The sequence below is a fragment of the Amblyraja radiata genome, chromosome 3, assembly GCF_010909765.2.
Source record: "Amblyraja radiata isolate CabotCenter1 chromosome 3, sAmbRad1.1.pri, whole genome shotgun sequence".
NCBI classification, from domain to species: domain Eukaryota; kingdom Metazoa; phylum Chordata; class Chondrichthyes; order Rajiformes; family Rajidae; genus Amblyraja; species Amblyraja radiata.
In genome coordinates, this window is record NC_045958.1 from 118,601,454 (window position 1) to 118,657,581 (window position 56,128).

General features: G+C 43.4%; 1 protein-coding gene across 1 annotated transcript; it reads right to left on the reverse strand.

Annotated features, from left to right (window-relative positions):
- Positions 1 to 25,981: 25,981 nt before the first annotated feature.
- Positions 25,982 to 51,146, reverse strand: ocln (occludin). Its single transcript, XM_033018712.1, has 9 exons — positions 51,071 to 51,146; positions 50,659 to 50,795; positions 46,811 to 47,486; positions 45,390 to 45,551; positions 33,963 to 34,099; positions 33,272 to 33,481; positions 32,090 to 32,258; positions 30,388 to 30,429; positions 25,982 to 27,115 (listed from the first exon to the last, which is right to left on the reverse strand). Exons 2-9 carry the CDS (start codon positions 50,712 to 50,714, stop codon positions 27,014 to 27,016), a joined length of 1,554 nt encoding a protein of 517 aa, XP_032874603.1. The 5' UTR covers positions 50,715 to 50,795; positions 51,071 to 51,146; the 3' UTR covers positions 25,982 to 27,013.
- Between the last annotated feature and the right edge of the window lie 4,982 nt (positions 51,147 to 56,128).

Below are 56,128 nucleotides of genomic sequence, written 5' to 3' on the forward strand. Positions count from 1 at the left end.
ATGAGCTGCTGAGAGACCAGCTGATCGAAAAAAATTCTGTCCCGCGGATTAGAGAGCGCCTTCTCATGGAGGATGATGCTCTCGCACTCGAAAAGGCACAAGCGTTAGCTGTGAAAATTGAAAGTGTGATGCATAACGCCGAGGTGCACAAACAACAGCCGATGGCATGCTCGGAGGGAGCATTTAGTCATGCATCTCATCAGATGAACACAGCACCAGTGCAGGACATTCAGAGGCAATCAAAACACAATCGCTCAAACAAGCAGTGTCCGAATTGTGGCCGGACACACGCTCCCAGGGAATGTCCAACGTACAGTAAACAATGCAACGCGTGTTCAAAGCTAAATCACTTTGAGAAAGTATGCCGTCATCGAAGGAGAAGGCATCATCTGTCCACCATGTAGACGATGAATCTCCGGGTGGACATGACGTATACTCCATAAAGGACAAGGCTGACCAGGATGTTCGGTCAACAGGGACTATCAAAGACTGCATGGTCGAGATCGCTGGGACCTCGGTATCTCTCCTCATAGATGTGGGGTCGAAGGTTTCAATTTTGAGCGTTGACCTCTACAAAAGGTACTTTTCGGACTACCCACTTGCTCCCCCGAAGGACACTCTTCGCTCTTATGATGGTTCAACCATACCCACGAGAGGACTAGTGACCGTACCTGTCTGCTACAAAGGAGTTAAGCTCGATAGCTTCACATTCTACGTCGCAGAAGTCGCGTCCCAACGGTGGCACCCGCAAGCACACGTGATAGCGACGCTTCAAGCGACATCGACGAATACGTTCTCGCGGTAATTTCGCACGCGATGGCGAATCTAGTGACGCGGGGAGAGCTGAAAGCAGAGTGGACAGCTGACGGCACACTGCAAATCGCCTGCCAGTATCACAGGACAGACTGGCCCAAGGAGATAGCAGACGACTTGGATCTGTACCACCGGGTACGCCACGAACTGGCTGTGTTTGACCATACATGTGTCACGCGTGGATCTCGAGTGGTTATACCCAAATCACTGCAAATCCTTTAAAACCGAGATGAGAAGAACTTTTTTCACACAGAGAGTGGTGAATCTCTGGAACTCTCTGCCACAGAGGGTAGTCGAGGCCAGTTCATTGGCTATATTTAAGAGGGAGTTAGATGTGGCTAAGGGGATCAGAGGGTATGGAGAGAAGGCAGGTACGGGATACTGAGTTGGATGATCAGCCATGATCATATTGAATGGCGGTGCAGGCTCGAAGGGCCGAATGGCCTACTCCTGCACCTAATTTCTATGTTTCTATGTTACAACTGGCACACGAAGGACACCCGGGCATTGTAAAGATGAAACAACTGTGTCGCGAGGCAGTGTGGTGGCCAGAAATAGACCGTCGCGTAGAAGATTTCGTTAAAAATTGTGAAGCATGCACAATTAGTGAGAAAGCAACACAACCATGTCCTGCCCCTCTTCAGCCAATCCCACGGCCGGAAAAACCATGGAGGCACGTGCAAGTCGATAACTTCGGAGATGTGCAAGCTGCACCAAGAAGCCAGCAGTTTCTACTTGTGGTACACGATCTCCACAGCAAGTGGCCTGAGATCGCAACTACTTTCTCAGTCACGACAAGCTCGATCATCGCGATTCTCGAAAAGCTGTTCACTAAGTGGGGACTGGCGGAGGTCATAACGACAGACAACGGCCCTCAGTTCATATGTGAACAGTTCTCCACTTTCCTCGCGAGCTACGACATTCAACATCAGCGGACGTCGAGATACAACGTCCAATCGAACGGCGGGATTGGACGATTAAATCACGTGGTCAAGGAAAGCATAAAAGCGAGCATGTCGGAGGGGAAAGCGTTCGAACAGTCAATCCATACCCTCCTCCGATCCTACAGATCCACACCACACACATTGACTGGGAAAACGCCAGCAGAGCTGATGATAGGGAGAAACCTGCCAACAAAACTGAATGCTCTTCAACCATCATCGCGCCCAAATCCAGACACAAAAGCGAGGGCGGAAATGATAGCACACAGACAAGCGAAAGGGAAAGCGTACTGTGATGCCAAACTCAGAGTACGAGCGCCGCGGTGACTGGGTACGAATCAGCCGCCCAAACAGACAACATAAGCTCGCAAGCGCACTCTCCAAGCTGATACAGATTAAACGGAGATTCGGCGAGAATGCGTACCTCCTCAAAGATGACACCAAATGGAGCGCGAGGCGCCTAATTGCAAGTAGACAGGGACAGGAAGAAGACGAATTGGACACTTTTCCTTTCCCAATATCCAGTCAAGACAGTGATTGTGGTCAGCATACAGCAGAGCAGTCTGTTCCCGCTCGACGCTCTCAGCGACAGAAGAGGAGACCTCAGTATATGCATGATTATCAGCTGTTAATGTTATGTTCACAGAGCTGTTATTTTGGACTGATTGCATATGGACATATTTGGGGGGATAACTGGACCTATATGATAACCTTCATTTACAAGGAGGGAAAAGTGTTGTGTCCTGGAGTCACCACTAGAGGACTCTGTCTCTAAATGAATGTTTCCTCAGGGAGGGTCCATGGGGGATCTGCAGGGCATGAGTGGCAGCAATGTTTGGCTTGTAATAAATACACTTTGGGTTCTGGACACCAAGTGTAGTTTGTGAATTATTTAGCCCTCGAATACAACAGGCAGCGCCTCATGTAGCTGCTCTTGGGTGGGCTGTGCCTGTAATGGACGGGGCTCAGTCTACGACTCTGCAGCCTCTTGAGATCCCGTGTGTTGGAACTGCTGGATGCAAGCACTCAGGATAATTTCCACATTGCATCCATTGATATTTGAATATTTAGCGACATGCCGAATTTCATGAAACTTCAAAGAAAGTAGAGGCGTTGGTGTACCTGGTTCATGATTACATCAACGTCCCAGGCCCAGGACAGGTCATCTAAGATGATGCCCAGCAATTGGGAGCTGCTAACACTCTCCATCATTGATCCACCAATGAAAACTGACATGTGGTCTCCCGAATTCCCCTTTCTCAAAGAATAGATCCATGGTTTTGTTTACAGTAAGCGAGAGGTTGGCTTTGCGACACCAGTCCACCAGATGCTCTGTCTCCTGTACACCGACTCATCACCACTAGTGATTCAGCCAGCAAAAGCGGTGTCATCTGTGAAGTTATTGTTGGCATTGGTGTAAAGAGAGTAGAGCCGTGGCTAAGCATGCAGCCCTGAGTCATGTTGATGGCCAGTGAGGAGGAGATGTTGCCAACCTGTACTGTTTATATAGTACAGCATTTCTAGTGCAGCTCTTCAGCTCAACTAAAGATAGACACAAAAAGCTGGAGTAACTCAGCAGGTCAGACAGCATCTCAGGAGAAAAGGAAAAGTCTATTCCGCTGAGTCACTCTAGCTTTTTGTGTCTTATCTTCTCTTCAGTTTAAACAAGCATCTGCAGTTCTTTCCTACACCTTCAGCCCAACTCATCCTGATGCTAACCAAGATGTTCCATCTAAGATAATCCCATTTGCCTGTGTTTGGCCCCCATGCCTTCAAACCTGCGGATGAGCATATCAAGAATCCTGTTGCGAAGGGTTGTGTAGTTTACAAGGAACTGCAGATTCTTGTTTACAAAAATAGTCACAAAGTGCTGGAATAATTCAGTGGATCAGGCAGTACCTCTGGTGAACATGGACAGGTGGTGTTTCCGGTCAGGACCCTTCAGTCTGATTTCATGTAAACTTAAACTTTTATCTTGGTTGCCTCATTTATTTTCTTTCACTGCAGAATGAATCAGTGCATCTCTTCAATTTCATAACTCTATTAAAGGGAAATGAAGCGACAAGTATTAAATATACAAGTAAGTGTGAATTAATTGTTTAATCAATGGTACCTTAAGATTTAAGATTATGCCTAATTCTGTCATGTTGAAGGAAACTCCCATAATTGAGAGGAAGAGTCTGACTGATTTTTCTCCTCATTCACCCAGAAAATTAAACCTTGTTTCATAATCATAATCATACTTTATTAGCTAAGTATGTTTTGCAACATACGGGGAATTTGATTTGTCATACAGTCATACCAATTAAAAAGCAACAAGACACACAAAATACATTTTAACATAAACATCCACCACAGTGACTCCTCCACATTCCTCACTGTGATGGGAGGTGAAAATAACGTAGGACTTTACATTCCTAACATTCTACTCTGGAAAGGGAGCAGGTTCTTTTTGTTTGAAAACCTTGCCAGGAACTCACCTCCCATGAATGGCAATTTAGATAAGACCTCGGAAGGCCATTGATACACATTGTTCCTTACAGTGGCTTAAATCAGCACTTTCAGAAATCAAAGGCAGAGGATATTAGCAACTAGATCTTTCAGATTTTCTGAATCTGTGTCACCGTCAATGTACTAGGATAATCTGGGCTTTAATGTGCATTTTTAAAATCAACACTTAAAGAATTGCAAACATTTACAGAAGGTACCTTAATCAAAGCTGGTATGAAAAAATCATGAAAGCATGAGAATTTGCCTTGCTGCTGTCTAATATTCTATTTACTTGAAATAAAAGATTGAGGCCAATGTTATTCACAGTATTGTCAATAACATTGTGCCATTATATCAAGTGTCACTAAGGCACACAGAAGGAGAAACATGAATATTTTATAACAAAGATAGATATGGCTGCAATTACAGTACAGGTTCTGAGGAAGTTGTTAAAAATAACAGAAGTAACTGGAGATTGTAAGGTTAGAGCTGAGAGTGGTAACGGCCATGTCAATTAAGATGGATGGGAAGGAGGCCAGAATTGCAGATCGGAATGGTACAGGTCAGGGTTTACAATGAAGAAGGTAAAGACAATGGGGAGGGAGGGGGAAGAACAATGGATATTTCATTCCAAATTGTGTGGAAGTTTAACACCAGAGGGCGGCATGGTGGCGCAGTGGTAGAGTTCCTTCCTTACAGCACCAGAGACCCGGTTTCGTGCTGTCTGTACGGAGCTTGTACGTTCTCCCCGTGACCGCATGGATTTACTCCGGGGACTCCGGTTTCCTCCCACACTCCAAAGACGTGCAGGTTTGCAGGTTAATTGGCTTCTGTAAATTGTCCCTGGTGTGTAGGTTAGAACTAGTATACTGGTGATCATTGCTGGGCACAAACTCGGTGGGCCGAAGGGTTATTTCCACGCTGTATCTCTAAACTAAACTAAACTAAACCAGTAAATAAATACAGTAAATGAACAAACTGCTAAAGGAACTCGGCAGATCACCAAAGAGTAAAGGGGCTGTCCCACTTGGGCGACCTGATTGGTGAGTTTAGAAGAGTTTGAAAAAATGACATGTTGAAGACCTCCTTCGACTATGTAGAAGACATAGAAACATAGAAACATAGAAATTAGGTGCAGGAGTAGGCCATTCGGCCCTTCGAGCCTGCACCGCCATTCAATATGATCATGGCTGATCATCCAACTCAGTATCCCGTACCTGCCTTCTCTCCATACCCTCTGATCCCCTTAGCCACAAGGGCCACATCTAACTCCCTCTTAAATATAGCCAATGAACTGGCCTCGACTACCCTCTGTGGCAGGGAGTTCCAGAGATTCACCACTCTCTGTGTGAAAAAAGTTCTTCTCATCTCGGTTTTAAAGGATTTCCCCCTTATCCTTAAGCTGTGACCCCTTGTCCTGGACTTCCCCAACATCGGGAGCAATCTTCCTGCATCTAGCCTGTCCAACCCCTTAAGAATTTTGTAAGTTTCTATAAGATCCCCTCTCAATCTCGTAAATTCTAGAGAGTATAAACCAAGTCTATCCAGTCTTTCTTCATAAGACAGCCCTGACATCCCAGGAATCAGTCTGGTGAACCTTCTCTGCACTCCCTCTATGGCAATAATGTCCTTCCTCAGATTTGGAGACCAAAACTGTACGCAATACTCCAGGTGTGGTCTCACCAAGACCCTGTACAACTGCAGTAGAACCTCCCTGCTCCTATACTCAAATCCTTTTGCTATGAAAGCTAACATACCATTCGCTTTCTTCACTGCCTGCTGCACCTACATGCCCACTTTCAATGACTGGTGTACCATGACACCCAGGTCTCGCTGCATCTCCCCTTTTCCTAGTCGGCCACCATTTAGATAATAGTCTGCTTTCCTGTTTTTGCCACCAAAATGGATAACCTCACATTTATCCACATTATACTGCATCTGCCAAACATTTGCCCACTCACCCAGCCTATCCAAGTCACCTTGCAGTCTCCTAGCATCCTCCTCACAGCTAACACTGCCCCCCAGCTTAGTGTCATCCGCAAACTTGGAGATATTGCCTTCAATTCCCTCATCCAGATCATTAATATATATTGTAAATAGCTGGGGTCCCAGCACTGAGCCTTGCGGTACCCCACTAGTCACTGCCTGCCATTGTGAAAAGGACCCGTTTACTCCTACTCTTTGCTTCCTGTTTGCCAGCCAGTTCTCTATCCACATCAATACTGAACCCCCAATGCCGTGTGCTTTAAGTTTGTAAACTAATCTCTTATGTGGGACCTTGTCGAAAGCCTTCTGGAAGTCCAGATACACCACATCCACTGGTTCTCCTCTATCCACGCTACTAGTTACATCCTCGAAAAATTATATAAGATTCGTCAGACATGATTTACCTTTTGTAAATCCATGCTGACTTTGTCCAATGATTTCACCACTTTCCAAATGAGCTGCTATCCCATCTTTAATAACTGACTCTAGCAGTTTCCCCACTACCGATGTTAGACTAACTGGTCTGTAATTCCCCGTTTTCTCTCTCCCTCCCTTCTTAAAAAGTGGGGTTACGTTTGCTACCCGCCAATCCTCAGGAACTGCTCCAGAATCTAAAGAGTTTTGAAAGATTATTACTAATGCATCCACTATTTCTGGAGCTACTTCCTTAAGTACTCTGGGATGCAGCCTATCTGGTCCTGGGGATTTATCGGCCTTTAATCCATTTAATTTACCCAACACCACTTCCCGGCTAACCTGGATTTCACTCAATTCCTCCAACTCCTTTGACCCGCGGTTCCCTGCTATTTCCGGCAGATTATTTATGTCTTCCTTAGTGAAGACGGAACCAAAGTAGTTATTCAATTGGTCCGCCATATCCTTGTTCCGCATGATCAACTCACCCGTTTCTGACTGCAAGGGACCTACATTTGTTTTAACTAATCTCCTTCGACTAGGTTGAAGACTAGCTTCGACTAACTTCGGGAAAATTGGACACCGAATAGTGGAGAGCGAAGACGACCTCCTTCGATCTCCTTCGACCTCCCTTCGACCTCCCTTCGACTATGATGAAGACTATCTACGACTACCTTCGACTACCTTCAACTACCTTCGATTACCTAAGGCTAACATGCCGACCTACTACGACTAAACATATGAGTAAAAAAAGTATAGATTTTTTCCATGGCGACCTTTTTTTACTTGCGGGTATTTTTTAACATATTGAAAAAAAACGCCGCGACCTAGCTGAGGCCTCGAGTATGCGGAGACCACTCTCGAGCATGAAGGGGAGTTATGAAGACCTACGACCTCGTGTCGACCATGCTGCGAGTATGAGTCGATGGCAAACTCGCCAGAACTCGCGGATTAGGTCGTCCAAGTGGGACACGCCAAAGGAGATGGGTAAGGCCTTCAATTAGTATTTCTCCTCTGTATTTACTGAAGAGAAAGACAGTAGAATGGAGGAACTTGGGGCAGTCATTGGAAGTGTCTTGAGAGCAGTCAGTGTTACAGTCGAAGAAGTACTGAAGGTACTATCATGTATGAAGGTAGACAAATCTCCAGGGCTTGATCAGATATGAGGACATTAAGGGACTAGAGAGGAAATTGCGGGAGCACTGGTTAAAAGTTACGAGTCGTCCTTAAATACAGGAGAGGTGCCGGAAGGCTGGGGGGTGGCAAATGTTGTGCCTCTTTTCAAGAAGTGCTGCAAGGAAAATGATGGGAACTATAGGCCGGTGAGCTTAACATCTGTAGTTGGAAAGTTACTAGAGAGTATTGTGAGGGATAGGTTATACAGGCATTTGGATGGGCAAGGGCTGATTAGGGATAGTCAGCATGGTTTTGTACGTGGGATTGCTTGTCCGTGGATAGTCACCTTGTCGCGGTGGAGAAGCTTGTGTGGTCCTGAGATCCTGAGAGCGATGCCGTCTGGAGCTATGCTCCTGGTAGGGCCACCCATGGCAGTAATCTCAAAGGGGAGGTCCCTGACAAAGAGCAATCCAACCAAGACCTCAACAGGAGGAGGATGATGGCTGGCTTTAGTGGAGCGTCACAATGGCCGGGAAGGCTGATGAAGGCTGCAGCAGAAAGTGGTCTACGATCATCTTGGACTCCATGCCACTGGATCCTGTCCCATATCTGTCAAGGACCGTGTGGTGGCTGCCTGCCTGCCTGCCTGCCTAAATAAAGACACACACAGGCGTCCGACCCTCTGGAGAGGAGTGGACAGTCACACTCGTTTCGAGTGACCGTCGATGGTATGTGGGAGGTCGTGTCTCACAAATCTGATTGAATTTTTTGAAAACGTGATCAAAAAGGTCAATAAGGCCCGAGCTGTAGAAGTGGTGTACATGGATTTCAGTAAGGCATTCGACAAGGTTCCGCATGGTAGGCTGCGCTGGAGAGGTTAGATCGCATGGGATCCAAGGAGAGATGAATGGATAGAAAATTGGCTTCATGGAAGGAAGCAGAGAGTGATGGTGGAAGGTTGCTTCTCGGACTGGAGGCCTGTGACTAGTGGTTCGGTGCTGGGCCCTTTACTGTTTGTCATCTACATCAATGATTTGAATGAGAACACACAGGACAAGATTAGCAAGTTTACTGATGGTACAAAAATGAGTGGTTTTGCAGATAGTGAAGATGATTGTGAAAGATTGCAGCAGGAATTTGATCGATTGGCCAGGTGGGTGGAGCAATGGTTGATGGAATTCAACACAGAGATATGTGAGGTGTTGCATTTTGGGATGTCTAACAAGGGCAGGACCTACACAGTGAATGGTGGTCCTCTGGGGAGTGTAGTAGAGGGTGCATAGTTCCTTGAAGGTCGAGTCGCAGGTAGACAAGATGGTCAAAAAGGCTTTTGGTACATTGGTCTTCATCAGTCAGAGTATTGAGAATAGAAGTTGAGAAGTCATGTTGCAGTTGCATAAGACGTTGGTGAGACCGCATTTAGAATATTGTGTTCAGTTCTGGGCACCATGTTATAGGAAATAGATTGTCAAGCATTAAAGGGTTCAGAGAAGATTTACGAGGATGTGAATGTGAGGAAGATTTACCAGGACTAGAGGGTGTGAGCTGTAAAGAGAGGTTGAGTAGGCTGGGTCTCTATTCCTTGGAGCGCAGGAGGATGAGGAGTGATCTTATAAAGGTATATAAAATCATGAGAGGATTAGATCGGGTAGATGCACAGAATCTCTTGCGCAGAGTAAGGGAAGTGAGGACCAGAAGACATAGGTTCAAGGTGAAGGGGAAAAGATCTGAGGGGTAACTTTTTCACACAAGGGGTGGTGAGTGTATGGAACAAGCTGCCAGTCTGAAGAATGGTTTCGACCCGAAACGTTGCCTATTTCCTTCGCTCCATAGATGATGCTGCACCCGCTGAGTTTCTCCAGCTTTTTTGTGTGCCGGAGGATGTAGTTGAGGCTGGGACTTTCCCAATGTTTAAGAAACAGTTAGACAGGTATATGGATAGGACGTTTGTTTGGAGGGATATGGACCAAGCTCAGGCAGGTGGGATTAGTGTAGCTGGGACATGTTGCCGGTGTGGGCATGTTGGGCCGAAGGCCCTGTTTCCACACTGTATCACTCTATGACTCTACGGAGACTAATAATCAACCAGTCTGTCTATGATGTTGCTGTTGATTTGTTTTTGTTGAGGTACTTTGGGGAAACCAATTACCATAAAGCTTCTTAAAAGAATCATTGTTTTCAGGATACAATCTCTGTACTAAAGGGACCATTTTGGCACCAGTGTTTTTTTTTACCTCTTACATGTGTTGGACAGTTAAAAGAACAGAGCTATGTCTATTGAACAAGACTGAAATAAATCACTGATGAATTAATTAAACAAACAGCAGGCAGTGCAACTAACTTTATTTAAACTGAAACAATGTAAACAGCAACAGTAACTTGAAAGCACCATTAAAGGTTGTTGCCAGGACCTGAGGGGCTGAGCTGTAGGGAGAGGTTGGACAGGCTTTAAGACTTCATTCTTTGGAGCGCAAGGGGCTGAGGGGTGATCTTATAGAGGTGTATAATATCATGAGGGGAATACATCGCATGAATGCACAGAGTCTTTTACTCAAAGAAGGGAAATTAAAAAACAGAGGTGAGAGGCTCAAGACTGTCAGAGGGTGGTAGGTACATGGAACTAGCTGCCAGCGGAGGTAACTGAGGTAAGTAATTGATATAAAATTAAAAGACAATTGTACAGGTACATGGATAGGAAAGGTTTAGAGGGATATGGGCCAAACGCAGGCAAATGGGAGTAGCTTAATGGGACATTTGGTTATCATGGACGAGTTGGGCTGAAGGGCCTGTTTCCATGCTGTATGATTCGATAATCAGTGCAGATCCATAACATCTCCGCCTGACTGACCAGCAACACAGGTATATCCTTGTTCCTTTTTCCTTGCTGTCTGACTCTATGGCTCTATGCCTCGATTATTGTAGTAAATTGCCTCAAGTTTTATTGGGACATTATCACACAGAATTCACTGTTGAGCACAAAAGTATAATATACTCATATTGCCATATCTGAGTTACTGTGTGGAGATATGGGGTAACACCTACAAAACCAACCTACAGCCGTTATGCACATTACAAAAAAGAGCAATAAGAATTATCAATAACGTTGGATATCTTGATCATACCAATATATTATTCTTAAAGTCACATACACTGAAGATCACTGATCTGGTTAAATTTAAGACTGCACAAATCATGTACAAAGCAAGAAATAATTTACTTCCAAGAAATATACAAAAACTGTTTATGGAAAGACAGGGTGGGTATATTTTGAGAGGGGAACATAATTAAAAAAAATCAATGTGAGAACAACTCTTAAAAGTATGTGCATAGCAATCTGTGGTGTGAATTTGTGGAATGGTTTGGAACAGGAGATAAAACTTAGCACAAGCATAATTCAGTTTAAAAAGATGTACAAAAACACTTGTTTAAAAGGACATTGGGATGAGGATAGGTGATTGTGAGTGGGATATTTGTTATACTGATTGTATTGGGAAGGGTGATTATAGAGTGATGGGTTGTATATATGACTAAGATACTGTATAGTATGAAGATTTTTTCTTTTCTTTTTTCTTTTTTTCTCTCTTATTTGTATGGCTTTGTAAATATTTGATTAGTGTATAAATGTAAATAATGTGGTGCACATATAGCTATGGTGTACATATAGCTGCTAAATTTGTATAAGATAATTATAAGCAGTTGAATAAGGGGTGGGAATTAAGAAGCTTTGGCTTCTTCCTGCTCCTTTTCGGACACATACGATTTCATTTATTTATAGATATTGTTTATGACACTTTATAAATATTCTTGTTTTGTTTTTTGTATGCTGTTTCACACTTGCTTTTTATTCTTTTATTCTGTTCGAAATAAAGAATTTAAAAAAAAATTGATCAAGTAAATTTTTTTTGTAAACATCCTTTAAAGAAAATAAAGAAAGCAAGATACTTTGAAAGGGAATAGAGAACGGGGTTCGGAGATGATCAGCAGTGGAGCACTTAAAATCAGGGGTGCACAAGAGCTCATAAGTGGAGAAATGCTGAGAGGGGGTGACAGGGATAGAAACAGAAACATAGAAAATAGGTGCAGGAGTAGGCCATTCGGCCCTTCGAGCCTGCACCGCCATTCAATATGATCATGGCTGATCATCCAACTCAGTATCCCATCCCTGCCTTCTCTCCATACCCCCTGATCCCTTTAGCCACAAGGGCCACATCTAACTCCCTCTTAAATATAGCCAATGAACTGGCCTCAACTACCTTCTGTGGCAGAGAATTCCACAGATTCACCACTCTCTGTGTAAAAAATGATTTTCTCATCTCGGTCTTAAAGACTTCCCTCTTATCCTTAAACTGTGACCCCTAGTTCTGGACTTCCCCAACATCGGGAATAATCTTCTTGCATCTAGCCTGTCCAACCCCTTAAGAATTTTGTAAGTTTCTATAAGATCCCCCCCTCAATCTTCTAAATTCTAACGTGTACAAGCCGAGTCTATCCAGTCTTTCTTCATATGAAAGTTCTGACATCCCAGGAATCAGTCTGGTGAACCTTCTCTGTACTCCCTCTATGGCAAGAATGTCTTTCCTCAGATTAGGAGACCAAAACTGTACGCAATACTCCAGGTGTGGTCTCACCAAGACCCTGTACAACTGCAGTAGAACCTCCCTGCTCTTATACTCAAATCCTTTTGCTATGAATGCTAACATACCATTTGCTTTCTTCACTGCCTGCTGCACCTGCATTCCTACTTTCAATGACTGGTGTACCATGACACCCAGGTCTCGTTGCATCTCCCCTTTTCCTAATCGGCCACCATTCAGATAATAGTCTATTTTCCTGTTTTTGCCACCAAAGTGGATAACCTCACATTTATCCACATTATACTGCACCTGCCATGCATTTGCCCACTCACCCAACCTATCCAAGTCACCTTGCAGGCTCCTAGCATCCTCCTCACAGCTAACACTGCCCCCCAGCTTTGTGTCATCCACAAACTTGGAGATGTTGCATTCAATTCCCTCATCCAGATCATTAATATATATTGTAAATAGCTGGGGTCCCAGCACTGAGCCTTGCGGTACCCCACTAGTCACTGCCTGCCATTCTGAAAAGGACCCGTTTACTCCTACTCTTTGCTTCCTGTCTGCCAGCCAGTTCTCTATCCACATCAATACTGAACCCCCAATACCATGTGCTTTAAGTTTGTATACTAATCTCTTATGTGGGACCTTGTCGAAAGCCTTCTGAGAGTCCAGATATAACACATCCACCGGCTCTCTTGCTAGTTACATCCTCGAAAAATTCTATAAGATTCGTCAGGCATGATTTACCTTTCATAAATCCATGCTGACTTTGTCCAATTATTTCACCACTTTCCAAATGTGCTGCTATCCCATCTTTAATAACTGCCTCCAGAATTTTCCCCACCACCGATGTTAGACTAACTGGTCTGTAATTCCCCGTTTTCTCTCTCCCTCACTTTTTAGAAAGTGGGGTTACACCAGTCCTCAGGAACTACTACAGAATCTAAAGAGTTTTGAAAAATTATCACTAATGCATCCACTATTTCTGCAGCTACTTCCTTAAGTACTCTGGGATGCAATCTGGCCCTGGGGATTTATCGGCCTTTAATCCATTCAATTTACCTAACACCACTTCCCGGCTAACCTGGATTTCACTCAGTTCCTCCATCTCATTTAACCTCCGGTCCCTTGCTATTTCCGGCTGATTATTTATGTCTTCCTTAGTGAAGACAGAACTAAAGTAGTTATTCAATTGGTCTGCCATGTCCTTGTTCCCCATGATCAATTCACCTGTTTCTGACTGCAAGGGACCTACATTTGTTTTAACTAATCTTTTCCTCTTCACATATCTATAAAAACTTTTGCAGTCAGTTTTTATGCTCCTTGCCAGTTTTCTTTCATAATCTATTTTCCCTTTCCTAATTAAGCCTTTTGTCCTCCTCTGCTGGACTGAATTTCTCCCAGTCCTCTGGTAGGCTGCTTTTTCTGGCTAATTTGTACGTTTCATCTTTTGTTTTGATACTATCCCTGATTTCCCTTGTTATCCACGGATGCACCACCTTCCCTGATTTATTCTTTTGCCAAACTGGGATGAACAATTGTTGTAGTTCATCCATGCAGTTTTTAAATGCCTTCCATTGCATATCCACCGTCAACCCTTTGAGAATCAATTGCCAGTCTATCTTGGCCAATTCACGTCTCATACCCTCAAAGTCACCTTTCTTTAAGTTCAGGACCCTTGTTTCTGAATTAACAATGTCACTCTCCATCCTAATGAAGAACTCAACCATATTATGGTCACTCTTGCCCAAGGGGCCACGCACAACAAGACTGCTAACTAACCCTTCCTCATTACTCAATACCCAGTCTAGAATAGCCTGCTTTCTCGTTGGTTCCTCTACATGTTGGTTTAGAAAACTATCCCACATACATTCCAAGAAATCCTCTTCCTCAGCACCCCTGCCAATTTTATTCACCCAATCTATATGTAGATTTAAGTCACCCATTATAATTGTTTTACCTTTGTTGCACGCATTTCTAATTTCCTGTTTGATGCCATCTCCAACTCCACTACTACTGTTAGGTAGCCTGTACACAACTCCCACTAGCGTTTTCTGCCCCTTAGTGTTTCGCAGCTCTACCCATATTGATTCCACATCCTCCAAGCTAATGTCCTTCCTTTCTATTGTGTTAATCTCCTCTCTAACCAGCAACGCTACCCCGCCTCCTTTTCCTTTCTCTCTATCCCTCCTGAATATTGAATATCCCTGGAGGTTCAGCTCCCAGCCATGGTCACCCTGGAGCCATGTCTCCGTAATCCCAACTATATCATATTCATTAATAACTATCTGCACATTCAACTCATCCACCTTATTACGAATGCTCCTTGCATTAAGATACAAAGCCTTCAGGCTTGTTTTTACAACACTCTTACCCCTTATACAATTATGTTGAAAAGTGGCCCTTTTTGATTTTTGCCCTGGATTTGTCTGCCTGCCACTTTTACTTTTCACCTTGCTACCTATTGCTTCTATCCTCATTTTACACCCCCTCTGCCTCTCTGCTCTTGCACCCATCCCCCTGCCACATTAGTTTAAATCCTCCCCGACAGCACTAGCAAACACTCCCCCAATGGACATTGGTTCCATTCCAGCCCAGGTGCAGACTGTTCTGTTTGTACTGGTCCCACCTCCCCCAGGACTGGTTCCAATGCCCTAGAAATTTGAATCCCTCCCCCTTGCACCATTTTTCAAGCCACGTATTCATCTGCAATATCCTCCTATTTCTACTCTGACTAGCACGTGGCACTGGTAGTAATCCAGAGATTATTACCTTTGAGGTCCTACTTTTAAGTTTATCTCCGAGCTCCCTAAATTCACCTTGTAGGACCTCATCCCGTTTTTTACCTATATCATTGGTGCCAATGTGCACCACGACAACTGGCTGTTCACCCTCCCCCTCCAGAATGTTCTGCAGCCGTTCAGTGACATCCCTGATCCTTGCACCAGGGAGGCAACATACCATCCTGGAGTCTCGTTTGCGGCCGCAGAAACGCCTATCTATTCCCCTTACAATTGAATCCCCTATTACTATTGCCCTTCCACTCTTTTTTCTCCCCTCCTGTGCCACAGAGCCACCCATGGTGCCATGAACTTGTCTTGCCCTGATGAGCCATCTCCCCCAACAGTATCCAAAATGACATACCTGTTTAGGAGGGAGATGACCGCAGGGGACTCCTGCACTACCTGCCTACTGCTATGCTGGCTACTGGCCACCCGTTCCCTTTCTGTCCTCTTACCTTTTACCTGCTGGAGGTGGACAAGGCAAAGAATTTGTAAACCAAAATAAAATGGTTATATTAAGGCATTATACAGCTAGGAATTATCAAGTATCAATTATCCTTTATTGTCATTCAGACTTTTCAGTCTGAACGAAATTTCGTGCCTTGCAGTCATATCATAGAATAAAATAACAAAACACATAATAAACACAGATTTAACATCCACCACAATGAGTCTACCAGGCACCTCACTGTGATGGAAGGCAATAGTCTTAAGTCTTTGTCTCTTCCCTCCTTGTTCTCCCTCTGCGTTGAGGCGATCCAGGCTCCGATGTTGTGACCCCGCCGGGTGATGGTAAGTAAATCCCACGGCTGAATCCGAGCACCGCGAACGGGACGGTTCAAACTCCGCGGCCCGGGGCGGTCGAAGCTGCCGAAGCTTCCGCCCTCCAGTCCAGCGGACGAAGCTGTTGTTGCGGGAGCTCCGGAAAAACAGGTCACCAACCTGTGACCTGCGAGCTGCCGACGTTGTTGTCCACTGGCCCGCGGCCGAGCCTCCGAAGTCGGGTCGCCGCCGCCACAACGCTGCCACAGCCCCGAAGTCGGCCAGCCTCGCGTTGGTAAGTCCTGGCCGGCTCTGCCTCCGGAGCCTCGAGGTCGGTCCCAGTTGGAGGCCGCCAGCTCCGCCATTAGGCCTCAGCGCAGACGGAGACGGAGACGGGGTATACGACAAGAAAAGGTTGCATCCCCCCGAAGGAAGAGACTAATACAAGTTTCTCCAACCCCCCCCCCCCCCCCACCCCCACACATACACAACTAAAATAAACTGAAATAAACTGTCACAACGGGACAAGAAAACAAAAAAAGAAAAAGCAAACGGACTGCAGGCGAGCTGCAGCTACTAGGGCAGCACCGCCACTTCAGAATAAGGAATTGATATGGATCAATGAGCACAGTGGTAATGGATGAATAGTCCTTGTTGAGAATTTGGATACAAGTGGCAAAGGTTTGGTTGAGTTCAAATCTGTAGAGATTTGTAAATGTGTGAATGCCAGGCAGCAAAGTGGTGCAGCGGTAGAGTTGCTGTCTAACAGTGCCAGAGAGACAAATTCAATCCCGACTATGGGTTTTGGCTGTATGGAGTTTATAGGTTCTCCATGTGATCTCGTGGGTTTTCTCTGGGCGCTCCGGCTTCCTTCCACAATTCAAATCCTCAAAACTGTAGAGGCTGGTTTAAACCGAAGATAGACACAAAATGTCAGCGGGACAGGCAGCATCTCTGGAGAGAAGGAATGGGTGACGTTTCGGGTCAAGTCTCCTTCTGCAGACTGAGAGTCAGGGGAGGTGGAGATACAGAGATAAGGAAGTGTAAGGTGTGAGAACGAGACATCAAAGGGGGTGGAGAGCAATGAAAATGTAGAATAGATCATTGTTAGCTCTGGGATGCTTACAACAAAACAAACAGATAAAATGTAAATGAAGACAGTCAGACTGGTCGGCAAACTGGGAAGGGTGAGGGATGGAGAGAGAGGGAAATCAAGGGTTGCTTGAAGTTACAGAAGTCAATATTCATACCACTGGCATGTAAGCTGCCCAAGCGAAATATGAGGCGCTGTTCATCCAATTTACGTTGGGCCTCACTCTGACAATGGAGGAGGCCCAGGATAGAAAGGTCAGTGTGGGAATGGGACGGGGAGTTAAAGGGGAGATCAGGTAGGTTTAGGAGGACCGAGCGGAGGTGTTCAGAGAAACGATCGCCGAGACTGTGCTTGGTCTCCCCGATGTATAAGAGTCACTATTTTCAGGTTTGTAGGTTGATTGGCTTCAGTAAAATTGTCTCTGATGTGTCCCAGTCGGCACAGACTCGATGGGCCAAAGGGTCTGTTTCTGCACTATATTTTTAAAGTCTAAAGATGTGAAATGGGAGGCAGACCAAGAGATCTATGAAACGTTGAATGATACGAAAATAATTAGGTATAATTTTTTATAAATAATTCTTTATTATTATGTAATAACCAGAGAATACCTATGATTGAAACTGGCCTCCTTATGACATTATGATTCCACATTTAAAGCTACAGGCACCATTCATTTAAATCAGCACTAAAATATTTATACAAGGAATCTGTTTCTTAAGAGGCTTTGATCTACCTGGTTTATGGCAAAATACACACAATGCTAAACCTGTTGTCAAAAGCAATTTTAACCAAAGGGAATGGAAAATAATTAATAGTTTCTGGTTAATGTAAAAGGAATGTCTAATTCAAATGTGGATAGCGTAAATTATGGGTTTTCTTTAGTTTTGAGGTCAACTTTAAAACAAGAAATAGTCAGGCAGCCTTATAGCAATAGCCACACATGAGGATGTGAAATCCAGCATAAAGATCAGAGAGAGGAAGCAGTCAGCAGGTGATATTCAGTAAATATCACCATCACCATCTGAAGAATCACTAAAAATAACACTAAAAACACATTTCATTTTGTGCAGTAGGTAGACACAAAATGCTGGAGTAACTCAGCGGGTCAGGGTGGATGTCTGGATAAAAGGAATAGTTGACATTTCCAGTCAAAACCTTTCTTCGGACTGAGAGTCATGAAAGAGGGAAACTAGAGATATGAAAAGTTCAGAAGAAATCAGCTGGCCAAGGAAAGGTGGAGCCCACAATGATCCATTGTTTGCTGTGGAAGAGGTGATAATGAGGTGATATTTGGATGCGAACAGTGGAACTGGCAGGATGACTACAAGATACAAGAGACAAGATACATTTATTTGTCACATGTACCAATTGGTGCAGTGAAATGTGTGGTCAGCATGCAGCCATACGAATAATAAAGAGCACAGATCACGATAGTCTTTAACACAGACATCACCACACAGCGGGATCAAAGTTTCCCACTGTGAGGGAAGGCCCCAAAATTCAGTCATCCTCCTCTGTTGTCCTCTGTTGACTAGGGTGGGGGAGGGGCAGAGAGAGAGGGAAGGTACACAAAATTGCTGGGGAAACTCAGCGGGTGCAGCAGCATCTATGGAGCGAAGGAAATAGGCGACGTTTCGGGCCGAAACCCTTCCCCAGCAATTTTGTGTACCTTCGATATTCCAGCATCTGCAGTTCCCTTTTGAACAGAGAGAGAGGGAATGCAGGGATTACGTGAAATTAGAGAAATCCGTTGGGTTGTAAACTGCCCAAGTGAAATACGAGGTGCTGTTCCTCCAATTTGGGTGTGGTCTTGCTCTGACAGTGGAGGAGGCCTAGGACAGAAACATAGAAACATATAAAATAGGTGCAGGAGTAGGCCATTCGGCCCCTCGAGCCTGCACCGCCATTCAATATGATCATGGCTGATCATCTAACTCAGTATCCTGTACCTGCTTTCTCTCCATACCCCCTAATCCCTTTAGCCACAAGGGCCACATCTAACTCCCTCTTAAATATAGCTAATGAACTGGCCTCAACTACATTCTGTGGCAGAGAATTCCAGAGATTCACCACTCTCTGTGTAAAAAATATTTTTCTCATCTCAGTCCTAAAAGATTTCCCCTTTATCCTTAAACTGTGACCCCTTGTTCTGGACTTCCCCAACATCGGGAACAATCTTCCTGCATCTAGCCTGTCCAACCCCTTAAGAATTTTATGTTTCTATAAGATCCCCCCTCAATCTTCTAAATTCTAGCGAGTACAAGTCGAGCCTATCCAGTCTTTCATCATATGATAGTCCTGACATCCCAGGAATCAGTCTGGTGAACCTTCTCTGTACTCCCTCTATGGCAAGAATGTCCTTCCTCAGATTAGGAGACCAAAACTGTACGCAATACTCCAGGTGTGGTCTCACCAAGACCCTGTACAACTGCAGTAGAACCTCCCTGCTCATATACTCAAATCCTTTTGCTATGAATGCTAACATACCATTCGCTTTCTTCACTGCCTGCTGCACCTGCATGCCTACTTTCAATGACTGGTGTACCATGACACCCAGGTCTCGTTGCATCTCCCCTTTTCCTAATCGGCCACCATTCAGGTAATAGTCTACTTTCCAGTTTTTGCCACCAAAGTGGATAACCTCACATTTATCCACATTATACTGCATCTGCCATGCATTTGCCCACTCACCCAGCCTATCCAAGTAATCTTGCAGCCCCTTAGCATTCTCCTCACAGCTAACACTGCCCCCCAGCTTCGTGTCATCCGCAAACCTGGAGATGTTGCATTCAATTCCCTCGTCCAAATCATTAATATATATTGTAAATAGCTGTGGTCCCAGCACTGAGCCTTGCGGTACCCCACTAGTCACTGCCTGCCATTCTGAAAAGGACCCGTTTACTCCTACTCTTTGCTTCCTGTCTGTTAGCCAGTTCTCTATCCACATCAATACTGAACCCCCAATACCGTGTGCTTTAAGTTTGTATACTAATCTCTTATGTGGGACCTTGTCGAAAGCCTTCTGAAAGGCTGTTAGGACAATAACCTCTCCCTCAATGTCAGCAAGACGCAGGAGCTAGTTATCGACCTCAGAAAGCTCGGTGGAGTACATGCCCCAATCAGCATCAATGACGCAGGTGGAACTGGTTGTGCTTTCAAATTCCTTGGCACAAATATCACCACCAATCTGTCATGGACCAACCACATCGAAGTGACTGCCAAGAAGGCCCATCACGCCTCTACTTTCACTGGACAGTGAGGAAGATCAGCATGTCTCCAATCATTCCCACAAATGTCTACAGATGCACCACAGAAATCATACAGTCAGGTTGCATCACAGCTTGGTTTGGGTACAGATCTGCCCGAGACCAAAAGAAATTGCAAAGAGTAGCGGATGTAGCCCAGTCCATCACACAGACTAGGCTATTCACCGTGGACCTCATCTACACTTCACGATGCCTCATAAAAGCAGCCAGTATAATCAAAATCTTGTCCCACCCCAGTCATTCCTTCTTCTCCCTACTCCTATCGGGCAGAAGACACAGAAGTTTGAAAACGCTTACCACCAGACTCAAAAATAGCTTCTTCCCCACTGCTATTAGGCTACTGAACCATTCTACCATAAGTTAGGGTATTTCAAATTCACCTGTACCCCATTGTAGTGATTGAAATTTGTCGATAGAACTGGTGCACTACAATGCTAAAGACTATAATCGGTACCCTTTGCTCTAGATACTGTACTCGAGATTAACTTGATAATATTTATGTATGGTATTTGATTTGATTTAATTATCTGAAGAGATTGGATAGCATTCAAAACAAAGCTTTTCACTATATCTCAGGGACACGTGACAATAATAAACCTATACCTAAACCCTTGATTTTATCAAAGATGCTTCAAGTACTTATTTTTAAATATTTGTTTCCTTTGATTGCTCTACAGTGATCATTTGCCATCTTTGACTACACTCTATCAATAGCTAAACAAAGTGTTGGCTGGTGGTCAAAGGTGTTACAGCAATTTTGGTTTCCAGTTGCTTTGCAGAAAACATACATCACACTTTCACAATTCCTTGATCAATTGCTGAATCACCCTGTGCCCATGCTAATAAACCTCCGGAGGATTGACACAGAAATAGTGCAAAGTAAAACATGAACTCTTCAAAATAGGAACATCAAAACAGGAAATCATAAAACCTCTTGAAATTGTTGCATTGCCCAATAAGAAACTGACTGATTAGTTGTATAATTCCATATCTTTGTCATAGAAACATAGAAAATAGGTGCAGGAGGAGGCCATTCGACCCTTCGACCCAGCACCGCCATTCATTGTGATCATGGCTGATCGTCCCCTATCAATAACCTGTGCCTGCCTTCTCCCCATATCCCTTGACTCCACTAGCCCCTAGAACTCTCTCTTAAATCCACCCAGTGACTTGGCCTCCACTGCCCTCTGTGGCAGGGAATTCCATAAATTCATAACTCTCTGGGTGAAAACCTTTTTTTCTCAACTCAGTCTTAAATGACCTCCCCTTTATTCGAAGACTGTGGCCCCTGGTTCTGGACTCGCCCAACATTGGGAAACATTTTCCTGCATCTAGCTTGTCCAGTCCTTTTATAATTTTATATGTTTCTATAAGATATCCCCTCATCCTTCTAAACTCCAGTGAATACAAGCCTAGTCTTTTCAATCTTTCCTCATTTGACAGTCCCGCCATCGCAGGGATCAATCTCGTGAACCTACACTGCACTGCCTCAATCACAAGGATGTCCTTCCTCAAATTAGGAGACCAAAACTGTACACAATACTCCAGATGTGGTCTCACCAGAGCCCTATACAACTGCAGAAGACGGTCCCGTCTCAAAATTAACATAATCAGTTAGTATTTTGAAAAATATTCTTTCACACATGTACCACCTTTTCAGACCTTAACACTTGAAAAACCTTTATCTAATTTTTAAATCATGGTACCACAGTCTTAGACTAGTTTTTCTGTTCTGCTGGGATCATTCCCTTTGAGTTCCATGTTCTGTTTTTCCAACACGTCCATCCATTCTCTTCTCACAGCACATTTTCATGCATCTGCTCTTATACTGCATTCATTCCTATAATCTAAGGTCCCATGCAGTCCCGTCAAGTAAAGCCGCAATTCACTTGCACTTCTGCCAATCTGAAGTTTTACATTTTTTAATTCAGAATGTGATCTCCTCTCATTGGAAAAAAACAGGCCAATTGAATGTACACTTCTCCCTCTCTATCTGCTAACAGTAATCTATCAAGCAGGTATATCCATCAACAGATGATTTCTATGGCAACCCTAATTCAATACCACTCCCATATTCTCCAATTTTAGGTAATTAACACCGCCCTTCCCACCTCATACATTTAATTTCGCATTCTTTGAAGCTTAAAGCTTTTGATCAGCCCTCTCTTCAACTCGTTCCCTTTAAATACTTTAGCTCTGTTGATGCTTGTCCCTGCAAAGTTTTGTACTTATGCCTGCACTTCTCTTATGGGTCTTGCACTAGTTTAGTTTAGTTTAGTTTAGTTTAGTTTAGTTTAGAGATACAGCACGAAACAGCCCCTTCGGCCCACGGAGTCTGCGCCGACCAGCGATCCCCGCACATTAACACAATCCTACACACGCTAGGGACAATTTACACATGCACCAAGCCAATAACCTGCAAACCTGTACGTCTTTGGAGTGTGGGAGGAAACCGAAGATCTCGGAGAAAACCCACGCAGGTCACGGGGAGAACGTACAAATTCCGTACAGCCAGCACCCGTAGTCAGGATCGAACCCTGGTCTCCGGCGCTGTAAGGCAGCAACTCTACCGCTGGGCCACCATGCCACCCAAATACTCAATACCAAATACTCTTGAATAATTTTACCAAAATTGAAAAATTACTCTTTGTGCAGAGTACACTGTAATAATAAAGACATTGCAGTGAAGATGGCTTTTGAAAAGTACAGTAGGATCTTGATCAACTGGACAAGTGGGCTGAAGAACGACTGATTGAGTTCAATGCAGATAAGTGTGCGGTGATTAACAAATTACCAATTCACCAGTATCCTGACTGGTTGCACCATGGTCTTCTATTGCAATTCCAATGCACAGGAACACAAGTGGCTGCAGAGAGTGGTGGGTTTGGCCTCATCAATCACAGTCACAATCCTCCCCACCATCGAGAGCAGTTACATGAGGCGCTGCTTTAAAAAGGCAGCATCTATCATCAAGGATGTCCACCATCCAGGTTATGCTCTTTATTCACTGCGACCATCAGGAAGGATGTACAGAATCCTCAAGTTTCACATAAGCAGGTTCGGGAACAGCTTCTTTCCAGCAAACATCAGTTTTTCAAATCAACCTGTACAACTATAATCCTACCTTGGTAATCTTCTTGCGTATGGTGTGCACAGCCTAAAGTTGTAGGTCAACTTGTTCTATTTGATCTTTTGTTTGTGCACGTCGCGTTGATTGCATTGGTCGAAACAGGGTGGACCACGTGAAGGTTGCAATCTCCCACCCCACCTTGGCAATGAACACCACAGATGACTGCTTGCACTACCATGGACATGATTCTAATTGTGTCTTTGCACTCATGTCTTGTTTTTGTACAGTCTTGTATAATTTGTTACATCTGTTATGTATTGTATGTGTCTGAGTCGATGATCCGGTGGTACTGCTGCAAACACGATTTTCATTGTAACTGAACCTCATGGTACTTGTGTGCTTATGATCTCACATTAGCTCAATCTCATCAAAGCTAATTCTGACAGGATGTAGCAGGAATGATATATCCTGCATCCGGAGTATCTGGAATCAGTGTACACATTCTCAAAATACTGGCAAGAGTCCGTCTTTCAGGAGTGATCCAAGGGATGGTCATACAGTGGGCATTGATTCTTTGGCATTCTCTGCCAAGGAAGCTGCGCAGACTCACTCACCGAATACATTCACAACAGAGATGGATTAACCTTAGAACATTAAATGCATTTTGTTTAATTTGGTTAAAAAAGCTGGGGAACACCCAATCCAAGGGTTGGCACCTAACTGGATTGATAGTCACATGGATGAGCAAATGCTTAAACTTCATTAGCAACTATTGTTTAACCCTTTCCCACATCTTTAAGTACCTGCAGCCTGACCTCACGAGGATCCAAGTAAGCCAAGTACCAGCTCATATAAATCAACTCACAAAGTCCCAAAGACATTGTCTTGTGTAAATTTCACTTCACCGTGGACACTACGCTCAATTGCTGTTCAATTACTTTCACAACGTTTAAGAAACATCTAGATTACATGGATAGGAAGGTTTAGAGGAATATGGGCCAAATACAGGCAGGTGGGACTAGTGTAGATGGGACATGTTGGCCGGTGTGGGCATGTTGGGCCAAAGGACCTGTTTCCATACTGTAAGACTCTACAACCCTCCCATATTTTATTTCTCATTCCGTTTTAAGCTTAAAGCTTTTGATCTTCACCAAAACTTTCTCGTTAAATACTTTTGCTCTTTTGATAATAAACCTCTGTACGTATACCTAGACTTCTCTTATGGGTCTTGCACCAATACTCAATATTAATTTATCTTATTGAACATTTAATAATGATACAACATTTTTAAACTCTTTCAATGTAAAGTATTCTAATAAAACTGACATAACAGTGAAGATGGTTATCACAAATTACAATAGGATCTTGATCAACTGGACAAATGGGCTGAAGAATGGCTGATTAAGTTAAATGCAGATAAGTGTGAGGAGTTGTATTTTGGGAAGTCAAACTAGGGGAAGATCTTCAGTGAATGATAGGGCCGGAGATGTTGTTTTAGAGACGAAGAATCTAAGAATAGTTGCACAATTCCCTGAAAATTGTGTCACGGGTAGATCGGATGGCAATTAAGCCTTTTTTTAAGTACATCGGACTTCATTAGTTTGGATGTTGTCCAGGGACCCCGACAGTCCTTTCAAGTTAGACAGAGGTTCACTTGTACCTCCTCCAACTTCATCTACTGTATCCATTGTTCAAGATGTGTACTCTTATACATCGGCGAGACCAAACCCAGACTGGGTGATTGTTTCACGGAACACCTTCGCTCAGCCCGGGTGAACCAACCTGATCTCCCTGTTGCTGGACACTTTAATTCTCCTTCCCATTCCTACAGACCTTTCTGTTCTCAGTCTCCTCCATTGTCAGAGGTTAAATATTTGTGCCTATATTGAGTTTAGAAGTTGGAATGTTATGTTACAGTTGTTCAAGAGGTTGGTGAGGCCACAGTTGGAGTATTGTTTTCCGTTTTGGTCAAGCTGTTATATGAAGGATGTTGTTAAGCTAGAAAGAGTACAGTGAAGATTTATTAGTATGTCGCCAGGGTTCGAGGGACTGAGCTTTAGGGAGAGATTGGCCAAGTTAGGTCTTTATTCACTGGAGGCTAGAAGGCCAAGAAGGAAATAAAACCACGAGGGGAACGGATACTGATGGGTTGAATGCATAGTCTTTCACCCAAGGCAGGGGGAAATCAAGTATCGGATGATGTAGGCTTAAGGTGAGATAGGAAAGATTTAATAGGAACTAGAGGGGAATCTTTTTCACTCAGAGGGTGGTGGGTATATGGAATGAGCTGCCAGAGGTGGTTGTTGAGGCAGTTACAGTAACAACATTTAAAAGACATTTAGATAGGAACATGGATAGGAAAGATTTAGAGGGATATGAACCAAAAGTGGACAAATGGGGCATCTTGGTTGGCGTGGACAAGTTGGGCCGAATGGCCTGATTCATGCTCAATTACTATTTTATAAGCAATGGGTATCCATCAATCGAAGGGGTCCCGCCCCAAAACTCCATCTGTCCATTTCCCTCCACAGATGTTGCTTGACCCACTGAGATCCTCTCGCACTCCCCCCCCCCCATAAGCAATGGTAGATTAAGAAACATTATACATTTTGAGACTTTTTAAACCACTGAAACATATTAAAATGGGAAAATAAAGTTTCAAAACACGGATTAAAAATGCAGATCGTTAAATTTTATTGAGTTTAAACATGCTTAATTTCACAACTCATACTTGTGTAAACAGAGCAGGTAGTTACAAAAAAGTCATGATTTTAAAAACTTGGTTTACCTACTAATGTATCACGAAATGCACTCTAGTATCAAGAAAGCTAAAAATAATATACATATTGATTTCAATAAAAATACATTGGATTTGTCAAGAATAAAAAAATTGCCCAGATTTCAGCTGTTTTTGCTTTGTGTTTTATAGACTGTGTATCCCAAGATACAAGCTTAATCGATGTGCTGGTGCCCCTCTTATATACATGGCAAACACATCATCCCTGGTTATTAAGTTGTAATAAAAACATTCCAATAATAACTACATAGATGATTAGCTATAAAATATATGGCAAACCACTGCCTTGTTTCAATGTTCATTGATTGATATGAAGAGTGTCTGATCAGACATGTGTATTAAGACATGATTAAAAACTGTTTATACCAAATAATGTAACCTTTAATAATTTGAATTCACAGAATGTGACTTTTGGAAAAACAGCATTAATTCATTGGCTCGAATCGCATCAGAAGCTTAGTTAACAAATGTCCAAGTATAATTTGAGCAAAATCCCGCAGTTATGGAAGAAACAAATCCTACAAATCAAAAATCACTTTCTACATAAGATGTTCTATTAAAGATGACCTTTAGCAAAGCTGAGAACCAATATCAATTCAAGAAACTTAAACCCGAAGGCCCACAGTTCCAAAAATCAACTTTTTTGTACTATTCACAAAATAAAACATTAAAAATATTTTCCATCCAACAGAATACAAATTTTAAAGCTGAGAAATTATTATTGCTCAATAGGAGACTTAAAATTTTTCAAATCTTATCAAGGTACTGTAAAGTATCTGAAACCATGCAATTATTTTTTTTGGTCCCTTTAAATGTGCTGGCTTCACATTTCTTGTCAGACTCAATGTTTGGCACTCTGCTGGTAACAATCCTCCACTTTGATTTTCTATGAGAAGAAATAGCATTCAAGGTTTCTGGTTGTCAAAGTTGCTGACCATCTGTTTGATGTGAGCCAACCTTGTCTTAAGTTGCTTGCAAAGACTCTTCTTCTCCCGATAATCTGCAGACTACAAAGTAAGAGGAAAGTTAAGAATGCGAATTAATGATTGAATTATACTTTATTGTCACATGTACCCAGGTACAGTGAATGCTTGGTTTTGCATACAACCTGGTAAAAGGTTTACAAGAATGATCCCAGAAATGAGCGGGTTAACCTATGATGAGTGTTTGATGGCACTGGGCCTGTACTCGCTGGAGTTTAGAAGAATGAGGGGGGACCTCATTGAAACATACCGAATAGTGAAAGGCTTGGATAGAGGGGATGTGGAAATGATGTTTCCACTAGTGGGAGAGTCTGGAACTTGAGGTCATAGCCTCAGAATTAAAGGATGTTCCTTTAAGAAGGAGTGGGAATTTCTTTAGTCAGAGGGTGAATCTGTGGAATTATTTGCAACAGAGGCTGTGAAGGTCAGGTCAATGGATATTTTTAAGGCAGAGATAAATAGATTCTTGATTAGTACAGGTGTTAGGGGTTGTGGAGAGAAGGCAGGAGAATGGGGTTAGGACGGAGAGATAGATCAGCCATGATTGAATGGAGGAGTAGACTCTGAATTGCCCAATTCTGCGTGTATCACTTATGATCTTAAGATCATACAGCAGATCTCACCTAGGCAGTACACAAAATGTTTAAGAAAGAACTGCAGATGCTGGAAAAATCAAAGGTAGACAAAAATGCTGGAGGAACTCAGCGGGTGAGGCAGCATCTATGGAGAGAAGAAATAGGAGACGTTTCTGAAGAAGGGTCTCGACTCTAAACGTCGCCTATTTCTTCTCTCCATAGATGCTGCCTCACCAGCTGAGCTCCTCCAGCATTTTTGTCTACCTTAGGCAGTACGCAATGTTGTCACGTTTCTGGCCCTGACAAAGTTACAAAAGTTCACCAAACAGTTCCATCCTCTGCCTGCCGCTGCACCTGGCAGCAGTCCCCCCCCCCCCCCCCCCCCCCCTGGTCGTAAAAAAGTTTAAAAGTTAGTTTGGTCAGTCGATTGAGTTGCAATGCAAGTAGCCAATATCGAATTACACATACAGCCAAATTGACAAGACAAAACACTGCACCATAATATTTCCAACCTACCCACAGAGAATTTTCCTTTGGTAAATTTCACCCCAAGAGCATGCATTATCCACATGTGTGACATTCTGTGGAGATGAATGTGATCGGTGCAATCATCTGGAGATATGTTGAATCTCTAACATAGTTATATTTCTCCACAGAAAAGTAACTTCTAATGCCTGGCCTGTAATTATCTGTCAACACTTTGGAAGGTCAAAATTAAAGAGCCACAGGGTCAGCTGAAAGCTGGAAACTGACAGCAAGTTGACCTGCTTTTCATAGTTAGATGACAAATCCTTGCTATAAGTAGAGCAGATACAAACACTTCTCCTTAACATGATAGTCGTGTTCCTAATGTAGACAAAAATGCTGGAGAAACTCAGCGGGTGAGGCAGCATCTATGGAGCGAAGGAATAGGCGCCGTTTCAGGTCGAGACCCTTCTTCAGACTGATGTGGAGGTGTGGGGGCGGGAAGTAGAAAGGAAGAGGTGGAGACAGTGGGCTGTGGGAGAGCTGGGAAGGGGAGGGGAGGAGGGAGAAAGCAAGGACTATCTGAAATTAGAGAAGTCAATGTTCATACCGCTGGGGTGTAAACTGCCCAAGTGAAATATGAGGTGCTGCTCCTCCAATTTGTGGTGGGACTTACTCTGGCCATGGAGGAGGCCCAGGACAGAAAGGTTGGATTCGGAATGGGAGGGGGAGTTGAAGTGCTGAGCCACCGGGAGATCAGGTTGGTTAATGCGAACCGAGCGGAGGTTGTGTTCCTAAGAAGCCTCATGTTTTAGAAAATTGCATTTAAAATGGAAGAAAGGGGGTTGGGTACCAGAGAACTTCAGAATCGCAATAGCAAAGTTATTATTCCTGTAGGAATTTCAAAAACAGTGGCGCAGTGATAGAGTTGCTGCCTTACAGTGCCAGACACATGGGTTAGATCCGGATCACAGGATTTAGATGGATTTTATATGATCTCCCTGTAACCTCGTGGGTTTTCTCTGGGAGCTCCGGTTTCCTCCCGCAACCCAAAGACATACAGGTTTGTAGGCTAATTTGGCTTCTGTAGATTGGTTCTATCCTACATGCGAAAGACAATTTACAAGTGATTCGATGGGCTGAAGGGCCTGTTTCCATGCTGTATCTCTAAACCAAAGTTTTTTGAATAGCTACAATTTTTATTGCTAATTAAAAATACGAAAGACTACGTTACTTTGTTTAATAGAGCATAGTAAAGTAATAGAAGCAATCACTTGTCAATTTCCAAGGTAACTCTTGAAATGGCCTCCTGAGGTGAAACTGACAGCCTGTGTTCTTAAAATTCAATGGTGTCCGAATATTGCAGATACATGTAAAAAGGATTTCATCCCCCACCCTCCTCTCTGCCTGCCAAGACTTGTTTTTCCAAGGTTGTTTTTTTTCCCCTATCTTGTCGATTTCAAAAGTAACTCTTTCATCTCCTGTGGTGAAATTAGTAGCCTGCATCCGATTAGAACGGTGATAGTTCCCGATCAAAATCACATTATCACTATTTCCATCTGCGTGCTTCAAATTGTGTTCCAATTCATCAATCGCATAATACCCAAATTGCATTATAGCTACATACCTGTACAAAATGCGTGCTCTTTTGCATACTGCCATTTTTCATCATGCTAGACAAAACACCCCGACGTACTTGATGCCACGAGTATCTACGACTAGCATCACAACTTCCTACGATCTACCTACGACCTCGTGACGACCATGCTGCGAGTATGAGTCAAGGGCAAATTCGGCAGAGGTCGTGAATTACGTCGTGAAAGGCCCTTAAGATATCTTGCACCTTTGACAGGATCTTCACTACTTTTAAGTAACAGCTTCACTGGCAAAAAGCCAGATACAAATTGAGAAACACTAGTAATAAAATGGTGAAAAAAGAGCATAAAGATTCAAAACAGTCCAGAAAATAACTCGATTCTCTTGCCACAAAGATTTCTAAAATTGTGCTCCAAATTTAATCCAATGAATTGTAAAGTTGAAGTAAAGGTGGTGACAGGCTCACAAAGCATCAACTCTTCAATAGTTATTTGATAAAAGACAATTACACGGGAAATCATCTTGTTCGCGACAGAGAACAAATAAAAGGCACACATTTCTTGCGTGAAATTTACAAATATCCTATTGATAATAAAATGGATCAATTCATGACAAAATATTTACCATGCAATTAGCAAGTTAAAATAATAAATTACTCACGTTCTTCACTTCTTTTAGTCGATTATACTCAGCAGCAATAACCTGCAACAAGAGGCAGACGATAATCAAATACAAGCTCAGTTCAGATGTCTCAGTCCCAAACATTAATGCCGTGTCTTTTTTCACAGATGCTGCCTGGTTTACTGAATATTTCCAGCATTTTTCATTTCACTTACCATTCACCACAGACGTTATGCTTTGTAGGCTTTATTTTCAAGAACTTGTTTGGACAATGGATTTGCAAACTGACATGCAAACTGTGCTTTAGGATACAAATTCACCTCCCAAAACTCCCTAGTTGAAATTTTGAAGAGAGTTTTGTCGAGAAGGTTGAAACATAAAACTGAAAAGTACAGCACACGAACTGGTCCTTTTGGCCCCTAATATCTATGTCAAGCATGATGTCAAGATAAACTAATCTCATCTGCCTGGACAGACACAAAATGCTGAAATAACTCAGTGGGTTAGGCAGCATCTCTGGAGAAAAGGAATGGGAGACGTTTCAGATGAGAACCCTTTTTCAGATCCACTTGGTAGACTGCCTTCAGCCTGCCTGGAGATAGAAACATAGAAAATAGGTGCAGGAGTAGGCCATTCGGCCCTTCGAGCCTGCACCGCCATTCAATAGTCCTTACCGCTACATCCCCTGCATATCTAAGTGGATATCAATAATGGATTAAAAAGGCAGCTAAAAGGAGTTTAAAGTAAACAGCTATAATTTGACCACACGGACGTTTGTGGACCAAAAGTCTGTTTATTCTCTCACAAAGAACAGTAACACTCTGCTACATTATTTAGTTATGTTATGGATTGAGAAATCGAAACATTACTTAGCTATTGATTACATTCAAGCTTAGGGAAATTGGTCCATTTGAACAAATGCTTTGAATACCTGGTGTTGGTGGCTTATTAAAAACAGTATATGACTAAGATAAATATCCCAGGTTTTAATCACAATAATTGTGGTTAATAATTGTGACCAACTGATCTGAACTGGACAGCAATGTGAATTCTTTATTTAGCTGCAGTGCCTCTAATAAGTGGACAAAACAAAAATCCAACAGACTTTCACTCCCAGTTGCACGGCAACAATCCTACAATCCACAAATGTCAAGCAAGCTCATGATTGGGCCTCATTATGATATTGTTCCCCTCAAATCTATCAATACATATTATTAAAAAGAAAACTGACTTTATTCATGGAACTCTACCCAAACAAATACATTTATTCCATGATCACAGGTAGATGTATATTGGGACTTCAATAATATAATAACAGAACCAGGGGCCACAGTTTAAGAATAAGGGGTAAGCCATTTAGAACGGAGACGAGGAAACACTTTTCCTCCGAGAGTTGTGAGTCTGTGGAATTCTCTGCCTCAGAGGGCGGTGGAGGTCGGTTCTCTGGATACTTTCAAGAGAGAGCTAGATAGGGCTCTTAAAGATAGCGGAGTCAGGGGATATGGGGAAAAGGCAGGAACGGGGTACTGATTGGGGATGATCAGCCACGATCACATTGAATAGCGGTGCCAGCTCGAAGGGCCGAATGGCCCACTCACTTCCATTTGGTCACCCCTCAGTTCCTTATCGCTGCAACTCATGCCCACTAATCTTGTCTATAATCATTGTTCAATCTGTGAAATGTCTGAGATTTCTACCATCAGATTTGTTTGCAAAGTCACACTCCACATTCAGAACCCACCTGATACTGCTCACTGTCCTCAGTCTCGTCAATCTGCTTGTTCAGCTGGGAAAAGTGTTTGTTTATTTCATCCATTTCACTTTGGAGACCCTTGTATTGCTGCAAATCGTTGTCAAATTCCCTTTTATAATCTTGTCTCTGTTGGTCTGAAGTGATTGGTGGATACTTACTGCAAATAAAGATACATTCAGGTCAATGCAACGATTTCATTGAAAGCTGAAAGCAACGGCATAATTAACAAAATGGCACGGTGAAGCAGTGGTAGAGTTGGTGCCTTACAGCGCCGGAGACCCGGGTTTGATCCTGCCTACAGGTGCTGTCTGTACTTTCTCCCCATGACAAGGGTTTTCTCCAAGATCTTCGGTTTCCTCCCACATTCCAAAGACATACAGGCTTGTAGGTTGTATTGGAAGAACCTACAGATGCTGGCTTAAACCGAAGATAGACACAAAAAGCTGGAGTAACTCAGCAGGGACAGGCAGCATCTCTGGTGAGAAGGAATGCGTGACGTTTCGGGTCGAGACGCTGAAGAAGTGCCTCGATCCAAACGTCACCCATTCCTTCTCTCCGGAGATGCTGCCTGTTCCGCTGAGTTACTCCAGCTTTTTGTGTCTATCTCAGGTTTGTAGGTTAATTAGAGCATGCTGACCGGTTGCATTGTGGCTTGGTTCGGCAACTTGAACGCCCTGGAGAGGAAAAGACTACAAATAGTAGTAAACATTGCCCAGTCCATCATCGGCTCGGACCTTCCTTCCATCGAGGGGATTTATCGCAGTCGCTGCCTCGAAAAGGCTGGCAGTATCATCAAAGACCCACACCATCCTGGCCACACACTCATCTCCCTGCTACCTTCAGGTAGAAGGTACAGGAGTCTGAAGACTGCAACAACCAGGTTCAGGAATAGCTACTTCCCCACAGCCATTAGGCTATTAAACCTGGCTCGGACAAAACTCTGATTATTGGTGGCCCATTATCTGCTATTTGCACTTTATCAGTTTATTTGTTTATGTGTGTATATATTTATATTATGGTATATGGACACACTGATCTGTTTTGTAATAAATGCCTACTATGTTCTGTTGTGCTGAAGCAAAGCAAGAATTTCATTGTCCTAGCAGGGACACATGACAATAAACTCACTTGAACTTGAAACTAAACATTAAAAAACGGTTAATTCCGTACCCTTCCAAGTCTTCTTCGTCGAGTTCATCACAGGATTCTGCACCGGTTGTATAATCTGTTTCATATTCATCATTGTCGGCTCTCTTTGCTCTTCCAGGTCTCCTCTTCCTGGGTGGCTTTCTATGTGAAGATGGCTTGCTTTCATCAGAATCTCTGCTGGACGGAGGCCTAGGCGGCTCGCGCATTAGTGGTACTGAAACTTCAGGATTACTAAAACAAAAGATTTAATGCAGAGATATTGAACATTTGAAAGTAGACAGTGTTTCTATATCTTAAACATTAGTTTGTAGAAGTTGATTTTTGGAATCAATGATTAATACGCCAGTAATTTTGACATTGTACTTTCCTGATCTACCTTCATGAGAAATCACCTGCTTGCTGCGGGATATAATTCTACATGCATTCGCAGGCTCTCTGCAGCTGTGCTCAAAATGTTCAAGAGAGAATTAAAGAGGAAAATGAAAAAAACAACACGCGATTGCTTCCATTCAAGGAAAGATGGATTGTCAGAGTTGGGTGATTCATTATAAACCTCTGGGGGAAGTAAATGAGATCATCTTGTCTATTTTGGTCTTCAGGTAAGCACCTACAATTATAAACAAGTCATCAAGAACACCATATAAAAAGGGTGCTGAAAAACCCCAGGAAGCATTAAGTTGTGAATCAAGCTGATGGAACATGGGGTACTCACCGTGATGGCTGGACATTATTAGGGTGCCGTCTGTTTCCATGGTTGGACTCATAGTCTGTGTCATTCACTGAACCATTTGGTTTATAAGAATAGCCATCATTCGCTAGTTCCTCCGGAACTCCAGACACGTTGTTGACCTTGAATACGCAGGAAAATATATATATTTAAAACATACAAAGGGTACCTGGAAAGGAAGTGTAAGTTAGTTTCATATTCTCCTTCTTCAAGGCACCTCTGCTATCAAACCTCTAAACCATATCTCTAAACTAAACAACTGTGCCACCTGTATTCATTCTTGTTTCATCATAGTCCCAAGTGCAGAAGAGCCCAGGATCCACCACTTTACCTGGAGAGTGGTGGGAATGCATTTGCTACCACATTCAGATAGCACAGATGAGTAGCTTTCATTCATTCAAGGAATAGCCACACAAAAGCACAAATAATAGATTCATGGAAGTTTTGAGAAGAAACCTGTCTGAAGTGTAAACATTGGTGTCGTGAGGCAACACCCAGTTCTGTGGTTATTTAATTTAACCCTACATTTCTTAAAGCTGTACAGCACTGAAACAGGCCCTTCTGCTCACCTCATCCTTGCCGACCAAGTTGGAATATCCCTCTAAAACCTTCCTATCCATCTATCTGTCCAAATGTCTTTTCAAAAGTCAAAAACATTTCCCCCGTTTTCTGATCTTTATAATATTTTTCTTGGCCTGTATTACATGCAATAAAGTAATTAATCTGCCCCTAGGTCTTTATCAATTCTAAGTTATTGCCTGGCAAAAACAAAACAAAAACAGGGGTGTGTTTGTGTGTGTGTGCAATTAAAAGAATAAATAGCCCAGAGGTTTAGGCCCAGAGGCCATTGTACGTTACTGGATGTCAAAAAGAGTAGAAAGATAAATCAGAGCTGGTGATTAGATGACACTAAGCAGTTGTACCCAAGCAATGGGTCAGTGATACTTTTATACATGAGCCACAAACACAAATAGGTGCAGGAGTAGGCCATTCAGCCCTTTGAGTCAGCACCACCATTCAATATGATCATGGCTGATCATCCAAAATCAGTAGCCTGTTCCTGCTTTTCCCCCCACATCTCTCAATTCCTTTAACTCCAAGAGCTAAATATAACTCTCTCTTGAAAACTTCCAGTGAAATGGCCTCCAATGCCTTGTGTGGCAGAGAATTCCACAGATTCGCAATTCTCTTGGTGAAAAGGTTTTTCCTCAATCGGTCCTAAATGGTCTACCCCTTATTCTAAAACAGTGACCCCTGGTTCTGGACTCCCCCCAACATCGGGAACTTATTATCCTGCATCTAGCCTGTCCAATCCCTGAAACATTTTATATGTTTCTATAAAATCCCCTCTCTCATTCTTCTAAATTCCAGTGAATACAAGCCTAGTCGATCCATTCTTTCATCATATGTCAGTCCCGCCATCCTGGGAATTAACCTGGTGAACCTACGCTGGATTCCCTCAACAGCAATAATGTCCTTCCTCAAATTAGGAGACCAAAACTGCAGTTTTCTTTGTAGCCTGTTGTATAGCATGCCAGATTTCTATACTACTTTAAGCCTTTAAGATTCTACAAATAAAATTTGGGAGTAGATGTGGAAAATCAAATCCGTTCAGGTTTTACTGTCCTACAGGCTTTGTGTAACATAGCCTCTTCATTTTTAATACCAGCTTCCATTCAGGAGCCTTCTATTTTGGAATTACTATGATCCCTCTGATTAACTACTGTTTCAACAAATTGGGAGGGGTGGGTTTGGAAATTTAAATGGAACCAGGTCACAGATCAGCCATGTGTTTTTGAAAATGAATCCAAAGACTTGTAGCTAAAAAAGTCTTCCCTTCTCCTAAGTTCCTATAAAAAATTTTCTTAAAGGAAATGCACACATTACAGTAATTAGATTCCTATGCTAATTGGCCTGAAGCAATCACTATCTTGTTTTCTGGGCAGTACTCCCTCCTCATACAGGGAATAGATCTCTCGATGACCTGTCTAATTCCCGCACGCCTACTCTTCCCCTGCCATTACACCCTAGACAGAGAAGAGTCATAGAGTTACAGAACTACACAGCACAGAAATAGGCCCTCTTGGCCAACTTGTCCATATCGACCAAGTTGGCATGCTTGGGTAGTCCCAATTGCCTGCATTTGGCCTATTAAGGTTATATGGTCATGGAAACAGTAAATAGGTGCAAGAGTACACCATTCGGCCCTTCGAGCCAGCACCCCTATTCAATATGATCATGGTTGATCATCTAAAATCAGTACCCCATTCCAGATTTCCCCTCCATATCCCTTGATTCTTTACATCATAAGGAATGGTAGTAGAATTAGGCCATTCGGCCCATCAAGTCTACTCCGCTATTCAATCATGGCTGATCTATCTCTCCCTCCTAACCCCATTCTCCTGCACTTCTTCCCATAACCTATGACACCTGTACGGATCAAGAATCTATCTATCCCTGCCTTATTGACTCTAAACACTCACGATTAATGTATCTGCCTAAATTACTTTTGAAAGTCTTATTTGTATCGGCCTCCGTAACTCCATCTGGCAACTCATTCCAAATATGGACTACCCTCTGAGTGAAAACATTACCCCCAAGGTCCCCCTCTCTCCCCCTCCTCAGCATAAACCTCCCATCTAGTTTTAGAATCCTTAAACCTGGGAAAAGGAACGAGTGTTCACTTTATCCAGGTCCCTCATGATCTGGTACACTTCCATTAGGTCAACCCTCAGCCTCCTACAATCCAGAGGAAAATCTCTCAGCCTATCCAATTGGTAGCTTATCCCTGCAACTCACGCCCACAAGTCTACTTAACAGCCTGGTGAATATATTCTGCAGCTTTTCCAATTTAATGACATCCTCTATACCTAAGCAACCAGAACGATAAGTGTGGTCACTGCATCATGATGTCCCAACTTTTGTACTCGATGCCCTTCCCAATTAAGCCGAGCATGCCAAAGGCCATCTTCACTACTCTGTCTGCCTGCCTCGCCACTTTCAGGGAACCATACCCCAATACTCCGAGGCTCTACCATTTACTGTGCAAATCCTGCCCTGGTTTGACATACCAACGCGCAATATCTCACACTTGTCAAAGTTAAATCCCATTTGCCATTCCTTGGCCCACCTTCCCAACTGATCTAGAAACAGATGCAAACCCTTCCTTCAGAAAGGGCAGAGTTCCCCCGGTTCTCACCGCACCAGCCTCCACATTCAATGGACCAATTTTAACCAGCTCCAACAAGATTTCGCCATCAGATGCACTTTCCCCTTGGATCATTTTGAAGAGGTTGCACCCTGAACAACTCCCTGCACTGCTCTCGTATCCTCTCCAACCACACCTTCCTCATGGCACTTTCCAAGGCAACTGCAGAAATTGCCATATTTGTCCTTTCATCTTTCTTTCCTCTCATTCAGGGATCTAACTACATAGTCTTTCCAGGTATAGCAACGATTCACCTGCACTTCTTCCAATCTAGTTTGCTGCATTCACTGTTCATGGTATGGTCTCCTCTGGAGAGTCCAAGTGCAGATTAGATGATGACTTTGTCGAGCACCCACATTCATTCCACTGAAGTGACCCCAAGCTTCTTTCCCCCCCCCCCCCCCACCCAACTTTTAAAACTGTTCATCATATTCCTACCCAGACCCGTCTATGGCCTTTGTGCCATTATAAGGAGGTCCTACACTAGCTTAAGGAAAATGCCTCATTTACCATCTGGGCACACTACATGCAGCCTTCCAGATTCAATGTCAAATTCTGCAACTTTAGGTAACGCACTCTGTATATCTGGTTATTCATCTTTGATGTTGACACAGTTTTCCCATCCTAATTAGTACAGTTTGACTTGCTGATCATGGCCTACAGCCCAGAGATAGAAGAAATGTAATGGTCAAATAAATGTAATCAGCCTCTAATTGCCCATTTGCCCTGGTCTCACCCTACCATAGATATTCCTTTGCCTTACCCACTCCTCCTGTCACCTTCTCAGCAACTTATAAATACCCTATTTTTGCATAAAGAAAAATAGTTATTTCTACAGGGACTTGTACCTGAAAAGGTTAACCTTTTCTATTTCAACAGATGCTGCTTGACCCGTTGAGCATTTTCTCCCTTTATACTTCCACTTTTCAGGACGGTTAGACAAACTACAGGTTTTATCTGCATAGTGTATTTTAATTTCAAATTTCCTCTATTTTCTTGTCTTATTTTGTGCTGGACCACTTTGGTTTCATTAGCAACATTCCTTTTCCACAGGGTGATCACTATATTCAAGATCTTTTAGTGACCATACTCCTGGTTTCTTATTTAACTTCTGCTATTATCAGTAGCTTTTAGCCTTTCTCCTTCATTGGCTCCCAATCTTGTTAAAATAGTTCCTTTTTTCGGTTTGCCATAAGATTATAAGCAGAGCAAAAGCTTTCATTTCACAAATGCTGAGGAACTGAATGCCAACGTACCTTCTAGATTTCTTAGAACCAAGTTATTTCCTTTTTTCTACCTGCCATATAATTAACACTAGCAATACAAGTAACCAATCCCTCATGCAAGCCAAGTATCCGTAGGACAACAAGTTAAGAAGGAACAAGGAACTGTCAATGCTGGTTTACATTAAAGGACGCAATGTGCTAGAGTAACTCAGCGGGTCAGGCAGCACCTTTGGAGAACATGGACAGGTGACGTTTAGGGACCAGACCGTTTTTCGGACTGAACCTTTTAATTAAATCAAATTAAATCTTTTCAATATGTTGACTGCAAAGGTGTTTAAAGCAATCAGTACAGGTGTCATCTGCAGTGGGGAAATGGAGTTTCAGCTCACTTTCCTTAAATTGGATATGTAATAAAGTTTATCATAGAAACATAGAAAATAGGTGCAGGAGGAGGCCATTTGGCCCTTCAAGCCAGCACCGCCATTCATTGTGATCATGGCTGATCGTCCCCTATCAATAACCCGTGCCTGCCTTCTCCCCATATCCCTCGACTCCACTAGCCCCTAGAGCTCTAGCTAACTCTTTCTTAAATCCATCCAGTGATTTGGCCTCCACTGCCCTCTGTGGCAGGGAATTCCATAAATTCACAACTCTCTGGGAGAAAAAGTTTTTTCTCACCTCAGTCTTAAATGGCGTCCCCTTTATCTTCAGAGTTTTAATAATAGCTTCCGAACACAAATATGGGGATCATGCCTGTAATCTGAATTGTTAAATTCAACGCAAGTCCAGTATGCTTCTGCCCGGAATCAGTCCCCAGCCACAGGCAATCTCCTTCATGCAGCTGAATTTTTCTCACATTGCACCACTTCTCCTTTGAACACACTCGTTTCCTCTAAGTATTTCTATCAGAACCCGCATAGGTAACAACTGTAGACAAAAATGCTGGAGAAACTCAGCGGGTGAGGCAGCATCTATGGAGCGAAGGAAAGAGGCGACGTTTCGGGTCGAGACCCTTCTTCAGACTAACAACTGTGGTCGCCATGTTGAGATGCCAGAAACATTCTCTGTTCCATTCACACTTTGGCCCATTCATTTCCCATTTTCCTGCTATAAATGACAGTTGTTCAGTTGGTTCACGTGGACCAAGTGAAATATATTTTCTACATACAACTTAGCAAGACTATCCTTGTAGATAGGCACAATCTACCCGGTCCGTACCGTATGCACAGAACAGCCCACTAACTCCCCAAGCAAGAGGCACCATTTTACAGTCCCACCTACAGCTGGCTGCAAAGGCCCATTGCAGCATTCTCCACTATTTCCATCATCCCGTGATCGGATGTCCCATTCCACGCCTGGCGCTCTTCTGCCCAAACGTGAGAAAATTAGTTGCTTTTAACATCTGCCTTTCACTAACCTTCACATGTCCGTCCTAAACTCTTTCCTACCCTTTCAATCAGATTCCACCCCCAGATATACCTTCCCTTCCCTTCCAGCATTCCAAGGAATCATTTTCTTTGCAACGCTCGGACCATTCTTCGATCTCCAACGACCAATTGGACGACTTCATCTCCAGCTTATCCCCATGGCAACCCTGGCCTCGCCCAATGTAGAAATTCCCTTTGACCTATCCAACAACTACCTCCCCATACACCTGCTCTGCCACTTAAACTTGTTTTCTCTCTTTCACAGCCATGACAAAGGTTCTTTGTTTTGAAACATTAACGGTTTCTCTTTCCAAGGGGACACAAGCGACTGTAGGCACTGATTAATTTAAAAAGGCACGAAGTGCTGATGTAAGTCACGGGTCAGGCAGTATCTCTGGGGAAGGTAGACAAAAATGCTGGAGAATCTCAGCGGGTGCAGCAGCATCTATGGAGCAAAGGAAATAGGCAAAGTATCTCTGGGGAACATGGATAGGTGCCCTTTTGGGTCAGGACCTTTCTTCTGGCTGCTTGCAGGGGGGGAGGAGAGGGGTTGGGGTTGTACGAAAGAGGTGGGGACAGGACAGAGCTTGTCAGGTAAAGAGTGGATACAGGTGATTGGGGAGGGGACTGGCAGATGGTTGGGCAAGGGCCAGAGATGAAAAGACCAAAAGGTGTGAGATAAGAACACAAGAGGTGCAAGAAGGCAGACATAATGTGCTGGAGTAACCCAGCGGGTCCGACAGCTGATCTGGAAATAAGGAATAGGTGATGTTTAGGGTCGAGACTCTTGTGCAAATTATCCAGCCAGATAAAGGAATATAGGTGGAAGGGGACAGGGGGTGGAGGGGGAGGGGAGGATCCAGGTGGGACACAGGGAAGCTGTGGATTTGTATTTAACTGAGGATTCCCCCGACCAAGGTTACTCACAGAGCTACTCCAGCACTTTGTGTCTATCTATCTTCACTAAATGCATTATTAATTTCTGTTCTCAAGCTGTAAACAACATGGGAGATTTTAAACATGAATCTAAAATTTAAGTTAAATTCCATTGATAGGTGGGATCATAATCCCTTTTAAACTTTATTTCCCCAATGTCAAAAAATGTGATCTCACTGTGTCTCAGGTTACTTTCTGGACTGAGAAGCAGCCATAAGCAAAACAAGAAACCTGTTCTGTGCCTGTAATTTAACACCATCTAGCTCGTGAGCAAGTGTTAGAGGAGAAATTGAGACTCATTTAAATTGATCCAAATAGATTAGAGTTTTCCAGGTTAGAGTGAAAATGAATAGTTATATCCAAATAGGAAATAAACATATATTTTTTAAATGATCTACTGGTTTAGGTATTTATAATACAAAGACTCTAATTTTGCGCGTAGTAAAACAGTCTCACGTCAGCAAGACCATGCAGTTATCACTGGTATCATGTTACAGGTTCATCGTTCGAAACTTGTTTACTGACACACCCAGAAACTGACTCGCTGACAGTGTGATGCAAAATATTCGTTTCACCAGGTAGGAGTTTCTGCATCAACACTTGTTTCAGCAGCTAAGGAGAAGCAATTTAACCCTCATCATTTTGCAGAACACTTACTTACACATAATTGCACTGTATCAAAACAATGTTTTAATTATCTTGCACAACCTGCATGCGGCTTCACAGAATTTGCCTTTCTCAAACACAAGAAGAATGTTGCATCCCCAATAATTTTTTTAGGGGAATAAAAAATTTTTCATTATACATCACATTATATTTAAAAAATCCCATTTTCATTCTCTCCCTGTCAAATGTAATTCTATCCTCGACATTTATAAAATACTCCAGCTTTTTGTGTCTCTCAGAGGTGCTGCCTGGCTGGCTGAGTGACTCCAGTCTTTTGTGTTTATCTTCATTCACAAATCAAATGCAGCTTCAATAGGAATCACTACATGGCCATGACTTTAAAATATTTTGATTCTCCCCCCACCCACCCCCCCCCCCCCCCCCCCCCCCACTCACTAACTCTGAATTCCTTTTCTACTTTGTGCAAGTTTCAGGTATCAAGATTGCCACGTGGAGGAATTACGGCTAAGATAAATGAATAATTTGGACCTCATATCCAGACCGGCTTCTCAATCTGGACATTCAGGACAACAATATTTTTTACTCAACGTTTACAGACCCTAGACATTTATAGCGGTAATTTAAATAAAAAACAACTGTGCTGTCTTAAAGTTTTCATTTCTCACTGAATTCACTCTCAAGTAACAAAACAGACCAGGTTCAATATAGAAGTTGAGGATTGGAGTGAGAGGTGAGGAACTTAAAAGGAAGCAGTCATGTTTCACTTCCCCCGAATACTCTCCTCTCCAGAATACAAGAAACAGGAGCAGTTGAAGGCTATTTGTGCAAAAGGTTCCTGCCCAGTAACCAAACCTTAATCCATCCAGCACCAGCATTTCTACTACTCCAAGCCAATTGATTTCCTCCTACTGCTTTTCTTAAAGAGAAATTTTGATTTTATCATGCCAACAACTCCACATTAAGTGTACCTGCTCCACAGCTCAATATGACTTTGGCTGATCTTTTACACCAGCGCTTAATAAAGAACTGCAGATGCTGGAAAAAATCAAAGGTAGACACAAAATGCTGGAGAAACTCAGCAGGTGAGGCAGCATCTATGGAGAGAAGGAAAAGGCGACGTTTCGGGTCGAGACCCTTCTTCAAACTGATGTCGGGGGGGGGGGGGGGGGGTCGGGAAAAATAAGAGGCGGAGACAGTAGGCTGTGGGAGAGCTGGGGAGGGGAACTTTCACCAGTGCCACTTTTGTGAACGAAACTAATGTCTCATGATATCTAATAAACTATAAACCTGTCTTAAAAAAAAATTCAGTGACTTAACTTCCACAGTCCTCTAAGATGTAGAGTACCAAAGATTAATTCCACTCTGGGTGACAAAATGTCTGCTCATCTGTGTCATGAATATTTCAGATGCACTCATTCCTACTCCTATGTAAATGCGGTAAGGCATCTTTCTCTTCCCTTCGGTTTGCAATAAAAGGCCAACATACTGCTTGCATTGCTGTACCTGCACGTCAACTTTCAGCAATTCATGTACAAGTTAATCCAAGCATGTTAGAATACCTTACAGTCTCCCACCAGTTGACCCATACTCCACTTTTTGACTTTTTCTACCAAAGTGCATAAGTCACATATTTTCACATTATATTCCATGTACTCATCCATTCCCTTGATTGGTCACAAATCCGACTCAAGCCTCTCTATATCTTCTTCAATTCCCAGTCTAAAGAAGTGTTCTGACCCAAAACATCACCCATCCTTTTTCTCCAGAGACCCGAGATACTCCAGCACTTAGTGCCTATCAATTCCCACACTTTCAGTCCACCGAGTCCATGCCGAATTATCTGCCTCAGAAGGCAGTGGAGGCCAATTCTCTGGATGCTTTCAAGAGAGAGTTAGATAGGGCTCTTAAAGATAGCAAGAGTCAGGGGATATGGGGAGAAGGCAGGAACGGGGTACTGAATGTGGATGATCAGTCATGATCACGGTGCTGGCTCGAAGGGCCGAATGGCCTACTCCTGCACCTATTGTCTATCAAGTTAATACCATCAACAAATGTGGGTACATTACATCTCAAGGACAGATAATTGGGAACCCACGCCACACTACTCAAAACTTCCCAATCTGAAAATGACCCATTTATTCCTACTCTGTTTCTGTGCATTAACCAATCCTTAATCCATGCCAGCTCCAGGATTTCTGGTGATCCAGGCCAATCTGGTCTCCTTTTTCCTCCCAACTACTTCTCTAAAATAGTGATTTTGACTGTATTATTCCAACAACTCCGCAGAAATTACAGCTACGTCCCCATTCAAACAAAAGCACCTTCCATCAGGCCAAGCACCCACGGCTCAAAGCTCTGGGTTCCAACTCGGCTTCATTGTTGGCCTCTCCATTCAATGGCCGCTTCTGTCTAATGTCAGCAATCAATGCCCTACCAATGGTTTGCATATTTAGTACTCCAGTAATGGCTGCCACTCCTTCAGCTCCCATGCTCCAGTCCCCTCCTTTCCCATCATTCCCCTCTTAATTCCCCACGTCCAATGTCCGTACATTTCCCTCTGACCAGGAACTCTGCAAGTATCATCGAACTCACACACCATTTGCAAACTGCTACAAAATGGAATGAATAAAACATTGTTCCATGCATTTATATACTTTAAACAATAATTGTAGATCACTACGAAGGGATTTTTACGGATTCAGTGCAGATAATTATTTGCTGAACAAGTTTGGTAGAAGCTGGTGGAACTCATTATTGTTGGCATATTCTCAAACCCAGATAATTAAAATTACATAAGGATAATTCCACTTTATGCATATCTGCAGTGGTAACGTTTCTCCAATCAATGGAATATAAATCAAATTTATATTCAGAATCAGTATTACAGATTTTTTTCAAAATAGACACACCATGGAAACAGGCCTTTCAGTCCACCAAGTCCATGCTGACCACTGATCACCTGTGTTATCCCACTATCTCATCTATTACTTACAGATTATGGGCAATTTTACAGAGGCCAATAAAATTACAAACCCACACATCTTTGTGATGTGTGAGGAAACTGGAGGAAACATAGACAGGTCACAGGGAGAACTCCACACAGAGTGCACCAGAGGTCAGAATCAAACCCAGTTCTCATGTGCTGTGAGGCGGCAGCAGCTCTACCAGCTGCTCCACTGTGCGCCCTTTGCCATCACAAAATCCAGTTGGTGAACTAATGACTTTGAATAAGAAAGGGTAAAGTGATTTTCTTTTAAACAAAATAGAAAAAATAACAATAACAACTACTGAAATACTTTCATGTACCAAATGGTGTTCCAAGAACCACTATGTATATTTTACCAATGAGAGAAATGTTAGAAACATAGACATAGAAAATAGGTGCAGGAGTAGGCCATTCAGCCATTCAATATGATCATGACAGATCATTCAACTCAGTATCCTGTACCTGCCTACTCTCCATACCCCCTGATACCTTTAGCCACAAGGGCCACATCTAACTCCCTCTTAAATATAGCCAATGAACTGGCCTCAACTACCTTCTGTGGCAGAGAATTCCAGAGATTCACCACTCTCTGTGTGAAAAATGTTTTCCTCATCTCGGTCCTAAATGATTTCCCCCTTATCCTTAAACTGTGACCCCTTGTTCTGGACTTCCCCAACATCGGGAACAATCTTCCTGCATCTAGCCTGTCCAACCGCTTAAGAATTTTGTAAGTTTCTATAACATCCACCCTCAATCTTCTAAATTCTAGCGAGTACAAACCGAGTCTATCCAGTCTTTCTTCATATGAAAGTCCTGACATCCCAGGAATCAGTCTTCTCTGTACTCCCTCTACTGCAAGAATGTCTTTCCTCAGATTAGGAGACCAAAACTGTACGCCATACTCCAGGTGTGGTCTCACCAAGACCCTGTACAACTGCAGTAGAACTATGCAACTGCAATAAACTATGAACAACATATTAGACCAACCCGAGAGACACTTACCCATTCTTCGACATTTGGAGGCATCTCGCGGTCCATGGGAATCTTATCCCACAGGATGTTCTCTTTGCCATATCGTGTCATTTTGCTTCGTGTTTTATATGCAAAGAAGATTATCAGGCCCAAAGATATTATGATCGTGAACCCCATCACAATGGCAAGGGCCTTGAGGGAGACATGATACAAGAAGTTAATGAAGATCAAGGAAACATCATCAAACTCTTAATTGTACAGCACCACCGTTACACTTTCAAAGTACACAATGTCAGCCCATTATAATCAGACAATCACTTGATTTGATGAAAGTTAACAGTTTAAACAATGTTTTTGAAAAGTATTGGGACATAATTTTACGTAATTAAAATATCTTTGTTTTGAGAATTCACTGACATTTTGAAAGATTTCTCCCAGAACTGTTAGACTATAAAGTATCATGAAGTACCATCATCATCATCATCATCATCCTTTATTGTCATCTTGCAAAGCAACAGTTGTACAGTGCAAAATGAGAAGACGTTTCCTAGGGAATACCGGAGCATCGCACATAAAACGTACACATTTCACGCATAAAATAAAAAATTTTTAAAAGGAAAAAAAAGTATCAGTATGCATTCAGCATTCCTGTTGGTAACAATTTGGGAGGACACAATTGTCCAAATATTTTGTTTAGAATATACGTACAATGAATTTTCCTTTTAACATAAAATTTTCAAAACATGGAGTTCCAATGCGTAACTATTCAAACCAAGTCACCCATCAAGAGGAGTTCGTCCAAATGCTCACAAATGTAAATGTGGACGGCACGGTGGCGCAGTGGTAGAGCAGCTGCCTTACAGCACCAGAGAGCCGGGTGCAATCCTGACATAAGTTTTTTTGGCCTTCCATCACAGCAATGTGATGGATGTTTATGTAAATTATGTTGTGTCTTGGGTCTATTTGTTTGTAATGTATGGCTGCAGAAACGACATTTCGTTTGGACCTCAAGGGGTCCAAATGACAATAAATTGAATTGTATTGTATTGTATTGTACAGGTGCTGTCTGTATGGAGTTTGAATGTTCTCCTCATGACCTGCCTGGGTTTTCTCCAGGTGCTCCGGTTTCCTCCCACACTTTAGAAAGGAGATGAGGAGGAATTTCTTTAGTCAGAGGGTGGTGAATCTATGGAAGTCATTGCCACAGACGGCTGTGGAGGCCAAGTCAATGTATATATTTAAGGCAAAGATTGACAGATTCTTGATTAGTACGGGTGTCACGGGTTATGGGGTGAAGTCAGGAGAATGGGGTTGAGAAGGAAAGATTGATCAGCCATGATTAAATGGCAGAGTAGACTTGATGGGTGGAATGGCTTAATTCTGCACCGACAACATATGAACTTCTGAAACTGAAATTTGCTTGCCTCGCATCAAAGATATGAGATACTTGCCTCCTGTGGTTCAACGACACAGTAGTGATAGAGATACTGATTTGTGAAGACGCCAGTGTTGGCAGGGATATAGAACTGGTTGCAGAGGGTCAGTAGCTGGTTGTAAAAGACGGATCCCGCAGCCTGTGCTGTGGGGTTGACTCCCATCAGGTAGACAATTGTCGCCACAAACATTATAAAGCCAACGAAAGCACACACAATTAGCAGAACCAGGTAAAACTTCCTTGTTCTTGAAAATCTGGTTCTAGTAACAAGTATGATAAAGACACCCAGCAGTACAACGAAGCAGACAGCAGCCATTGCAATTATGAAGCCCTTGGCAGCACGTGGATCAGTGTAGCCACCCCCATATCCATATGCTCCAACTCCCACTCCATATCCGTAGCCTGTGCCGGATCCAGCGCCTGGACCACCTGCTCCATAACCTCCAAATCCTCCCGCCCCTCCTGCCATCCCCCCTCCTAAATGGTCCATGTCCCAGGGCAAAGTTGACGCCACACAAGCAAAGATTCCGACGCTCATCACGATGATAAGGACTGATAAAATTTTGATAATTCCTGGAGGAGAAGTCCATTTGTAGAAGCGCTGCAGGTCATCTGGATAGTAGGAGCCAGCGGGTTGAGATCGCACTTCACCATCGTACATATCCTTACTCGGTGCATAGGCAGAGCCACGGCTGCAATGGTGGAAATAAAGAATTCATTCAACATAAAGAATTAACACATTCACAACCAAACATTTCACAAAAAAAGGTGTTCCCAGGTATTCTTTCTTAAAAATTACAACGCTTGCTATTTTCCTCAAAGGGCAACAAATGAAAGAAAACGTGCATTTCTGTAGCTCCTTTTACACAAGTACTTTACAGCCAGAGGTTACTTCAGACAAGCGCTTGTGGCAATGTGGAGAAGGCAACTACACACTCCATCTTCGGCAAGTATATCGTTCTTCAGGCAACGAGACCAAGCCTGGAGCATTGTGATCAAATATCCATACAATTGTCGGCCGAGATTGACAGACTTCTAATCAGGAAGGGGTTACGGGGAAAGGGTAGGAAATAGGTCTTGAAGACTAGGAGCCCCAATCCTATTGAATGGTGGCCAGTTTGAGAGCCTGAATGGCCATCTCCTCTTTGGACAACTTGTGGACTTTATTATAGATCGCAACCTTCTCCCACTAACTGCAGTCCTCAGTTTTCTCTCTCCCTCCTTTCTAAAAGAGTGCAGTCCCATTTGCTACCTTCCAATCTGCAGGAACCATTCCAGAATGCATTATTTCTGTAAACACTGGCCAATGATTGTCAACTTCCAAACCCTCTAAAAATGGATTCCCAATCTTCACCCAACCCAACTCTCATGCCTTCAGTCTTCATGGTTCACATTGAAAACTCCAGTGTAAGGTTGTGCCACATCAATATGCATATAACTTTGTTTTTGTCTCCAATAGTCACATATAACCTCTTTACAACAAGATCATTGCTTCATCCTTTCTTCTTGCACAAGAGCCTGTTCTCTAGCCAGTCCTTCTCATGCCCACCCCTAAATCCATGGAATATACATTCCAGGACTTCCTACTGTTGGTACTAATTTTATTTTTCAAGTCTATCTGTATAATAACGGCCTTCATGATTACTCTGGTACCCCTTACACAAACCTCTGAATTCTATGTTTGTGTCATGGCCTCTGTTACAACTACTGTATGGAGAGGTACAAATATACACCTATGCTTTCGGCCCATCTGTTGCTCATGCTATTGAATGTCAAGGGTAGATGCTTGGTCTCTTTTGATGGAGATGGCAATTGCCTGGATATGTGGCACTTATGTGGCACCGTTACTAGTCACTTATACACCCTTGCCTGATTTTGTCTGGGTTTTGTGCAAGCGGGAGTGGACTGCCTCATTTACTGTGGTGGTACAAAAGGATTTAAACTTGAAGACACCAACCTGCATTTATAGTCACGGCGTCAAACAACACAGAAACAGGCCCTTCGGCCCAACTCATCAATGCAGACCAGATTTTACAACCACGTAACCACCATTTATATATTAATATAGTTCTCAGTAATGTAATATTACAACATTGTAATTACTGATTTGAAGCATAGTGGGATTACAGGGGGCTTTTTCTGGTTGGCTCACAGTGGGGTGAAGGCAGGAGAATGGGGTTAGGAGGGAGAGATGTATCAGCCATGATTGAATGGTGGAGTACTGATGGACCGAATGGCCTAATTCTGCTCCTAGAACAAGAATTTGCATGCATTTACCCATATATCTCTAAACCATACCTGCATAAATGTTTTTTAGGTGTCAATGAACCCCTATCAACATTCCTTGTTCCACAGTTATCCTTCTTAATTTCCCCCCTATCATCTTAAACCTATGCCCTCCAGTTCTGGACACCTCTAAGCTGAAGAAAAAGGACTGTGATCATTCACCTTATCGTTGCCGCTCATGATTTTGTATACCTCTATCAAAACACATCTCAACGTGCCGTGCTGCACAGAATAAAGTCCCAGCCTATCCAGTCTTTCCTTGTAGCTCAAGCCCTTCAATCCTGTTAACACGTGGGCGACTTTTCTCCGCCACCTTTCCAACTTAATGACATCCTTGCTTTAGCAGGGTGGCCCAACCTGCACACAATACACCAAATGAGGTCTCACCAACATCTTGCACAACTCTGAGCAATGAGTATCTGAGACACGAGAACACAAATGAAAATGTCTGGCTGAATCTCCATTTAGTCTCCAAGGAAGGGAAAAATAATTAAATGCAGCAGATGTCTGATAATCTAAAGCAAAAATCAAAAATGCTGGAAATTAGTCAGCAGATCGGGCTACATCTGAATTTAAATTTATGATATTTAATTTAAATACAGAAGGATAAGAAAATATGCTTCAGTATCAACTCATGGATCCAGGTTTTGAACTTTACTGTTAACTCAGAAAAGAAGCTTCACTTACAGAGACAATAGATCAGATCATCAGATTTATTGTGTTCAGTTCTAGGCATTGTGTTATACGAAAGATGTTGTCAAACTGGAAAGGGTGCAAGGAAGATTTGCAAGGATGTTGCCAAGACCTGAGGTATAGGGAGAGGTTGAGCAGGCTACAACTCTATTCCTTGGAGCACAGGAGAATGAGGGATGATCTTATAGAGGCATATAAAATCATTTGAGGAATAGATCAGGTAGACACACAGTCTCTTGCCCAGAGTAGGGGAGTCGAGAACCAGTGGACATAGGTTTCAGGTGAGGGGGGAAAGATTTAATGGGAACACAAAGGGTAACATTTTCTATACAAAGGGTGGTCAGTTTATGGAACAAGCTGTCGGAGGATGTAGTTGAGGCAGGGTCTATCACAACCTTTCAGAAACATTTAGACAGGTACATGGAACAGGACAGGTTCGGAGGGGTATGGACCAAATGTAGGCAAGCGGGACTTGTGTAGATGGGGCAAGTTGGGTCGTAGGGCCTGTTTCTATGTTGCATCACTCTATGAGATCAAATCAGGTGCATTTCGGATCGAGTCATCTCTTCACACATCGATCACTGGGGTAAATCAATAGGATTACAATAAATACATGGATCGGACAAGTTTGGTGGGATATGGACCAAACGCTGGCAGGTGGGACTAGTGTCTAGCTGGCCGGTTTGGGCAAGTGAGGCCGAAGGGCCCGTTTCCACACTGTATCACTAATAGCTGCGAAATGTGAGATCCTAGCACGGGGAAATAACTTGAAATTCTAGACATCGCTATAAGTATCGGTGTTCAGGCGTAAATCGGAAGGGGGGAGGGGGAGTAATTCACAAACAAAAGGCAGGTGTACAACTTGAGAGAGATTGATATACTCACTAGTATTCACTGCCGGAGTTGTAGGGCGGCGGGCTGTCCATTACGCGGCCCGACATGCTCACTCTCTAAACTGCAACTCCTTGTGATCGAGTGCGGGCGGAGAGGTGGGTGTTTCTCGTCTCCAGTGCCGCGTAGACCTGCACAAGTATTACACACACACACACAGCATGAGAATAAAACCCGAGCGAGCGAGCGACTCCCCCACCCAACCTGCACACGCACGACAAAATACAAAGTGTGATTGCCTCCCAGCCAACATGTAGGTGTAGGTGTGTGTGTGTGCGCGGCGATTGGATGTTATGACTCCAGATCCCAGTTGTGAGTTTGGAAACAAAACAGAAAAAGTTTGTGTGTTTTTTTGGGGGGGGACAGAACCTTTTCTACCCGCGGCAGTGGGACTGCATCGCCTCACCTGTAGTTGTTGTTGTGTCTCCACCTTACCTCTTCCTGCCCTGCATAGAGTGCGGCTCTCCCCTCCCTCCCTCCCTCCCCGGCAAGGATGGCGAGTGCCCGCCTCCGCCCCACCCCACACCTACTGGTGGAGCCCGGCTAGCCCCGCCGCTCATGGGCCGGGACCCGCGTCCATCACTCCCTCACCTCCCTCCCTCCTTCTCTCCCTCCTTCTCTCCCTCCTTCTCTCCCTCCTTCTCTCCCTCCTTCTCTCCCTCCTTCTCTCCCTCCTTCTCTCCCTCCATCCCTCCTTCTCTCCCTCCATCCCTCCTTCTCTCCCTCCATCCCTCCTTCTCTCCCTCCATCCCTCCCTCCCTCCCCCCCAGCGCTGGGAGAGAGCGGCGGCAGCGGCAGCGAGCACCTGATCCGCCACCACAGCAACACAAAGCAAGTCCACACTCAGCCACCAAAGCCACACTCTTCTTGCACCCCACCCCCCCCCCCCCCTGAAAGTTATACCGAGGTTCTTCTTCATTTCACGTCAAGAATCCCTACTACATGTATGAAGGTAGACTACACACATTCGACGTATTATGTAGACTCAATCATGAAGTGTAGACTACAGACTCTAGACTGATACAGTGTGGAAACAGGCCCTTCGGCCCAACTTGCCCACACCGGCCAACATAATGATACAATGATGATACCATTTATTTGTTGTCATTTGAACCTCATTGAGGTTCAAACGAAATTTGGTTTTTGCAGTCATACTCACAAGGAAAAGAACCAAGACACAACACAATTTACACAAACATCCATCACAGTGAATCTCCTCCTCACTGTGATGGAAGGCAAAGTCTTATCTCTCCCCTGCTCTCCTCATTCTCCTCCCGATGTCAGTCAAAGCCCCCGGCGGGCGATGGTAAATAAGTCCCTGTTACAACCCAGTGAGTGTTAACTTTTTTTTTTTAAATCGCCCCCTGACTTTTCCCTTCGATCACAATGACTATTTTCTCCTTGAAAAAGAGACAAAGCAATTCCAAAACAAATGGAGGAATTATTGGCCAATTCCACTGCCAATCAAGGGTTGCTGTGAGATGTTTTAGGTTGAGATGAGGCTTGGACTGGATGTCCACTCCTGTGTGGCATCGCCACTCACTGCAATCATCAGGCGAAATTAATGAGTTGTTTTTATTATTGAGCAAAGAGGCTATACCAAAGACCATAGTATCTTTGGACTGTACTTTGTTCCCTTACTTCATTTTCATCTGCGCGTAAATGGACTCTGTGTCCTGGCCTCTCCTCCCCACCTGAAACTCATTGGCTGCTACACCGCTGTCAAGGGAGACGCCGCATATTTCTTCAACAAGTTTTTTTTTCCAGTTGTTGCAGAACAGGTAATTCCACACGCTTAGATGTTTTCCACTGACAAAGGAGGGACGATCACAAGGTGAATGACTCATGTTGTTGAGAGATATGTGGAACCAGATACTGCCAAACTCTGGAATGCGTTTCGCACACAACTAACCAAAGATACCAGAGCAGGAGCCTTATATAATCTTTGCAACTAACTACGAAATAAGGTGCCCGCAACGTCACCCATTCCTTCTCTCCGGAGATGCTGCCTGTCCCGCTGAGTTTCTCCAGCAGTTTGTGTCTACCTTCGATTTAAACCACCATCTGCAGTTCTTTCCAACACATTTTGTCTGTCCCACTGCTAAATCTCCTCAAGGTATGTATATGAAGAAGTTCTTCCTTCTCCCAGCTAACAATGGTCTATTCTACATTTTCCTTGATCTCCATTCCATTTGTCCTATTGTCCAAAGATCTTTCCTGGTCCCAGCACGCTGACGCTATTATAAAGAAGGCACATCAGCGTCTCTACTTCCCAAGAAGATTACGGAGAGTCGGTATGTCAAGGAGGACTCTCTCAAACTTCTACAGGTGCACAGTAGAGAGCATGCTGATTGGCTGCATCGTGACCTGGGGCAGCAACTTCCAGGAACGGAAAAGACTGCAGAAAGTTGTGACCACTGCCCAGTCAATCACCGGCTCTGACCTCCACACCATCGAGGGGATCTATCACAGTCGCTGCCTCAAAAGGGCTTCCAACATCATCAGAGACCCACACCATCCTGGCCACACACTCATCTCACCGTTGCCATCGGGAAGGTGGTACAGGAGCCTGAATACTGTAACATCCAGGTTCAGGACAGCCATCAGGCTACTAAACACAACAACAGATAAGCTCTGAACAATAACAGTCTATTATCATTACTGCACTATATCTGTTTATTTATTGTGTATATATGGTCTATAGACACACAGAACTTTTATCTTCCGTTTTGTATTAAGTTTACATATTCTGTTGTGCTGCAGCAAGTAAGAATTTCATTGTCCTATCTGGGACACATGACAATAAAACTCTTTTGACTTGACTCTTGATGTGTCTCCCTCTCCCCTGACATCAGTCTGAAGAAGGGTCTCGACCCGAAACATCACCCATTCCTTCTCTCCAGAGATGCTGCCTGTCCTGCTGAGTTACTCCAGCAGTTTGTGTCTAACCACAAAATAAAATGTGTTTATTCTTAGTATGTAATTATAAACCAGCAATGTATCATTAATAATTGTAACCATGAAGCATATACAGGTCTCCATCACGGACTGCTCGTCTTCCCTATATACATTCCCCAGCAACGGTAGGAGATGTAGTACCTATCCCCACACCTCCACCTTCTCCACCATCCAGCTCCCAAACATCCCTTGCAGGTGAGGCAGAGGTTCACCTTAGCCATGCTTATTGCATTAGGCGATCTTGACGTAGCCTTCTCTACTTCAGTGAGACTTGGGGACCACTTTGTTGAGCACCTACACTTTGTCCATCATGGCCACCTGGAGCTTTGTCCTTTCCATTGCTGTTATCTGGTCCCAAGCCTCACCTTCCTTTCCCATCACATTCCTTCATCTGCAGCCATGGTTCCCTCCAACAATCAAGTCCCAACCTCTGTTATATCTCCACCTATCTCTTCCCCACCTGACCTCATCCACCAATCCACCCTTCATCACCTGGATCCCGCTATTGCTCTTGCCCTACCTACCTCACCTCTATATACCAGCTATCTCCCCTTCACTCTTTCAGTCCAGAGGAAGGATCTTGACCCAAAACAATGACTGCCCACTTTCCTCCACAGAAGCTACTGGAACCACGAGTACATCTAGTGAAAAGACACAAAGCGCTGGAGGAACTTAGCCAGTCAGGCTGCATCTTGAGAACACAGATAGGGAGCATTTCAGGTTAGGACTGAAGAAGGATCGCAACTCAAAATGTCACATCCATGTTCCCCAGAGACGTTGCCTGACCCGCTAAATTATTCCAGCACATTGAGTCTTTCTTTGTAATCCCGCATCTGCAGTTCCTTGCGCCTATGACTATCTAGTAAATCATGTTTTAGCTCCAGATTCCAGCATGTGCAGTCTTTCAGTGCCTCAATTTGACTGCCCTTCCTCTTCGACATGGACTTCAAGCCCACTATTAAACAACATGCCACCATTTTCCAGACCTTCCCTGTGGGTCTTGTTCCTCAAGACATTCTCCAACCCAGGAAAGACCATTTGTTTAAACCTCTCCACAAAAACAGTTCTGGGGCATCCATTTTCAAGCCATTTCTTACTCTGTCAACTCCTTTGTGACCCACATGTATGGTTTCTCCAAAGAATGAAAACAAAATGGCGATGCAAGAAACCTGAGATAAATACAGAAAATCATCAAAATGCTCGGCAGTTCTGGAGGCATCTGGAGTGGAAAACAGTTAATATTTCAGGCCACTCTCCACTGCTGCCTGACCCACTGAGCCTTTAAGCATTTTCCATTTTTATCTGTAATCTTTTCTGATAGCTTTCACCACTTTAACAGTCTACAGTTTTCAGGTGTTAAAAATCTTCTTTTTCCATGGACATCCTGATTTTAGAAATGTTTCTTGAACTAAGGCCCATACATTCATCACCAGAAGTTAGTGGCATTTTGCATAAGTCAAAGGAGCAAAATTGGGCCATTCGTCCCGTCAAGTCCACCTACCATTCAATCATGGCTGATCTATCTTTGCCTCTCATTTTTATCAGTTCTGCTTAAAGGCTATCAACAAGAAACGTAACTTTACCAACATATACAATTGAGTTTCTCCAGCAGTTTGTTTTTTTCCTCGAGATTCCAGCATTTGAAGTCTCTTGTGTCTCCACATAATCAGACTGTTCTGCATTTCTGGCACTTTGTTTTAATTATAAAATATAGAAACCTAGAGAAATAGGTGCAGGAGTAGGCCATTCGGCCCTTCATGGCTGATCATCTAAAATCAGTACCCCGTTCCTGCTTTCTCCCCATATCCGTTGATTCCTTTGCCCTAAGAGCTAAATCTAACTCCCTCTTGAAAACATCCAGTGAATTGGCCTTTGCTGCCTTCTGTGACAGAGAATTCCACAGACTCACAACTCTGTGCGAAAAGGTTTTTCCTCATCTCAGTCCTAAATGGCCTACACCTTATTCTTAAACCGTGACCCCTGGTTCTGGACTCCCCCAACATCCGGAACATTTTTCCTTCATCTAGCCTGTCCAATCCTTTAAGAATTTTATATGTTTCCATAAGATCTCCTCTCATCCTAAATTCCAGTGAATACAAGTCCAGTCGACCCATTCTTTCATCATATTTCAGTCCTGCCATTCCAGGAATTAACCTGGTGAACCTACGCTGCACTCCCTCAATAGCAATAATGTACTTCCTCAAATTAGGAGATCAAAATTACACACAATACTCTAGGTGCGATCTCACCAGGGCCCTGTATAACTTCTGTAGGACCCCTTGCTCCTAAACTGAAATCCTCTCACAATGAAGGCCAACATGCCATTAGCTTTCTTCACTGCCTTTTGTACCTACCTGCATGCTTACTTTCAGTGACTGATGTACAAGGACACCCAGGTCTCGTTGCACCTCCCCTTTTCCTAATCTGACACCATTGAGATAATAATCTGCCTTTTTGTTCTTGCCACGAAAGTGGATAACCTCACATTTATCCACATTATACTGCA

What these genes read in the sequence shown, in the direction of transcription:
- ocln (XM_033018712.1), bottom strand. Translation starts at nt 50,714, where the DNA reads ATGTCGGGCCGCGTAATGGACAGCCCGCCGCCCTACAACTCCGGCAGT. An exon ending in GTGTCGTTGAACCACAGGAG is followed by an intron (nt 45,552 to 46,810) that starts GCAAGTATCTCA and finishes GTCTCCCTCAAG; the next exon opens with GCCCTTGCCATTGTGATGGG. An exon ending in AATAATGTCCAGCCATCACG is followed by an intron (nt 33,482 to 33,962) that starts GTGAGTACCCCA and finishes CTTTTGTTTTAG; the next exon opens with TAATCCTGAAGTTTCAGTAC.